The sequence below is a fragment of the Capsicum annuum genome, chromosome 6, assembly GCF_002878395.1.
Source record: "Capsicum annuum cultivar UCD-10X-F1 chromosome 6, UCD10Xv1.1, whole genome shotgun sequence".
Taxonomy (NCBI): domain Eukaryota; kingdom Viridiplantae; phylum Streptophyta; class Magnoliopsida; order Solanales; family Solanaceae; genus Capsicum; species Capsicum annuum.
In genome coordinates this window covers 219,969,584-220,041,672 of record NC_061116.1, presented here as the reverse complement: position 1 = coordinate 220,041,672, position 72,089 = coordinate 219,969,584, and the positions used below count along the sequence as shown (strand labels likewise).

The 72,089-nt window shown below is 33.9% G+C and overlaps 5 protein-coding genes across 6 annotated transcripts; 2 read left to right on the top strand and 3 right to left on the bottom strand.

Annotated features, from left to right (window-relative positions):
- Positions 1–758: 758 nt before the first annotated feature.
- On the bottom strand, positions 759–6,292 carry LOC107875621 (histone H2B.11). The gene has a single exon (XM_016722405.2). The coding sequence runs from the start codon at positions 1,790–1,792 to the stop codon at positions 974–976; it is 819 nt and encodes a 272-aa protein (XP_016577891.2). The 5' UTR covers positions 1,793–6,292; the 3' UTR covers positions 759–973.
- A 10,309-nt stretch (positions 6,293–16,601) lies between these two features.
- Positions 16,602–17,653, top strand: LOC124899636. The gene is made up of 2 exons (XM_047414596.1): positions 16,602–17,112; positions 17,463–17,653. The coding sequence occupies exons 1-2, from the start codon at positions 16,602–16,604 to the stop codon at positions 17,651–17,653; spliced, it is 702 nt and encodes a 233-aa protein (XP_047270552.1).
- Positions 17,654–21,637: 3,984 nt separating this feature from the next.
- LOC107875622 (vacuolar protein sorting-associated protein 41 homolog) lies at positions 21,638–30,758 on the top strand. The gene is made up of 19 exons (XM_016722406.2): positions 21,638–22,050; positions 23,416–23,685; positions 23,798–23,977; positions 24,270–24,530; positions 25,538–25,670; positions 25,778–25,868; positions 26,617–26,719; positions 27,488–27,591; positions 27,664–27,757; positions 27,857–28,012; positions 28,101–28,163; positions 28,291–28,356; positions 28,579–28,779; positions 29,028–29,105; positions 29,201–29,320; positions 29,401–29,481; positions 29,599–29,684; positions 29,879–29,960; positions 30,061–30,758. The coding sequence occupies exons 1-19, from the start codon at positions 21,796–21,798 to the stop codon at positions 30,508–30,510; spliced, it is 2,874 nt and encodes a 957-aa protein (XP_016577892.2). The 5' UTR covers positions 21,638–21,795; the 3' UTR covers positions 30,511–30,758.
- A 7,188-nt stretch (positions 30,759–37,946) lies between these two features.
- LOC107875623 (protein argonaute 5) lies at positions 37,947–44,881 on the bottom strand. Its single transcript, XM_016722407.2, has 22 exons — positions 44,206–44,881; positions 43,027–43,226; positions 42,716–42,865; positions 42,495–42,625; positions 42,250–42,359; positions 41,942–42,042; positions 41,540–41,678; positions 41,313–41,429; positions 41,098–41,205; positions 40,936–41,007; positions 40,577–40,690; positions 40,318–40,489; positions 40,086–40,207; positions 39,849–39,986; positions 39,604–39,746; positions 39,463–39,525; positions 39,315–39,378; positions 38,904–39,039; positions 38,735–38,808; positions 38,564–38,658; positions 38,443–38,474; positions 37,947–38,364 (listed from the first exon to the last, which is right to left on the bottom strand). Exons 1-22 carry the CDS (start codon positions 44,794–44,796, stop codon positions 38,189–38,191), a joined length of 3,048 nt encoding a protein of 1,015 aa, XP_016577893.1. The 5' UTR covers positions 44,797–44,881; the 3' UTR covers positions 37,947–38,188.
- Positions 44,882–63,505: 18,624 nt separating this feature from the next.
- On the bottom strand, positions 63,506–68,155 carry LOC107875624 (MKI67 FHA domain-interacting nucleolar phosphoprotein-like). 2 transcript variants are annotated; one of them, XM_016722408.2, is made up of 9 exons: positions 67,980–68,155; positions 67,763–67,862; positions 66,898–67,012; positions 66,716–66,771; positions 66,033–66,080; positions 65,832–65,929; positions 64,603–64,672; positions 64,370–64,480; positions 63,506–63,859 (listed from the first exon to the last, which is right to left on the bottom strand). In XM_016722408.2, the coding sequence occupies exons 2-9, from the start codon at positions 67,856–67,858 to the stop codon at positions 63,758–63,760; spliced, it is 696 nt and encodes a 231-aa protein (XP_016577894.2). In that variant the 5' UTR covers positions 67,859–67,862; positions 67,980–68,155; the 3' UTR covers positions 63,506–63,757. The 2 variants fall into 2 exon arrangements, with proteins under 2 accessions (XP_016577894.2, XP_016577895.2); XM_016722409.2 differs by having other exon boundaries at positions 67,976–68,101.
- Between the last annotated feature and the right edge of the window lie 3,934 nt (positions 68,156–72,089).

Sequence of the window (72,089 nt, the reverse complement as noted above, 5' to 3'; positions counted from 1 at the left end):
CAATATTTAATCTTTTAATGTACTTCGACACAAGTTCAAAAGTCTTACAATTGAGTTGTTGCAACCGGATTATAGTAAAAAGTGAGTTGCAAAACAAATTATAATAAATTTGACTAGAACTTCAAATTTGAAGTTACATTCTTTTTATATTATCAAATGAAGTAATATAAATTATTTTGACAAAAGAGCTTTCCTTTCCAATTTGTTAATTTAAGTTTTAGTTGACAAAAGATTTAAGTAAACCTTTTCTTTACAGTCACTTGGATATTTTGTCAGTGTTAATTAAAGAGTCGGCCAAAAAATGAACGAACTTGGAGCGAAAATAAAACAAATAAATTGAAACCGTGAAAAAAACTTTGGTCAAACGCATCCTAAAATCTCAAATACATAAATTTCAAATTTCAAATTCTAAAATCACCATCTTAATAAGCAGCATCGAGATACAGATGTGATGACGTGTCGAGAGAGCCACATGTCAACACGCTTGGATGAAACACGTGCCAACTGTACCAAATTAGTTTAAACATTTTACCCACGAAGCTTAAAATGCACAATCCTCAAGACTCGTGTCAACAGTACCACATTAGTTTAAACATTTTACTGACGAAGGTTAACAAAATGCAGTGTCCATAAGGTGTTCCACGACTCCACATTAAGAAACTAACGGCATTTCAGTACGAGCTATATGTTAGCTATTATATTGTGTTAAGAGAAATTGCTATTTATTAGGATGAAGCATTGTTATACTAATTAAGACGTTATAATAAAGAGAGTATATACACAACACATGAGATAATAGTAGTACCAAAAACATCTAATACATCCTATCCGCATCGCCAGCATATGTACACAGCGACTTCACATGCATGCAAATATGAAAAGATCACAAAAACGAGCATGAATTTGCATGCACCGAGTTAGTTCCCACATTAAGAACCTAGAAAACGATAGGTTAAACAAAGCTAACAAACAATTAGGCCTTGGACTTGGACTTTCCAACACTTGATACATAGTTGGCAACAGCTTTTGTCCCTTCAGCAATTGCATGCTTCCCTAGCTCCCCTGGCAACACCAACTTCACCGCATCTTGAATATCCACCGATGCTAACGTTGCCCGGCCAACGTACTTCGCGAGGATCGCCGCCTCATTGGCGATCCTCTCGAACATATCACCCATAAGATTGTTCAAAATAGTCATAGCTTTTGATGAAATTCCCATGTCTGGGTGAACTTGCTTCATCACCTTATACACGTAGGTTCTATACCCTTCACTGGGTCCCACTCCCCCTCCCACTTTCGCCCTCTTCTTCTTCCTCTTTTCTCCTTCCGCTTTATGGGCCGGGCCGGGTTTCCTTTTCTGGGCTTGGGCCTTCTTTTGAACCGCTTCGATTTGCGGAGGCGTTGGCATCTCTTCCGGCTCGTCAGCTGGTTGAGTTTCATCTTCATCTACTTGCTGAGGTTGTTGCTTCTCTTGTTCCTTCCGGGTCGGGTCGAATATCTCTTGTGCCTCCCGGGTGGGTTTGGGTTTCTTTTGTTGGCCCTTTTTCTTCTCGGGTTGTGTTGTGGATTTTTCTTCAATAATAACAGTTCTCTTAGGTGTTGGTTCTTCAGTGGGTGGTGGAGTTAGTATTTCGAAGGATTGATTTTCTTCATGTTGACTTTGAGTCAAAGTTTGACTTCCAGTCTCCGTTTCGGCAGCTACCGGAGTTACGACGAAGGAGACCGTTTCCTCCACCACTTTCCGGGCGGTGACCACCGTAGCACGAGCCCTACCACGTCTCTTTGGTGCCATGTTCGAAGATAATTATTTTTCTGTCTCTCTTTGCTCTTTCTTTTGTTTTTGTTTTGGTGATAATGTGTGTTGGAGCGGCTAAGGTATATAAAGCGGTGGATTTTAAGCTTTTTCACTGTGGTGAGTTGCTAGGAGAGTGACAAGTGGAAGACAGGTGTTGAAATACTGGAAGTTAACAGGATACGTGGGGGGTAAAAATGAAGAGTGAAGAGTAAAGAGGATTCTGGAGGAGGCTTCAGAATTCTTGCTCAATTTTTATTTGCTCAAAATGAAGAGTGACACAAGCCTGTTAATTTTATCGAACAGGTCCAGGTTCGAAATTTGCTGACAATCTATTTTGGTATTGGAGACTCCAAATTCTGTATTCGCATCTACAGTCATCTATATTCATAGGTACGATTAGCATGTATATATTCTACTAGTCTAGGAGCAATTTTGTCATGAGTTTTTTGTACTAAAAATTTCTTCTTTTCTCGAGTTTAGTATTTACTTAACATCCGAAGACTCTGAATACTGAATTCACCGCTGACCATATGCAGGCACACATTGTATTGAGCCATAATGGTGACACGATTAAGTTTATAAGTATATAAAATGTACTGTATCAATATATACATCGAATGATTTCTGCATTTCGTTACATTTTCAATTGTATGATCGGTTAATATAATTAATGGAGAAATTCCCTCAATACAGTCTACAAATCATATCTTCCCTTTCCAAATTAGTTCATGACAGATGAGTCATGAGCTTAGTTCAATCGCAGCTGGAACACTATTAATCTTTCGCAATACACTGTTTATTTTTTTTAGTTGTTTTCTTATAATACAGGCTTTTCCTAAGTACTGTTGTTGTTGATGGGTCAAGGTCATTGACAATAGAATACAAAGGAATAAGGTGATTGACAATAGAATACAAAGGAATTCTACTGTTTCCTGGTATACCAACGAGTTGTTTATCACAAAAAAGTACTTTATTCATTGTATTTCTAAAAAAATGTATTATCCTCGTTTGGATGTTACTGTTGTTGTTAATGGAGTTGAAGGTCATTGACAATAGAATACAAAGAATAAGGTCATTGACAATATAATACAAAGGAATTCTACTGCTTCCTGGTATACTGGTGAGTCCAATGAGTTATTTATCGCAAAAAAAGTACTTTATTCATTGTATTTCTAAAAAAATGTATTATACTCGTTTGGATGTTTCGAGTCCTGTCTTAAAATACACTTTTTTTATTTGCTTCTTGCATGTCATCTTTGTGAATATATGTGGGAAAATTACACTATAAATCAGAAGCATCTCAATAAAATTAATGGCCTAAAACTAAATTTTAATCGGTTTTACATGTATAAAGATACATAAAAAAAATATTACTCTAATAATTTAGAGTTGTCTTATTTGTTTTTACATAATAGTTGTTTCGATGTAAATTTTTTAAAAGTCACTTAACCTTTAACTTCACATATTAATAATATGATTATTAATTATTAATAAAAGTAGGAATTAATTCTTGTTAATAAGATGTTAGCTATTTGTTTGCAATGTATTAACTTGGACATTGTTATTAAAATTTTATTTATTAATATAAAGTTTAAGTTGTTTAGTTCAAAGTTCTAAAATATTTCTTTAAAAAATGATTTTTTTTTATTACTATTACTATTATTATTATTTAGATATTCTTTAAAAATTTATTTCACGATCTTCATTATTATTTCAAGTGAAGTAGAAATTATAGAGTTTAGTATTAAAAGTTTTGAGGCCTCAAAATTTTGGGGGTCTAAAGCAACGGCTTTACTAGCTTTACTCTTGAGCCACCCTTACTATAAATTAATTTTTGATTATAAAATAAATACTAAATTTCCTTAACTTTTGATGTGTTTATCTTTTATCTTTTATATTCTCTCGATAAAATTATTGACTCTACCACCTAATACGATAGGATTGTACTAACAAGTCGTATGATCGATTTTACATGATTGTCTATGCTTTAATTACTCAAGTTGCTTATGATATATCGTCACATCCTTAATTGGTCCACAAAAAAGTAGTTAGGAGGTGAGACATTGGACAGGTCGCTTGTTATCTAAATAAAGATTTCCTAGGTTGAATCGTTTAAGCCTCGAACACTATATACAAACTAGAATCATTAAATTTAGTGTACAATTGTATGTTAATGATACCAAAATGAATGCGTATAGATAGAAAAATTCTGCCTCGTTGAGTCTATTTTTTCTACCTGGTGATAATGAACTTATAGCGGACCATACTACCATAGGAGAATATGGACACACCCAAAGAACACTTATTGGCCCAATAGTACAATCAATAACTCTTCCCCAGTATAAGTTTATATTTTCACATCCTAGTATTTCAGAAGTTATATCTTATGCTCTTGAAGAACATATATCTTGTTAGACATAAGTTCGATTTCTAAGACAAAAATTAAAGACAAATCTATTTGTAAACCAAAAATTAAAGACCAGTTCATTTGAAGGACAAATCGTGTAATTAAATGTGAATACTCGCCATTCCTTTTAAAATTGATTAGTTCAGCTTACTTCAACTAAGTTACTGCTTCCGTCTTACTTTTAAACATTATATACGTTGCTAATCCTATTTGGTAATGAATTAGTAATGGATTATAGAAAAAACTCTACTAGCTTTGAGCTATTTAAGGGATTGGTTAATTTTGAAATTTATAGCTAATTCCAATATTTCCTTGCAGTGAGAATTTACAATTTTCATTTACGAGCTCGCGTCATAATATAATTCATGCGTGTTAAACTTGTCAATTTATCGTAATTGATTAGTTAATGTTATTAATCTTACTCATTGTTAAGATTTTCGATGGAAATGTTGTTAGCTAGGGAACCAATAGTTTGAAGAATATATATATATATAGTCCTTTAATTTCTCAACACAAATCATCTGAAATTTATTTAAAATAATTAGTTGATGATTCGATTGTCAAAAAGGGCGTAACCTAGTGTGTGTTTGGCACCAAGAAAACCGTTTTCTTTTAATTTATTTTCTGGAATTGAAAAGTAATAATAAGAAAAAGATATTCTCCAATAACATTTTAGGTAAACCTATGGGTTAAGGTGAAAGTGGCGGAGATGGAAGCTATGAGTGAGGACATGATATATCGAAAGGTGGAAAGAGAAAATTAGATAGATATTCTATACTTTTTACGCGAAAATCATATTTCTCATTTTGAAAGGACGTATCTCCTACCAAAAATGTTTTGCAGAAAATTTTCATCAATCAAACCAAAAAAAAGAAATTACAAATATTTTTTGGGGGAAAGTTTTCCCTCCATATCAACCACATCTAGCCCATTCAAAATTTTGGCCAATAATTGCTATTGAACTCTCTTTTTAATTTCAATATATTGTTTTAATCGATACAATTTACTTATGAGATTTTGCTCTGACGATTAATACATTCCACTCAAATTTTAAGGTTTATAAGTTTGAACTTTGTCATCGAAGATTTAATTCCTATCGTAATATAATAGGTGAAATACTCACACTTGAATAATTTGATCCATTTTACTAATTAGTAGATTCATATGATTTATGAGCATTTTCAACAATCAAAACTACGAGCTCTATCATTAACCAATAGTGAAAACATAAAAATTCATACCTATCTCGCAAGAGAACCTTAGTTCGCACAATAATTATTTCAGAATAAAAATATTTTTTGCACAATGCATTCAGAGTAAAAAGGAAACATTTAATGCAAACTTTTTATACATATGGACTATATATTCCATGATTTCGACACATCATTTTATTCATCACCTAGCTATATCTCTCTATATATTTATTCTATAATCGACAGAGAATATAACGTGAATAAGGAACTTATCAACCCTAAAAATCAAGGGCTATAATATGTCTTACGATTCACATGAAATTAACTTATACACATATATAACTAATTTAATTGCTTGTAGTTAACTCATGAGAAGTCTTTTCTTAACAGCCATACCTCGAGAAATTTCATTGCATGATACGAAGAACTTCTCCAACTCTTCATTTCCACTAACCTCAAAAAATTCGAACCGTGAAAACTTCCTCTTACGAAGCAGTAATTTCTTCGGTGCTGGTGGAGGGCAGCTTCCAGCTATCGGAATCTTGTTTTTCCGACATGTTGGAGTACGACACAACTCTTGATGATCATCAATATTATGCCTAGAAGTAGTACTATTTTCTAGTACTAATACGTTTGTTTCTAATATTTCGACTGAATTATTACCTCCATGATGTCCTTTGGGGAAAAATTGATCTAAAATTTGAGGGTCTGACATGAAGTTTAATAAGGGATTTTTTTGGCAATGGAATATTGGTATAGATGAAAATGATAAAAGTAGCTAGGTTGTTGAAAAATAGATGTAGATGGAAAAAGAGGGTGTTGATTCAATTTTTTGTCCTTTTATTTTCTTTCTTATCTTGTTAAGGAAATTACGTCTTCTTGTTTCTAATAAATTAATATTCGTTCCGTTTTCCTTCTGTAGTCTGTTTCATTAAATAGTGTCCATTTATTGTCTATATTCACAGTGCTTTCAACTTAATAGTATACGACGGGCAGTATTATTATATATCTCTATTTAATTATTTGGTATTCAAAATTCGTCCAAACACCATTAGTAACATAGTATCTCCATTAATTTCCTTTTTCTCTTACCCCTCCTTCAATATGTAATTGTCTGATTAATTAGGATTTATATTAATATTGTTCATTAACGACGGTAAAATGTTTTTTTATAAAAAAAGTTTTTTGTTTTGTAGCTTACTTGTACTTGTGACTTGTATTTAAATGTGAAGGAATTTCAGTCATTTCACTATATCCTACAAAACAACACAATTTTCATGTTAATATCATTTAGCTATGGATTAGAAGAAAATTTAGTCAGCTAGCCTAGGAGTTATTTAGCACCAAATTAAATTACTTGCAGGTTACCAACAAATCCCTTAGCTAATTCATGTGTCTAGTAGTGAATTAGTTATACTAACTTTATTATATTTTTATTGAGATTATATATATTGCACACCCTTAAAATTCAATTATTTGAAAGTTATATATATTGATTGGATCAACACTGTATCCTACTATACTTGCCTTAGATTTAGACATTCGTAAGCATATAGAAACAAACAAAGACAAATAGCTAATTCAATTTGAAAAATGCAGTAACGTGATGATTATGTTTACTATCCTTACACGAAATTAAGAGAGTCAGTCGTAGTTGAATGAATGAGATTCCCTACTTATAATTAATTGCTAAATTTTTTGTTATATCGTTTTAGAGAGAGAAGAGGACAGGCAGTATTTTTAGCAAGCAAATTAAATAGCGTTCTCCGTGATCTTACGGGCACCGTGGCTTTCTTATCTCTTTCTTTTTTCAGTACATTTGCCTGTCTATTTCATCTATCTCTATCTTGCAACTTGTCCTTATTAGAAGAAGAATTATAAATATATTACAATCTGCATGCATTGGATGCCATTTTGGAATTTGGAATTGTATATAGCAAATCCCACTGCATGTTGATGCTGATATAATTCACATGGAATTTTCACTACTTTCTATCCTTGTGTCTGCATCCCTCCATATGTAGCAATCAGCACTACTCATTTACTTAAATTTTAATTAGGGATAAGAAGAAGAGCTTATTCCATATTTGGTTGAGACAAAATGTATGAAATAACTCATCTCAGGATTAGTAATTCCAGAGTTATAGTGTTTTTCTTATCCCTCGAATTGTTTCCGGGATTAGTTATCCCCGGATAACTTATTTTCCAACCAATAGTGAAAAGGGGCAGTCCGGTGCACTAAAGCTACCGATATGCGCGGGGTCCGAGTAAGGGTCCCACCACAAGGGTATATCGTACACAGACTTACCTTGTATTTCTGCCAAAAGCTGTTTTCAAGACTTGAACCCGTGACCTCCTAATCACACGACAACAACTTTACCAGTTCCTCTAACCAATAGTGTTCCAAATTATTCAATATTTATGTCAATAAAATATGGTGGGTATTATATATCCCATTGGATAATTGTGGTGCAAAAGAAGGAGTTAACTTAGAACACGAAAGATAAAAGAACTTTAAATAAAATTTGGGATATTACATACTCCAGAGTTTAAATTCGATATGTTATTTTTTCTGTATCCTTAACTCGATTTAATAAAGCAGAATCTGTACTTATAAAATTAGTTCTCAACCTACTTAATAGGAGTATATTATGTGTCCTTAATAAATATAATTATCTCATTGTAAGTTGTTTAAGGTTTGAGACTAATTTATTCCATTCTACTAGTTTATTCCATGATAGAATGGAATAAACTATTGTTTAACAACGACACTTCAAATTTACATAATTTCAGGCGCACTCTGCACTATGCAAACTATACTCTGACACTTATTTATATTTTCCAAACAATACAGAAGAAGAAAATTATTCAAATTAGGTGTGTTTTTATGGCGAAAACTAATTAGTATTAATTATTTTGAAATAAACGATATCAATAAATCAGAATATTTGATCACCAAACAATCCCACAGATATTTTTTTCCTACTATACGAAAGGAATGTATGCTGGTCTGACAAGAGCTAACAATTAGGCAATTCGTCAATTTTCACGACTGGCTCTCTTATCCACAATCACTATCCAAATAATTGCATCAATTATAATAAACCATCCGTCCGTCTATCTTTACTTGTACATTATTAACTTAATACACATCTTAATAAATAATATGAATAATTTTATTATAAATAATGGGGATACGATAACTTGTTCATTCAAGTATTATTAGACATTTATTTTTAGTATATTAAACTAGTAAAGATGAACCAAAAGAGTACCTACTATTCAATAAAAAATATTCATTATGAAAATATGAGATCCTCGTAATACATATATGTCTGTATGCTACATTGTCTCATGATGTAGGTCCAGGTGCTCAGTATCCACAACGTGAGTAGTTCGAGCATCTTTATCTACGCTCCCGCAGTGCTGAGTCCTCATAATTCGAGGGCCTACTTCCTCAGATTTTCAGTTTTCTTTTAGTATTACGGACTATCATTTTCAGTTCAGTTTGAGTCAGTTAAGGGTCTGTCCTAATAGCTCTCTAGTTTTTTCTTAGTAGTAGAGGCTTGTTGGACTATAAGTTTGTTTAAAGATTATTAGTATTTGTTTAATCATTTTAGTTTTGATATGATACAATATTTATTCTGGGCTAGACTATCTTAACGTGTTAGAAAAAGTAGCAGGCTTAAACGGTTAGCTTAGAGCTACTTGTAGCCTTAAGCATCGTGTGACGTCTCAGGATGAGATTTTGGGGCATTACAATGTTATTATTGGGTTTTAGTCCATAATTAAATTACACGTTTTTATGAAATTCATCATTGTATGTGTTGAATTGTATTATCTTCATTATAAACCCTTCAATTTGCAAGTTGATTGATGTAGCCATGATGACTATATGTTTTGATTATTGTATAACCAATGCATGCTCCCCATGTGTTTGATAAAATGCCTATGTGAATGAAATAGTGCCATTATGATATGATATATGTATTCCCCATTCATGTTTAAGTAGATGCATTACAAGTGCTTGATTAAATGCCTCTATGAGTGAACTTTGGACAAGTATACATTTTTATGATTTTCAAGAGTATATTATGCTTTATTTTTCATGCTATCGAGTCCCGGGGGTATTTAATACCCGAAAATTTAGCTGTGTACCTAGAGCCAGTGTCAGTTACAAAATCTCAGACATGTCACAATCAGTAGTTCTCTCAGTCAGTTACAGAACTTAGTAGAACTCAATTAGTTCCAGAACTCAAAAAAAACTCAGTAAACTTAGTATAATTCCAGTCCAGTTCAGTATACGCAGTTCAGTGTCTCAATTTGCTTTTGTTGTAGCTATCATAATTTGATACGCTTAAGGCATGATTATATTTCATTCTTCTTGGGAATAAGAATGCTTAAGGCATGATTATATTTCATTCTTGGGAATGAGAATTTCGATTATTAAAAATACAGATTTATATCCTGGGGTGAATGTGATTGTATATACACTCGGACGTATTCTTTATTGTGAAGATATCACAATCCACCTCTAAAAGAGGTAGAATAATTGGAAGATTGAATATCTTCAAGTTACTGTGATAAGAAACACGAATGTGAAAATTTACTGAAGTATGATGAAATCACATGCCTTAATAAATTAAGAGTTTATTGTTTATTAATACGAAATTCATGCAATAGTAAACCTGATGTTTACTAAAGAATTTTTGCACATGTTATGGTAGCTTGGAGTTACAAATACAACTCATTTAATCTATTGACATAAATGATTTGCCATCATGAAGATGTGCATATTTAGTATTAGACATATGTTGAAGAAAATAAAAGATTATTCAAGAATTGTAAATGTTGTTTGTTCTCATGATAAGTTGATTGGACCAACTAATATTGGGATTTGATCCCCCAAAATCTGAAAAGTATAAAAGGTGAATATGAGCCCGTTCACCAGTCATGTGATCTATTAAGATGCATCGATATAAGATAATCACATGTATATTCATTGTCAACCTGCAGATTGACATTCATAAAGTTGTTTGTTCAATAAAATTGAGTTAAGAGCATAACTTTCAGATTATGCAATCAAGACGATCTTGATAATGATGGCTTGGCATTGAATGTCTTTGATAGATAGCTAAACCATTGCTAATGAGAACAAAACTTCATGTGTTGGTCTGAAATATGATATGTTGCATACAATAACACTTGTATGCATTATACCAATAAATTGAATTATGATTATTTTTTCCCTCTCAATTGGTTTAAGGTCAGGAACCAACTATTCAATCTAATAGTTTTGATGAGCGGTATACAATTAATAATATACCATGATGTACAAAGATGGATTCCTCAATGAAGATGGGGGATAAATATTAGTTTTCCTAACATAAGGGGGAGATTATAAGTAGCTATGAAATATGTTAGAAATTATCATCAGATCCTCATTCAAAAGATAATTCAAATCAAATGTCGGAAGCATCTGTTGACTCAAATTTAGTATCATATTTAAGCTACAAGTGTTCCTATTTTACATTCTTAAAGGACAAAATCTATGCATGCATGAAGCGTGGTAGACTAATCAGTTCCAAATGAAATAATCCTTGAAAAGGATAAGGAGCAAATAACATTTCATGAAACCTTATGAAAGGTTCAGGTACCTGAAAATAACGAAGTAATGAGATCTCAAAATGTTATGTCACACTGTGAACCGATATGAAATGATTTATCATCAATGATAACTTTGATACAATATTGGCGCAATATTATAAAAGATTACGAGGATCTAAATTTTATGTTTATTTAAGCATGCTGGAGTAGAAACATTTACCAAGTGACATGAAATGATTCATCTTGGTAAGTGTAAAACTTATTTGATTTGCAGTCCAGACACTTGAAGATGTAACATATGAAATGTTGAATATTGTTACTTGACAAAATTTAAATGAAAACTTTCTAAGCATTCAAAATGTTTGAAGCATATAAAAAATTCTGGAAAACTTATTTAGAATCCTTATATTGTATAAGCTTATAGCTTGAAAATTATTAAAACTCTTGGAAAGTTTTCAAAAACAATAGAATATTGGTTTAAATGAGAAACATGCATAATTGAATAAGGATTCATTCCGACCTCAAGAAAAAAAAAAGAGGAACACCTTTGTTATGAAGTATCATATCTTAGTAAAATTGGTGCACTAATGTATCTTGCAAATACTACAAGGCATGACATAGCATTTTTCGATCAATTTGTTAGCAAGGTATAGTTTTGCTCCTACTAGGAGACATCGAAATGAGATCCAATAAATGGACTTATTTTACTCTAAAGATTGTAGTCTCGATCTTGTTGGTTACACTTTATCAAAGCTTTTCTATACACATGAGCTACAAAAGGAATGGTGATATTAACGTGCAACAGATTCATTCAAGTGATAATATGACTGATTTATTAATCAAGTTTCTTCCAACTACAACTTTCAAGAAGATAATTCACAAGATAAGGATGCAAAGGCTCAAAGATGTTCTTCTTAGGGGGAGTTAATACGCGTTGTACTCTTTTTTCCTTACGAGATTTTGTCCCACTGGGTTTTCCTTGTAAGGTTTTTAATGAAGCAACCTATATGCATATTGTTAGAGATGTGTACTCTTTTTCCTTCACTAGATTTTTTTCTCACTGGGTTTTTTCTAGTAATGTTTTAACGAGACACATTATCTATCAATTAGACATTCAAAGGGGAGTGTTATAAATATACCATATATAGTGAATGTCTATTTTACCATATATAGTAAATACCTACTTTATGATATATTGTGTATGTCTATTTATAGAAAAGTTACAAACCCAAAGTTAGTTTTTCCCTATAAATAAAAGGGTTTTGCTTCATCGTAATTCTCTCTCAAGAGAAATAAGAATCCCTTAAGAAAAATAACAATTACTCTCTCTATTCTCTCTACTTTTCTTCTTTATTAGTTTATAACAAAACTAATCTAACCAATGATTGTATGGTACTGATCACTAGATCTATATTTCTCTTATAATATAGACTATTACTAATAATAGAGATTTTTTTGCTCTCTCCTTTACTTTTGTTGTTATTTTTTCAAATAAGATTCGACGCAGCACATTGAGCTGAGTAGGTTTAATCCATATTCTTTTGTATGAGAGATCTCATTCCAATCATTTTTCGTGAAGCCTATTTTTCATATAGAACCTTTGTTCAGGACTGCAAGATGGGATAGGGTTCTATTTAAACTATAACCTACCTGGCAAATTCCCTCACAACAAGAATTCTATATTCAATCTCGGAGAAAAGTCAGTGGATTATCAGTTTGATTTACGATGTAAAAAATATTTATGCAATTTGGCATGTCCTTATGATAAGAATTGATCATTAACATGGTTAAATAGTAGTAATTAGTTTGTTATAATATATCAAACTACACTGATAATATAAAAGTATACACACTAATGTTGTATATGTTTAAATCCAAATAAATTTTTCAAGGGAGAGAACCAATCATATTTGGAGCAATAATATAAAGTTGACAAAAGGATTCCTACTTGCGTTATATATCTAGGAAAAATACAATACTAGAAGCATTGGAAACCCCTAGTTGTGGGCCAAGTGTAGATGCACATATCACAACCTAACATATATTAGAATCCATTGATTTCCGTTTCTGAATGGAAAGAACCAACCACTTTTTTTTTTTTAAACTATTTGAGCATAGTTCCTCCATAATATATATTAATTAATCATGATTAAGTAATAAAAACTCTAAATTTAAATACATATCATATATGTATTGACTTATTATATGCACCGAATACCAATAAGTGTAATCCCAATAGGAGTAATTTCGTTAACAAGCAGATAATGGCTTCTGTATGGACAATTTTGATTCTCTAAAACATTGAAACTTTCACCTATTGTCCCTTTTTGGATAGTTATGTAAAAAAAAAAAGATTCTCTTTATATTTCTCTTGAAACTTGTGCACCATTTAAATTGCGGCTTAAAGATCTGATTTTCCCAAACCGTTTTTTCATGAGAAAATGTGAGCTCACAGTCTAAAATTTTGTAAGTTATGTATGCGTTAAACGGAAATTCAATGTTTTCTCTATAAGGTTGAGCAATATATGAGTAATATTAGTCCCATCTAACGTTGTCTTGAAGGATAATTTTTCAAGAATTATATTTACAGAACTTTTAAAAATAAGAACAAAATCAAAATAATAACCTAAAAAGGGACTTTTACATAAATCAACCTTCATAAATGATCTTGGAGGTGGACGGTTTTGAACTTTTGATTCCTTTGTTCCATGTAAGTTCTGACATTAGAACAGAACTTGAAGGTTTATCCCGTGGAGCAGGTCAAAAATTCTGGATCACCAATTTCACGGTCATTGGGGGTATTATCCTGAAGGGCAAAATTCAGAAATGACATACTTGAGACCCTAATTATTAATTTTGTAGCAACAGTTTCATAATTAAATTTTGTAGCAACTTGTATTATGTATTTTTAAAAATTGGTGCTATAAAAATACATATACAACTAATTTTACCTCCCTTAAATAACTGAAATTTGTTGAGATAAATATGGTATAATTACCAATTAATTAATTTTGTAGATTCCTTTTCCGTTAAAATAACTTCAATCACACGACTTCCATTTTAGCTTAACATCATTGATCAAATTTCAATGTTGCGCTGGATGTGTGGACTGACCCGAAGGGATAGAGCTCGGAATGAGACTATCCGGGAGAAGGTTGGGGTGACTTCAGTGGAGTGTAAGATGCGGGAAGCACGATTGAGATGGTTCGGACACGTGAAGAGGAGGGGCATGGATGCCCCGGTCCGTAGGTGTGAGAGGCTAGCGTTGGATGGTTTTAGACGGGGTAGGGGTAGACCGAAGAAGTACTGGGGTGAGGTGATTAGGCGGGACATGGAACAGTTACAGCTTACCGAGGACATGACCCTAGATAGGAAGGTCTGGAAGACGCGAATTACGGCAGAGGATTAGGGCCTGTTCGGGTCGCTAATGTAGGGAGGTAATTGGTGGGGGTGTATTCCTGGTATGATTCCGTATTCAATGTTCTGTTCCGTGTTCCGTGTTCTATGTTTGTTACGAATCTGTGTGCTTTCCTCTGCTTTATATTCCTGCATTCCTGCTTTACTCTGTTTTATATTCCTTATGGCTGCAGTATCTATGTTATGTCATCTGCTTCTGTGCTGTACTATGTGTTTGTTTGATATCTCGTAACTTGAGCCGGGGGTCTTTCGGAAACAGCCTTTCTACTTCATCAGAGGTAGAGGTATGGACTGCGTACATCTTACCCCCCCCAGACCCCACAAAGTGGGAATACACTGGGTTTGTTGTTGTTGTTGTTGTTGTTGTTATCATTGATCAAATTTCAAATTTCAGTTTTCAAAATTAACGAGTTCATCTGAGAAAAAAAATCAAAATATGCTTTTCATTTTTATGAGAAATTTCGTCTAATTCAACCGTGTTTTTATGTTCAACCATTGCTATTGTTCATATGAAATTCTACAGTATCTTCTTCGAATTCAACATTAGTTTCAAAACGAAGCATTAATTTCCTTGAATCAAATCCAATTATAGATTCCTCAGTTCAAATTGTTCGAATTCAACTATCAGTTGAAAATTCATCCGTTATTGTTGTTTAAGGTAAGTAATCATTAAGTATTTCTGGTTGGATTTTTTGTTTCAGCCATTACTGATGCTCCTATTTAGTTTCGATTTTTAATCAAAGCAAGAGGAAATTCAACATATATAACAAAAACCTTCAAAATTGAAATTTTTCGTTGCAAAAATTCAGTTTATTAGTTGTTTCAGTATTTTAGATTTCATTGATCGACTATTTATTTCAGTATTGGTTGTTGTTATTTTGATCGATTTAACAATTGATAAAGTTGTGAAGTTTTGTAGTATATTTTCAGAGTTTTGTATAACCGATTATGAAAATAAGTGAAACAAATTTCGAGTTGAATTTAATTCAATTATTTTATGAAAATCATTGCTCAATGGATGATTTAATTGAGCTGCTGAATGTGATGAAATTCTATTTACATAGTTCAAAATTTAATTTAGGTATGTTCCATATGTATTTTTTTGATATGTTTAATGTTAACACTGCATATGTATTTTTGAACAGCTCAATGTTAACACTGCATATGTAGTTTTTGGTTATATTGTCAGAATTTGATAGTATAACTGTTTTTGCTGATAATATACTTTATACAAATTTTTCTTCGGTTTGATTCAGTAGTTTCTGTATTTGGTTTAATAGTTTTTGTGTTTGTATTTTACGTTAAACAAATTTTGTTTAATTTTTTTTTTTTGAAGGGAGATGTTGGTTGTGTAAGTTTGTTTGCAGTTAAAGTTGAAAAGTGTTTGTTTTAACAAGTTATAATTTGACAATATGTTTATATTTGTTTATTTTTTGGTTAAATCAAGTAGAAATGGGAAGCATACCAGTGCTTGTGAAGCACTCTGGTCGGTGGACGTATGAAAAAAACTACGAAGAATATATCACTGATGCTATACTGTTGAGCACATCAGCAACATTTATTGAGCTGCACGATGAATTGGCATCTCACTTAAGTGTGGATTTAATGAGGAAACGTATTCTAGTGGAATATCAAATTACTGCTAATGCAGGGCAGATAGAAACACATAATGATATGGGTTTAAAGGTGTTTATATTTCAGAAAAAGTAGATACAAGACATGAATTGTCTTACTTTATATGTAAGCATTTTAGAGAAAGTTGTAGGGAGCAACGTGGCTAGTTCTTCTATGTGTGTTGCTGAAAGAATAACCAACTGTGACAACATTCAAACACTGATAAATACAACAAATGAAGGAGCTTTGGTGGTTTGTAAAGATACACAAGCATTAGATGTATTTGAAATGGATACTGTGGAGTTGATTATCTCATATCCACATCATAAACATGTTGAGGAAGACTAGGTTTACTTGAGAAAAAAAAATTTTGAAGTCAGTCATGAAGGACTATTCAATTAGGGATAAGTTTCAAACACGAAGTAAAAGGTCAAGTAAGAAAACGTACGTATATTCTATATCACTCTATTGTTGTTTAATATTAGTTTGGATATGTATTTTCAAAATACTAAATTATGTGGGATGCAGGTATACGTTGTTTTGCAAATCAAGAAAATGCGAGTTTTTAATGGGTGCATCAGGAATGGGAGAAACTCGAATGTTTAGAATAAGAGAATTCGGACCTCAACATACATGCCTGGTGAAGGACAAGATCTATCCAAAGGTGCATGCTACTAGTTTGTTGATAGGTGGTATTGTTAAACAAAAATTCAAGAACCACAAAAAAAAATACAGTGCAACAGAAATTAGAAATGACATGAAGGAAGATTTTGGTATGGATCTAACATACACTTTATATTGGAGGGCAAAAGAAAGAGCGTTAGAAGAGTTAAGGGGTAAGCCATCAGCATCTTATGGGAAACTGCTATCATACTTATATGTACTGAATACTACTTATCCAAAGTCACATATAAGAATGAAGAAGACAGATGAGAATGAGTTCTTGTATGTATTTATTGCTCTAAATGCATTCATTAAGGGATTCGATCATTGTAGACCGATCGTAATTGTTGATGCTAGTCATCTGAGAGAAATGTATACTGGGGCATTTGTAACATCATGTACAATGAATGGAGCAGGTTAGTATGAATTTGTAATAATTATATTGTAAAACTTGTTGTATGTTTTTGCATTTCTGCGTATCGCCTAAAAATATATATATATACTATATATATATATATATATATATATATATATATATATATATATATATATATATAAAATTACCTAGAGTTTCAAAGTTTCATGAATTAAAATATCTAAAAATAATTATGTTTTATGGTTATGTGTGTCTAAATTTTATTATATGTAATTGATACCATTTATTTGATAAAATATACAGTTTTAATTACCTGTATATATAATAAATACATATGTAGTTTCTATGTGTAATTTTATTTTACTGTGCATAATTATTTTGTATATACAGGTCATATATTCCCTCTGGCATATGGTGTGATTGATTCTGAAAATGATGCATCATGGACGTGGTTCTTTCAGAATCTAAAGGAAGCGTATAGAGAAAGACAAAACATGTGTGTTGTTTCTGATAGGAATCCAAGCATCATAAAGGTTGTTAGCGATGTGTACAACGATATTTCACATTATGCATGTATGTGACATCTATGGGGGAATGTTAAAAAACTTTACAGAAAGTCACACGATGCATTGTCGGAGATCTTTTATACAATGGTCAAATCATATTCAAAGTCAGAATTTCAAATGTTAATGGAAAAAATTGAGGCAGTTGATATTAGGGTGAAGAATTATTTGGAATTGGCTGGTTACGAAAAGTGAGCTAGGTCCTATGCAACATTTAATCGAGGGTGGACTTTGACTTCAAACATTGCGGAGTCAATAAATGAAGTACTTGTATTAGCTAAAGAACTGCCAATTTATGATTTTCTTGAGGAGGTTCGATTATTGTTTGTAAAATGAGACTGCGAAAATAGGCAACAGGCTTCATATACCTTCACACCACTCATTGAAAAGTTTTATGACGTATTCAAAGAGAACGAGGCTTTGTGTACTCGTATGACGGTATGACCTTTTACATTTTTGAAATTTATACTTCTGAAAAAAAATAATTAATAGAATAACTTCCATTAAGTGCTAAATGAATGGAAACATTTTTTAAAAAAAAAAGTTAAGCAAGAAAAATATTATGTACTCTTCATATGTATTTTTACTCTGTATATGTATTTTTTTCTGAAAAAATGTTGGTGTGCTTACAACATATCGTATAAATATGAATTTCATCTTTTTGTAGCATATCATTAAACTTTTTATTTTTGTATCAGGTTGTACCAGCCATAGAATATTTATACACGGTACACGACAAACAAAAACACTACATTATTAGCCTCAAAGAAAAAAAATGTTCATGTAATCAATTTCAACTAGATCAGATACCATGTGCACATGTTTGTGCGGTGTTGGAGAAGAAGAATTTTGAGAAGGGGTCATACTATTGTGATTTGTTTAAACCAAAAACTGTTTTGAAAACATATGATGTTCCCATCTACTCATTGCCACACAAAGATGACTAGCTAATTCTAGAGAGCGTACTCGGTGAAATAGTACTGCCTCCAAAATACAAAAGACCTCCAGGAAAACCTGCGAAGAAGGATCGTGAAAAATCAGGTCGGGATATGTTTGGAAAGAAGAACATCAACTCATGTGGTGGTTGTGGGGCTAAGGGTCATAATAGACGTTCATGTAGGAAATATCGAAAATCAAACATTTCTCTTTCCGTATTATTACTTAAAATTTTATTTTCATTTTTTATAAACTTTGAACTATTTTTTTAATCATCATTTGACAAGTGAACACAGTTAAATCTGAATTTTGCATATGTATATATTGAAAGATCTGAACATTGCATATGTATTTTGAATGTGCAGTTCACATGTATTTTTAGCATTGAATATACTTTTTAGGTTAAAGTTGGTAACTTTGATTAACCAAAAATTTATTTGGTTAGTAATTGTTAATTGATTTAGCCACATATGACATATTCTGCAAATCTATGTTTGAATTTCAAAATCTTAGCGCAGCATATGTGTTTATATGATAAAAATATATTTAAATATATAATACATATGTATTTTTAATAAAAAATATTAACACTGCATATGTATTTATGTAAAATAAAATCTCACCATAAATTACAGAATTATATTAAAAGTATAAAATTATCTTTAATTTTAGTTTTCATTTATAATCATATTAATTGGACATATATCAAAATAAATATTAGTTATGAACAATATGTATTTTAGAAAAATTTATTATTAACACTGCATATGTATTTTTATGCTAAATTTTATTTATAATGCTTACATATTTTTTAGCATTGCATATGTATTTTAACATAACATTGACATTTTTAAACTAAAAATTTCAGATATATTTTTGGAATGCTTAGGCATAACATTGGATATGCATTTTTCTCATCTAAAAACAATACATATGTATTTTTTAGGCATAAAAATCCCTGCACATGTATTTTAAGCATAATATGAACAATACATATGTATTTTTTAACAAAATCACACAGTAAAATGAAGAACAGCATAAAAGACTCGTATTAAACTTGAATTAGTACTATTATAACCTACAATTATAACCACTTCAAAACATCAAAATTAGTTTGTATAATCAGTACCTACATCCATAAACCAGCGTCTAAACTATGTAAAGTAATCAATTCATCATTCATCATACATCAAAAACTTCAATTACACTAGTTATTCTACTTTACCTTGGAGGCCTCAAAGGTGCTTCGACATCACTATGAGCATTTATGTCTTGCTTTTTGGTTCCATAATCCCACAAAAGTGCAGCATATCTTGTACGTCTTGCTTTCTGGTCCCATAATTACTCATAGAATGTAATTAGGGAAAAGTATTGCTATTTTTTATAATTAAGTACTTAAGTATGTTAACATATGTATATTTCCCGATCCTGAAAGGGCTTTGACTAGATAGAATTGGGCTTTTATTTGTGGCAAGTCTAGTCCAGCCCATTAAAGCAATCATTCGGACAACCTGGACTTCAAAAAGGATTTTGACTAAGTGAAAATAGGCTTGGGCCCATGTGTTGATGGCACCCTAGACCAGCCCATTTAAGCAATCATTTTGGACAATCTTGACATCAAAAAGGTCCAAATCCTTTAGTCTTAGAAATTACAGTGGCCAATCTTAGCCTGCGAATGAGATGAATGACATAAAAGTACAACTGGGTGCACTAAAGCTCCTCCACGTACAGGGTTCGAAGAAGGGCCTACAATGATGTATTGTACGCAATTTTATCTTGCAATGAGATGCATGACATAATCTTAGCCTAAAAATGAGATGAATGACATAATCTTATATATTGTTTGTTTTGAGCTTTTGAAAAATTGAAGCTGAGTTTGAATACGTTAGAAGTACCTTTTCTTTTTCTATTCATAAATAGCTCAAACCAACACTTTTTATACAGAGAAAAGTAAAGGGAATGCATCAATTACTTGATTTATACTATGATTTATAAAACTGTGGAAGAACTCAAGCAGGCTAAAAAGCTGAATAAATTTCACATAACCCCTATTAACTTTTTAAATTTAAGAAATATACTTCCATTCACATTTTAAACAGGACATGTAACTCCTTTGACACTCAAAAAGTTTTTTCAATCACTTTGACCAAAATGAGATCATTTCCAGATTGTTTCAATAAATTTTCTTTCAAGTATTATTATCAGTGTCACATCAGATGTTCTATGAATACAATATCTAATTGCCTTGAAGAATTCTTTTTTTCTATTTTGGACCCCGAGGAAAAAGATTGCTCCATTTGAAAGTATAAAAAATCAGTCTAAGTCCCTTTCATATTTTGATGTCATTATCTTCTCAAAACTACTTAAACCTCATTCACTAGATAATTAACTCATTCTGCATTACCAAAAGTTGATTATCAACTGACACGACAACTCTAATTGACAAGAAGAAAAAGACATTTGCAAAACAAACAAGAAACATTCCTAATTCCCACTATCCAAAATTAATTTTAAATTGAAAAAATAGAAGGATTAAGCACTAACAAACGGACAGGTGGTAAATGGTAATCATAATTCGTCATCTTTCCTTTGTTTTCTTGTAAATAATTTACTACTCCCTCCTTTTATAAATAAACATAATTAAATTTGTATAAAATTAAATAAATAGACACATACATCATATATAATATTTTATATGATCAATGAACATCCTACATAGATAATGTTAATACTTATTTAATTTTATACAAGTAATTCTTTTTTTATTTTTTTTCCTCCAAAAATTAAAAGGGCATATTTGGAGGTTTTTGGTAAACCACATTGAATAAGCAGGTATGTATTATACCATCTTTCATATGAAATAGTCATCATATAGTATAAATAATTTAATAAATGGAAAAGTTTTTTTGGCACAGTAAAAAAAGTTATATTTATACTATAAACTAGTTAATTTTTGGATATTTTTATTTTTTTACTTTAATTAATTAATACTTCATAGCAAATATGAGATAAATTTAATTTTAAATTTTATTTCAAAACTATTTTTCTTATTGAGGCTACCAAACGACTCCTTTTATGCATTATATGCCGAAAATAATAAACTGTTTAACTGGCGCAAAAGGTTTCTTCTTTTGAAAAGCAGCTCAATTTCCACACAACAGATCTTAAATAATTTCTCTTTCTCTTTCTTAATAATTCTACTCCGGCGGTAAACAGTCATCGAAATGTCTCCAAAGCCATCGGAAAATGGAATCGACGGAGACGATGAGCGAGAAGAAGAGGAAGAAGAAGATTCCGATGAAGAAGAGGAAGAGGAGGAAGAAGAGGATGAACCGAGGTTGAAGTATCAGAGAATGGGCGCAAGTGTACCGTCGCTTCTGTCTTCTGATGCTGCCACGTGTATTGCCGTCGCTGAACGGATGATCGCTCTTGGTACACACGGTGGAGCTGTTCACATTCTCGATTTCCTTGGTAATCAGGTCATTAATTATTTCTTCCTCCTTAATTCAATTTTGAGTTATACTGAAACTACTGAATTCAATTTCAATTGCCTATGAAGCATTGATCACTTTTGCTCTGATTCTAGTGAGTTTTTTTTTTTTTTTTTTTGCTTTAGTTTAATTGTGTCTATTGTGATTTAGATAAGATTTGCGTATTTTGATTGGATAGTTTTGTGTTATTAAGGCACCATTTTCTGCGTTGGAGTAACTGATAAAGTTGTTGTCATGTTTTACAATAGACTCTTGTGGTCGGTCTATTATGCTCGAAGTTCAGGGTAGGGATTTCATTGGGAAGTCTATTTGAACGGTACACCGAGAGGCCTAGAGAATGATAGGGACTTCCTTGATGGTTGACTTATCCAAGACACACTTTAGAGTAGGTAGTGCATAAACTTTTATAGCTCAGATTTTGCAGAAGTCTAATTTAAAAAGCAAATTTTGTGATGTTTCCTGTGAGAAAGTACAGCCACAGCCTAATGTTACTCTAGCGACTTTGTAGCCACTAGATAGATTGCAAATGGCTGCCTCATTGCATTTATTGTCAGTTGAAGATTTTCATTCATTTGTTAGCATCTAGAGAAGTAACAAAATCTGTTTTTTCCTTCAAAGTAGTTCTCGCTATTAGAAAGCTCGAGTTGTCTACTTAAGTTACATTTTATTAGCAGATTGACTTTGGAAAGCGGAGGACTGTCACAGAGAGACCTAAAGAAACCTGTTTTGAGGTGTGGTAGTAGTCGTTGCGGTATGGACAAGTTCCGTTCTTGATTCCCCATTTGGAAATGCTTAAATCATTTCAGTGATTGTCGAAAGGAAAAACAGTGCTGTCAGAGCCATTAGAAAGAAGTGGGAATAGTTGTATACACAAAGAAGAACTTTGGTCAGGTTGTCATAAGGTTGTCACCTGTTCAGAAACTACCTATGTTGCTACCCAATATTGTACAGGCTTCTAGACCATGCCTAAAGAGAAAAAAAGGAATAAAATCTTATTTTACAAATCATATAGTACGGTTTCATATGTTTTGAGCTACTTGAAAAAAAGAAGCTTCCTATTCCTTACACTATGTCATCAACAATAACATTATCACTAAGATTATTCTGTAAAATATGTAAATAACTTTCCGGTCTTTCAAAGAAATTTTCTTTCTCTGTTTAGCTTGATATTGTATCATAAAACAAATAGGTAATATAGCTTCTAGAAGCATTTTGCAAGTATATTCAGAAGATATCCAAGAATGTTCTTTATTGTCTATGTACACAATTAGCTTCCTTTATTTGATTTAAGATTTCTTTAGTCAAGAATTGACTTGTTTTTATTTGTATGTTTTGCAACTTCAACTATTACAGGTTAAGGAGTTTGCTGCTCACACTGCTGCTGTCAATGACCTTTGCTTTGACACAGAAGGAGAATTCGTCGGTAGCTGCTCTGATGATGGTTCTGTTGTAATAAATAGTCTCTTTACTGATGAGAGGATGAAATTTGAGTATCACCGACCAATGAAGGCCATTGCTCTAGACCCAGACTATGCTAGAAAATCTTCCAGAAGATTTGTTACTGGTGGTTTGGCAGGACATTTGTATTTAAATGTTAAGAAGTGGCTAGGCTATCGTGACCAGGTTTGTTGTATACTTTTTTGTGGTAATCATTTACCTGCATTTTTCTATATTGAAAAAATTGAAAGTACCTGGGAAGTCTTCTGATTATTCCTCGTGTACTTTTATTTGGCAGGTTTTACACTCTGGTGAAGGTCCAATTCATGCGGTGAAGTGGAGAACTAGCCTTGTTGCATGGGCAAATGATACAGGAGTTAAAGTCTATGATGCTGCCAATGATCAACGTATAACATTCATTGAAAGACCTCGTGGGATTCCACGCCCTGAACTGCTGCTCCCACATATTGTTTGGCAGGTTGGATCTAAAACTCTCGTGCAACTTATGATCACCTACCATATCTGTGGATTACTCATACTTGAGCTATATTTCTTACTTAGTAGAGATCGAGAAGCGTGAAAATGCAATTCAGTACTGCTACTTTGTGTAGGCGTTTCCTACATGTTTTGAAAGAAGAATATGATTATAATGGCGCTCTTAATCTTTTTCTCAATAAGAAAGAACGTACTTGTACTCTTTTGGGTCTCAGTTATCATGTGTCTTACTTTTGATTATTCTGGCCATTCTCTTGATTTACAATGAAATTCAGGATGACAGTCTTTTGGTCATTGGTTGGGGAACCTCTGTGAAAATTGCATTGATAAGAACAACTCAAAACAAAGGCGTGAATGGGACATACAAGCATATGCCTATGTCTAGTCTGAATCAGGTGGATATAGTGGCATCTTTCCAAACCACCTATTTGATTTCAGGAATTGCTCCCTTTGGTGATTCTTTGGTTGTTCTAGCTTATATTCCGGGTGAAGAAGATGGAGAGAAAGACTTCAGCAGCACTATTCCCTCCAGACAGGTAATTGTTTCATTTTCTGTTTTTTGACTCTGAACTTGACTTGTGGATCAAATCGCTTTATACTTGGCCCTTTTTCCTATATGGATCAATCTCATTGCTTGCTCTACTTAATGTTTGGTGAAATGCTCTCATGCACTCAACATGTATGTGTGATTCATAATGTGATGAAGGTGATGGTATACTACCTCTGTGTACCTGTAATCTCCTTTAATTGAGTTTTTCAACCACAAGTACTATTTTCGACTAGTCAAAAAGATTGAGGAATAGAACATGATAATTTAAGCAATTCATAGTATTCTTTTGCATCTTCTGTTATGTTAAGACTCACAATTCAAATTGAGCATTTTGAATCCATTTCTAAATTTGAAAACTTTTAACTCCAACCTAATTTTCATATAAAGACACTTTTAACTTTCAACCCCCCTCCCCCCCAACCAAAAAAAAAAAAGTGAAAAGAGAATTGGATTAAGTTGATAGGGGTCAGGTTGGGTTTTCTGTTGAAAGGCTGGGAGCATCTGTGCCGTTGACGGGGTCTCCTTAGTACTTAGTAAGACTGCTAATCTAGTCCACATGCAGCTCAGTTTGGCAAGAATTCTTGCATCTCAAAACTAAAATGGGGTTACACTTGTTGTTTATTTGGATGAAAAACTTAATAGGTTTCACTTCAGTGCATTGATTTGGAAGGATTTATTAGTATATTAGAAGTTGAGGAGGGTTAATATCTCAAAATTAAATAATAAAAATAGAGGAAAGAGGCATTCAACTACCCTAGCCATGTAAACGTTAGCCATCTTAATAGTCACGTCTGCAGTTTTCTAACATATGAAACCATATGTGAATGAATGAATTATATAACATTCTGTTCCTTCACTTGTATATGGGTTTTTCTTGAAGAGTTGAAGGCATTTTGCTGAACTTCAAGGTTTGGACACTAGATGTACGAACACCCCTATTATTTTATCAAGTTTTTATAGTAGTAATTGCTGGACTTTTCGAATATCTAACAGGGAAATGCCCAAAGACCAGAAGTGCGAGTTGTGACATGGAATAATGATGAGCTCGCAACGGACGCTCTTCCTGTACACGGTTTTGAGCATTACAAGGCCAAAGACTATTCTCTGGCTCATGCTCCATTCTCTGGTACTGTTTGTTGGACGGTAGCTATTTCCTCAATTTTGTCTTCCATTTCACATGGGCTTGCTATGAGAGTTCTTATGGGACAAGGTAACATGTCCAAATGATTATAGGTAGCAGCTACGCAGGAGGTCAATGGGCTGCTGGTGATGAACCCTTATACTATATTGTGTCCCCAAAGGATGTGGTTATTGCAAAACCAAGGTGGGTAAGCTCTTTTTGTTTCTTCATATGGTTTTGAAGTTTCTGTTATATACATTATTATTATATACATTATTATCATTTTTTCTTTTCATTAAGATAAAACGGGATTTTTTCTGTGGTATATTCTTCATTTTCTTGAGTAGAATAGATAATTTATTAATAAAGTTAATGTTATGAAGTATGGACAAGGGTGGACAGGATTTCCTCAGTCAACATAACATGCAATGATTTGTAAAAGTAATGTCTGACCATATGTGCCACACTAGTTTCTCAATGTCCAATAAATGAAGACATTCCTTAGCTAAGTCGGATATATTCCTAACTGCAGAGTGTGTTTGTGCAGTGTCTTGGCTTGAATTTTTTTGTTTTTGTTCACGTCTAAATTTTACTTATAAAGGTTTCTTTCAGATTTAAAATCCAGGGGAAACTAGTATTTCTACTAAGGTCAATTGCATATGTAAGGTTCTTAGTTTGATTGATTTGCATCCAAGCTCCAGATCCTTGCTACGGTGATTTGTTGAGGGCTTCTAATTTAAACAAAATCTGAGAATGAAATCATGTTCATTACTTACTTTGTGCTACTAGAAATTTATGATTTTGTGCTTGTTTCTGTAGATGGATGTCAAATCTGTAACAACTCTTCTATCCAAAAAAAAAAATGGAAACCTTTCCCTCATTGCAGATATAGGAATGTAGGTTGCAAATGTTGTCATTTTAATATGTGCTTATATTCTGAGATGGTTGTTAGGGATGCAGAGGATCACATTAATTGGCTTCTCCAGCATGGTTGGCATGAGAAAGCTTTAGAAGCAGTTGAAGCCAATCAGGGTCAGAGTGAACTACTTGATGAGGTATTTAATTTGAATTTGGTTTCTAATCCTCAAGGGTGTAATGTTTATAAGTTCAGCTGAATGTAAGATTAAGTTCCTGCTATGATGCTCTATATAGCTCTGTAAGATTAAGTTCCTGCTATGATGCTCTATATAGCTCTCCACTTCTTCTTCAGTTGTATTTATTTATGCATAAAAGGATTGGGAAGTTTTGGGGAAGGATTCTTTCTGCATGCTTTTTTTATAAGATGGTTAAATTGATTCAGAAAATAGCAGTCCTCTTGTGTCACTTTATCAGGTCGAGTACCCGAGGCAATGGGTTGGGATTTCCAGCTCTCCACTGTCTTCTCCTATTAATTCATTATTACAAAGATAAAAAGACAAAGCGTTTATGGTGATCATATTTTGACATCAAAGGTCGGTGGTTATACCCAATTATAACCATGTATATAGTCGGTGTAAATGGTCACACCCAGATATAACACGTATAGAAAGATTTTTTACAGGATACAGTTAGAAATTTCTTTATATTTGATTTGTTACAAAATCGACCATAGAACAATTCCCTTTTATTTGAGGGTATTGACTACACTATGAGCTTCATGTTACTCTTTCCAGTTGGCATTTCAGTTCCTGGGCATCCCAATTGAATTAGACTGGTTGTCATTTTCAATGTCTAGATAGTTGCTATATCAAGAAAATTCTTGATCTTCCCATTTTCATTTCGTATGTGATAAAATTTTGCATAACTAATTACAAATCTCATTGTGGTTTGTCTCTCCCAATCAGGTTGGTTCAAGATACCTTGATCATTTGATTGTTGAAAGAAAATATGCTGAAGCGGCATCTTTGTGTCCAAAGTTGTTGAGAGGATCAGCTTCCGCATGGGAAAGGTATTTAATGTTGTTAAAATCACAGTCTTTGGGAAGTATACTTTTGGTAATTTGATTTGGATATTGTACTAGATGGGTTTTCCACTTTGCACATCTCCGTCAGCTTCCAGTTTTGGTTCCATATATCCCAACTGAAAACCCAAGATTACGTGATACAGCTTATGAGGTCTGTACATTACTGTGATGGTTGTTCTTTCACTTCTTGGTATGTCTTCTCTTTCACAGCTAAAGAAACTCAACTGGTGAAGTATCTGTTGTGATTTAGGTAGCTCTTGTTGCTTTGGCGACAAATCCATCTTTCCATAAGGATCTGTTATCAACGATCAAATCTTGGCCACCTCGCATTTATTCTACAACACCTGTTTTCTCTGCTATTGAACCTCAGATTAATACTTCATCTATGACTGATCCACTCAAAGAGGTAAGTGCATAGAGGTTCCTGTCTATGACATCATGTAAAATGTTTTTTTTTTGGTATATTCACTCAATGTGCTAGTTATACCATGTAGGCACTAGCTGAGTTATATGTAATTGATGGACAACACGATAAAGCTTTTGCTCTTTATGCTGATGTAAGTGCCGCTTCCACTTATAACAATCATCATGATGTGTACTAAGTGCATCACTCTAAAAAAGGGTGTGGTTCTGTGTTTTAACTTTGATTTTTTATTTTGTGTTCTTGTTTCATGATGTTTTCAGCTTATGAAACCGGATCTATTCGACTTCATCGAAAAGCATAATTTGCATGATGCTGTTCGTGAAAAGGTATTAATTTATGCTGGACTGGCTGAAGTTTAACATGATTTGAGAGTGAAGTCTAATTCTTTTTCCATTGTTATTTAGTATCTTCTTTAGAAGTAGGTCAGTTACCATTTTACTATTTTGTAGAAAAAATAAACCCCTTTTTTGTATGTTTGGTCTCATTTGGAAAATTCAGCGGTAATTCCTCAACCTATCAGTCTTAATTCTCTTGATATGGATTGATAGGTAGTCCAATTAATGATGATTGACTGCAAGCGTGCCGTACTGTTGTTAATCCATCAGCGTGACTTAATACCGCCATCTGAAGTGGTATCACAGCTTATTGCTGCAAGGGATAAGTGTGATTACCGATACTTTTTGCATCTCTATCTTCATTCACTATTTGAAGCAAATCCCCATGCTGGAAAGGATTACCATGACATGCAGGTTTGTATAAATTGACTTTTGAAGTGTTAACTCAAAACCTGAAAAGGTCTTGCGAGTAAAAACATCTGATCCGATGAGATGTCTTCCACAAGCAAGAATATATGTTTTCTTGTGCTAGTTTGGGCCTGGTTTGTGCTATAGTGTCACCTTTCGTGGCGTGGATGCTCCAACACTTTTTTTAAAATTTAAATCCCTTTATGGTCTTTCCTATAAAGTCCCATATTTGATAGTTCTTGTTATGACTATAGGTTGAGCTGTATGCTGAATATGATCCTAAGATGCTACTTACCTTTCTTAGAAGCAGCCAGCATTATACATTGGAGAAGGTTGGTAAAAATGAATGGCTGACAATCTCAGTCTGTGCTTGGTTGGTTATTTTATTTATACACATATTCACCTTGTTACAGAAAATATTTGTCAGGCTTATGAAACCTGTGTGAAGAAAGATTTACTGAAAGAGCAAGTTTTCATCCTTGGAAGAATGGGGAATGCAAAACAAGCGCTTGCTGTTATCATTAATAGGTTAGGAGATATAGAAGAGGTACTGGAACCTAATTTTATGGTATTCATGTTACTTCCAGATTTGGTGATGAGACAAGCCCTATAACTAAATACATGCAGGCCATAGAATTTGTAAGCATGCAACAAGATGATGAACTCTGGGAAGAACTGATAAAGCAAAGTTTTCATAAGCCTGAAATGGTAAGTTCATCACTTCCTTTTTCTCCCATTATCGTTACAAAGCGGGATAAAACAGACAGTTCTCTTTTATGTTTTGGATTAAGTTTCCTTTACTATATTTCATCTTATTTTTTACAGGTTGGTGTATTGTTGGAGCATACTGTAGGGAATCTGGATCCCCTTTACATTGTCAATATGTTGCCCAATGGCCTGGAGATACCTCGGTAAGTTAGTCTGGAAAACTGTCTCTTCTGTTTTAATCTGCAATTGGTCTTTGCTTTCTACAAAATTGCATGCAATACATCTCTGTATTTGTATGACAAAACGCAATATTCTTTAATTCCGAGTGCTATTTGTTGCTGGATTTCATTTACAGCCAACAACCTGAATCTAATTGCAATATTGCTCTCATTTGCAGTCTGAGGGATCGTCTGGTCAAGATTGTGACTGACTACAGGACAGAAACTTCTCTTCGACATGGGTGCAATGCTATACTCAAGGTACATGTTTATCTACCTTCCATGGCATCTTGTGGAAGATTCGCATAACCTTTGAGGTTGTACAGGGGAAGTTGTTTGACAATTTGGATTTTACTGCCAGGCTGATTGCATGAATTTGTTGGTTAAATATTACAAAGAAGCAAAGCGTGCTGTTTGCTTGAGTGATGAAGTAGATGATGCATCTTCCCGCAGGGGTGAGAAGAGTGCTTCTCATCTGGGAGAGAGAATAATGAGCATGAAATCCGTGGAGGTTAAGTCTAAAACCAGGGGAGGTGGAAGGTGTTGCATATGTTTTGATCCATTTTCTATACTGAATGTATCAATCATTGCATTCTTTTGTTGTCATGCCTATCATACAACATGTCTTATGGAATCCACCATTTCCATTGGTGGCAATAAAGAGGCAGGAGGTGCTGCCCAGAGGACTGTCTCGTATAATGAATATGATAATGGCGTTAATGATGATTATGAGGATGAGGACGAGGATGAGGATGCCTCTTCAGGTACCCCACGGATGCGTTGTATTTTGTGTACTACAGCTGCAGGTTAAATATCTGCTAATTTTGTGCCTGTATCATAGTTGTGCGTGGTGTGTGCATATATGATGAGCTTGTGCGATTTAGAACACTAGCTTCTTCTTGTTCTATGGTGTGTAGCTTTAGTTATTTGTACTATATTTATTGTTGAGTTCCTTTCCTTGCTCTATTATTCCCTAAGATTTTTTACTGTTGGAGGGGGGTGCGGGGAGGAACTGACTGGTGATCTATATACAATGATTTTCTATATTTGTTGATCTTATTTTATGCCTTTTTTTTTTAATAGTAGCACTACTTCGTGTCCTTTTCTTTCGTAAACGATACCTACAACCGTATTGGGATGAGGGACGTGCACTTTTAACTTCCACCAAAATAAAAAACTTCCAGAGGAAAACTTTCCATGTTCCATCAGTTATCTTTCAAAATTTCTAGTTTTTAATTTAAAAGAACTTCAACTAAAACACTTTATCTTCTAATCTAAAATACTTGTTTAAGCATATATTTCAAAGAACTTCCTAATTCTTGGTTATCTTTATATATATATAGGAGTTTTTATTTTAAATTCAAAAATGCTAACCACACGATTAAAACTTGAGAGTACTATTTCGTTTCTTTTAGAACTGAAGCGCATTTTACGTTTATCACGAACACTATTGCCACTCGGCAATATTTGATTATTTTAAAAAAAAATTGTTATTATCAAAGTTTTAAGGTTGATAAAGTTGTAAAAATTAAACAGTAAATAATTGTTACCTAACCTATTTGATTTATCGTAAAATTATCATACATCTTTCTCTTCCGCTATCACTTAATTTAGAATAGATGGGGTTTTGGTATGCGACATGGAATACGGGATACCATTTTAATAAAAGGATGGGATAAAATAATTCAAAATTAGCAGATACCTCTAATCAAACAAGAAATATAGTTAATCAAAAAGATGTATCCCAAACCTCCCTTAGCTAGAGCACTAGGAAAGTAACTGCATATCATGTCGAGTGTCATAAAAACAATAACGAAGCGTCTTAACAAAAGGGTTTCCTTTTATTGACAAGTTGTAGAAACGAGTAACACCCACACACCAAGTTAAGACAACGGTACTCTTGTTAGTATAGAAAGAGGACTTATTGAAAGGGAGCGAAGTGTCACGGGCTTAATTTTAGCCGCGTGCGGACAGCTTAACACTCTCGATATCGATGCTAAGCTCAGTCCTAAACCAGCTCTAAATCTGTCCCCAAGAACCTTTGAACACTCACACAAACTCGAAAGGAAAATAGCAAGGAAGACACTCGATTTGGGAGGCCCGAAGAGCCAATTTTATGATTATATTTCTTGAGTAAAACAAGTATGATGATCTGCCCAAGAGGGCCTTACAAGATATATATAATGCCCCTTAGTCAAGGGATACAATAAATGTTAGTCAACATTTCTACATTTGGGCATGCAATCCATGAACTAGTGGAAAGGCCCTTGTCTAGTAACCTGTTTTTGTTGTGCAGTTTCTGTCCAGCTGGTCAAGGCTCCAAAGCCCCATAAATGTTGACCCGAGCTTGTATTTTGACCTCCCAAAGATGCCCCCACCTTGGCCTTGTCACGAGACGTTGTGGAAGCCCCGTCGGGCTCCGAAATGTACTCGAAACGCTTGAAATTGTGCCCAAAACGGGATGAATTTAATGGGTAGTGACGCGGGGCGTCACACTCTCCCCCACCTGATTTGACGACGACCGCGGCGCCACATAGCTGCAAATATTTGTGGACTTTCTCCTTGAATGGCCACAAGTCCTCATATTTTTCCCACGATGCCTCCTCGGGCGATTGCCCCTTCCAATGGACTAAGAATTGGGCACTTGAATTGCCCCAACCTTTTCCTCGAACCAATTGATGATCAATTATGTCCTCAATTTGCTTATCCATGGCAGCGGGCGTCATGAAGATTTGGGCCCGACTAGACTTACCCCGCTCCACGTCTTCCTTGTCTTCGAAATACGGTTTTAATTTGCTTGCATGGAAGACGGGATAAATCTTTAAATGCGATGGCATGTCCAGCTTATATGAAATTTTGCCAACCTTGGCAACAATCTCGAATGGACCCTCGTACCTTCGGATCAAACTTTGATTGACGCTCCTCAACGACTTGAATTACCTCGGATTGAGCTTGACCATCACTTTGTCTCCAATTCGGTAGTGGAGTGGACGGCGGCTGCGATCAGCGAATTTCTTCATTTTGCGGGTTGTTTTATCAAGATACGACCTTGCCATCTCGACTTGTTCCTCCTAAGCCTTTGCCATATGATAAGCACCCGGATTCCTCATTCCGGCGTTAACCGGTAAGGATTGTGGAGTGTTTGGTTGCTGCCCCGTTGCAAGCTCGAATGGACTACGACCTGTGGCCTCACTCCGTTGCAAATTTATGAGAATTGGGCCGTGTCGAGCAACCGTGACCAGTCCCTTTGATTGGCACTAACAAAGTGCCTCAAGTAGCACTCGAGTAACCCATTTACTCGCTCCGTTTGTCCGTCGGTTTGGGGATGGAAGCTGGTTGAAAAGTGTAGCTCCGACCCCAACAAACTGAATAGCTCCTTCCAAAATGATCCAGTGAATCGCGGGTCTCGATCACTAATGATATGCCTGGGCACGCCCCAAAGTTTAACTACGTCTTTGAGAAACAATCGGGCTGCCTCCTTGGCTTTGCAATTCGACGTGGCAGCTGAGAATGTTGCATATTTAGAGAAGCGATCAACGACAACCATGATTGTTCCGCAACCCTCCGATTTAGGCAAACATATGATAAAATCCATGGTGACATGGTCCCATGGTTTCTCTGCGGTGGGCAACGGCTCAAGTAATCCACCGAGCTCCTTGTGTTCCACCTTGTCTTGTTGGCAAACAAGGCAAGTGCGAACGTATACCTCTATGTCGTCCCTCATGCGAGGCCAATAATAAGCTGCTTCTAACAAATCCATGAGGCGTTTCTATCCCGGATGACCAGCCCACGTCGTGTCATGGCCCTCCTTGATCAACAAGCGCTTGAGATTTTTCCATCTAGGCACATACACTCGCCTTCCGGTGGTGTATAACAGTCCATCCTCTTCCCAAAACTTTTGGGTCTTGCCTTTGCGCGCCAAATCAAGAAGTTGTTTGGCAACGGGATCATGTTCCATCCCTTCCTTGATGGTATCCAGCACACCACAGCTGGTCGTGCTCAACAGTGCCGCCAAAACAACCTTGCGACTTAATGCATCGGCCACAACGTTTGCCTTTCTCGATTTATACTCCAATGAGTAATCAAACTCCGCCAAGAAGTCTTGCCATCGAGCCTGCTTCGGCGATAGTTTCTTTTGTGATTGGAAGTAGCTGGTCGCTACATTATCCGTCTTGACGATGAAACAAGCTCCCAACAAATAATGACGCCATGTCCTTAGGCAATGGACGATGGCCGTCATCTCCCTTTCGTGGACTGTGTAGCGCCGCTCCGCATCATTCAATTTTCTGCTTTCAAACGCTATCGGATGGCCCTCTTGCATTAGGACACCACCAATAGCAAAGTCGGATGCATCCGTTTGCACCTCAAACAGTTTCATGAAATTCGGTAAAGCCAAAACCGGTTCCTTGATGATGGCTGCCTTGAGGTTGTCGAATGCCCCTTGACACGAACTATTCCACTCCCAAGCACGATTCTTCTTCAATAAATCCGTGAGAGGAGCAGCAATATCCGAGTATCCAAGGAAAAATCTCCGGTAATAATTAGCCAGGCCAAGGAAAGACCTTAATTCGGGCACCTTCGTTGGAACCTCCCAATCCCGGATCGCCTCAACTTTGTCGCTATCCATTTGAATCTGCCCTTGGCTGATCGTATGGCCCAAGAATTGTACCTTTGGCTGTGCAAAAGTGCACATCTCCCTTTTGACGCATAGCTCGTTTTCCCGTAGCACATTAAACACGATTTGAAGGTGTCTAACGTGCTCTTCCATTGAGCTACTATAAACAACAATGTCGTCCAGGTATATGACCACGAATTGATCCAAGTATTGCTGGAAGATCTTGTTCATTAGTGTGCAAAACGTGGCTGGTGCGTTGGTCAGTCCAAAAGGCATGACCAGCCACTCGTAGGACCCATAACGAGTCACACAAGTCGTCTTGGCTTCGTCTCCTTCGGCTATGCGAACTTGATAATAGCCCTTCCTCAAATCCATCTTCGTGAACACTTTGGCTTGCCCCAGTTGATCAAACAAATCAGCTATCAAAGGAATGGGGTATTTGTTTTTCACCGTGACTTTGTTGAGAGCACGGTAATCAATACACAACCACAACGTCCCTTCCTTCTTCTTTTGAAATAAGACCGGAGCTCCAAAGGGTGCCTTAGATGGTCGGATATGGCCAGATTCCAGCAGCTCCTTGAGTTGTTTTCTAAGTTCCTCGAGCTCCGGAGGCGACATCCGATACGGGGTCATAGCTGGTGGCTTTTCCCCGGGTACCAGCTCGATCTCGTGATCAACTTCTCTTCGTGGAGGTAACCGTTTGGGCAGTTCCTCCGGCATTACATCTTTGTTCCCTTCAAGAACACGTTGGACACATGAGGGCACTAATTCAGCTTCTTGGCAGCCAACGATCTCCATCAATGTCGCAAGAAAGGTTGGTTCCCCTTTCTTGAAACCTTTGACAAGCTGCATCGCCGACAAACGTGTGCCACTTTGAGCGACACGAATAAGTGGAACAATGCAAGAACCACCCTCATCGCAAATGGCTAGCTGGTTGAGACGTGGCGAAATAAACGCGTTAATCTCATACCAAAAATCCAGCCCCAATACAATATCAAAGACATCCATCGGAACAACCGAAAAATTCGTTTCTCCCTTCCAACCTCCCAAGGTGAGACTCACCCGAGGAGCGAGGCCATTGACATTGGTAGGGAGACAATTGACAGTCTTTAACATGGAATCACTGGTCATGAATGCAAGGCCAAGTTCTTTAGCCTTTTCTTCCGTAACAAAGTTATGCGTTGCTCCGGTGTCCACCATAATGCGGACTGCTCGGCCATTCAACTCTCCATCAACAAATAATGACTCTCAAGCTCTAACGCTATGCTTCTTTGCAGCAAGAGCAGCAAGCGTCATGTGGTTGAACAAAGCCATGTGGTTGAACAAACCAACGGCATGTCCCTTTCCTTTCTCCGAATTGGCAGCTTGTGCTTCTTGCTCCTCGGAACTTCCGGCTTGCGCACTAGCTTGATCCTTCCGTGTTGCTGCAATCATAGCTCCCAGCTTACTCAACGAAGGACAAGATCTCGCAAAGTGAGATGTATCCCCGCAAAGGTAGCAGCCGCTATCACGGTTAGCTACACCTTTCTTCTTCTCCTCGTAGTTCTTGCGGAATGACGATAGCTGGTTGCGTTCGCCTTTGAACTCACGATTTTTGTTGGGAATAAACTTGTCTTTGCCCTTGTCCCCACGATCTCCCTTGGCAGCAACAGGTTTGTTCCGACTATCCTTCGCCTTGGCATAATCGGCATGAAAGTCAGTCAAAGATTCCGCCACTTTGATGGCCTCATCCACGGTCTTGACGTTGCGCCTCCTCAACTCTTGTTTGGCCCAATTTTGGAGGCCATCAAGAAAGAAGAATAGCAAATCCTCGCTGCTGAAACTCGTCACAAGAAGTGATAGCTTCGTAAACTCCCTCACGTAGTTATGAATGGAAGAAGTTTGTTTAAGTTCCCTCAACTTCCGTCGAGCTTCATCTACAACGTTTTAAGGGTAAAATTGCTCCTTCAACTCATCCTTAAATTGATCTCAATCAGCTATGGTGCAAAAAACCCTCTCCATGTCTACTTTTTTCCTACGCCACCACAACATTGCGACGTCACTGAAGTACATGGTTGCAATTCGGATCCTTGATGCCCCGTCAACAATCTTGACGTGCTCAAAATATGACTCCAATTGCCATATGAAATTTTCTACGTCTTGAGCGTTCCTATCACCCTTAAACACGTTGGGTTTAGGAGCCTCAATACGAGCATCATGGTAAGCCACGGAACCATGATTTCCACCAACACGGGCTGCTTCCAGTTGTTGCTTCAAATCAGCAACTTCCTCCTGCAAAGCGGACTGCCCCAACATCACCTCGGACAGTTTTGACCCAAACTCCTCGTGTAGCGCGGATAATGCTTCCGTGAGCTTGAGTTCCAAGCTGGTTAGCCCCTCCTTGTGCTCTTTATTTTGCTCGGACAAGTCAGCTTTGACTTCGTCCAGCCCTTCAAGAGCAGCAGCCTCAAGGGCACTAACGTTGGACTCAAGGGTCTTGAAGCGATGGCCCAAAACCGCTAAGCCAGCCTCCGTGCTAACGATTCTCTTATCGAGAGAGCCGGATGCAACCTTCGCCATCTTCCACGTTGGTGACAGCCTCACTAACTGGAAGTTGGGCCTCATCCCTGTTCCTACTCTTGTCACGTTTTCTGGTCTTGGTTTTGCCCAAGTTGTCTCCGCCGTGAACCTCCTCGTCGCCGTCGTATGCCATGTTCAAAGTGCTGCTTTGATACCACTTGTCACGGGCTTAATTTTAGCCGCGTGCGGACAGCTTAACACTCTCGATATCAATGCTAAGCTCAGTCCTAAACCAGCTCTAAATCCGTCCCCAAGAACCTTTGAACACTCACACAAACTCGAAAGGAAAATAGCAAGAAAGACACTTGATTTGGGAGGCCCGAAGAGCCAATTTTCTGATTATATTTCTTGAGTAAAACAAGTATGATGATCTGCCCAAGAGGGCCTTACAAGATATATATAATGCCCCTTAGTCAAGGGATACAATAAATGCTAGTCAACATGTCTACATTTGGGCATGCAATCCATGAACTAGTGGAAAGGCCCTTGTCTGGTAACCTGTTTTTGTTGTGCAGTTTCTGTCCAGCTGATCAAGGCTCCAAAGCCCCATAAATGTTGACCCGAGCTTGTATTTTGACCTCCCAAAGATGCCCCACGTTGGCCTTGTCACGAGACGTTGTGGAAGCCCCGTCGGGCTCCGAAATGTACCCGAAACGCTCGAAATTGTGCCCAAAACGGGATGAATTTAATGGGTAGTGACGCAGGGCGTCACAGAAGACCTCATTGGACGAGGAAGAAAATGAAAGGAACATCTATACAAATAGAAAACAGAATAGCAATTCGAATCACCTTAGAAAAGGAAGTTTATCATGGAAAATTCCATATAAATTGAAGTCCCAATATATAGACAAAGTCATAGGGACAAATGCACCCACACTGCTAGCCAAGCGAAGCCAGGAGGGAAGTAATTCGTCAATGGAATCAGTAAGAAAAGGTAGAGAAGATCTTGTACAGAATAGGAAGAAGAATAGTGCATGTAGAGGGTGAAGCTTTTCTGAGCACCGTAAATGTCAAGACCGAACACTAAGTCAACTTTTTGGCCATGTATGAAATTGTACACTACAACTGCATCATCTTTGTAATAGATACGGGATAGATAAATTTAATCATCTGCCAAACGTCTTTACCACACTTCCAAGAACAAGATAACTCCCAACAGGAACTTGGGAAGCCAAACGAAATATATACAGCAAATTAAGTAAATATAAATATATAACAGTTGCAAAAACAAGGTATACAATCTGTTATAATAAATATAACTTCAATTCAAAAGAACTCCTACACAATTTCAGTGATCTGAAGATCAGGGAATTGTTCAGCAGTAAAACATGACATTCTTCACATTCCGATGAATCTCAGGAAGTGGCCTGACTTCTGTCGCTCTCTGCTCCCTGGTTCCTCCCCCATCAGTGGTTGATCTTAAATCCGCATCATCCTCAATGTAGTAGCGAGCACGAAAGGCGGCAAGATGTGCATAGTAGGCAGGTGGCACTGCGTAAATAACCATAGCAACTTGAGAAGCAGAAACACACTGGAGAACTCAATAACTGTAAAGCTGGATAGACTAACCTAAGGAAACTGATCTTGTACACCTTGCATACCTGTGAGATGAACAAGATGTGGATTATATAATATTTAATATATATAAAAAGATATACTTCTTCCAAGTAAATAAAGTTAAAAATTTTACGTGTAGCACAGGTAGTTAGTAACATTCTGAATGGCATCTGCGGTGAAATTGTTCTCATCAAAGAGCACATGGTAATGTGCAGGACGACTGGTACCCTATTTCGAATAAAAACAAATGAGACCGTAAAGAACCGTACAACTGCTCATGAACCAATTTAACAAAATTACCTACCTTGATCCCTGCGTGGCTACACAAGTAAAAATCAAACTCGGTAGGATGGCAAATATGGGTATCTACCACAGTACCTATTTTGAAAAAGCAATAGCGGTTACACATCAGTGCAGCCACACACAGAAATATACATAAATGCTTCTATCAGGTATTTGGGGGAGATAAAAACCTGGCAAAATGTTTCCACTCTTGTCTGTGGTTTGACGATCATTATGCATAGCAGGGAATAGCCGTGTATGATGTCTCTTCTGCACTACCACAAAGGTAACTCGTGGCAAATAATCTTCTTGCAGGGATGTGCATGCCTAAAGAAAGGTGCATTAGGCGTGTAAGAGTGACCAAATTCAAGGTACTTGTGATGTAATCCATACCATCTCAGATGTATTACCATTAACAGTAACACCAGTTAACATACAAAATAAACTTGTGCCTTCATAGTCATGGGTCATCTATCAAAATTGTCTAATTTTTACATTATCGAGACACATAAAGTTGAAAAGATATAACAAACAGCATCCAGCAAAATGAAAATACAGAAAACACTAAGCCATTGTAAAGGACAACAGACACTATTGTATACCTTGCGAATTGCATCCATTTCGTCCAATAAAACCTGGTTGAATTGTCCTTCACTGACTCCATCTCTGTCATTTAACAGAGAAATTGATTGGCTAGTGTGTAAAAAGGGAATAGAAAATCTAACAAGACCAACTGAAACAAAAACTGACCTATAGAAGATAATTCTACCAGGCTTATGACCTGTCGATTTTTTGAACTCTTTCAGCAACTCCCTGAAAAAGAACTAATTGTAAGACGAAAACTTTGGCATGGAAGGCACAAGCATGGAACAAAATTAAGGACTCGAATACATAATCATTCCGCCGCGAACAATCCCTTTTTGAGGATCTTCCTTCTCTGTGTACAAGTCCATAATGATCTCTTTCCTATGGGGTTGTGCAGAAACAATGCCCCTATATGTAGTAATTTCAGGCCAATCCATTGATGCGACCACCTGCTCAAGAGAACACGCCGTGTTAGTTGAGCATGGAAGAGCCTTTTAGCTTTCAACAACAAATTTCAAAATAAGAGATGTGTTGAGTAATCTTCAGTATACAGCTGCTATAGAGGGACTAGAATCTTCTCCTGGTTGCGGATGTGTCACATCAGCACCAAAGACGATTGTGGGAATATCAGTGAGATAAGGTATTCTTCTTCTAACTGCCAGATCCAGAACAGAGTTTCTTCCACCCACCTGAAGGAAAAGTGCACAGCAAAATAAATAAATAAATAAGATGACAGCAAGTTTTTTGAAAACTCTGTTAGCAGCTTTGCAATATTAGCCATGACAAACCTTGACATTAATCTTTAGAGCAAGGTTTTCAAGATATTGCCTATTTGGCCTAAAAGCATTCTTTGGTTGGCAACATTGGGAAACAATTCCCAAATCTGTTTCGCACACACGCTTGATCGTTCCTGAAAAACAAGAAGTCACCAAACTAAATCAGCATGCAACTACCTGTTACATTTTCCTGGTATGTGCTCCCTATTGATAGTCAGTAAATCGACAATCTGGTAACACTCACCATAATGTCCAGGAACGTCGGGAACAACAATAATTAACAGCTGAAGGTAATTCACTGGATGCCCCCCCCTTGCTAGTTCTGTAGTAGACTCTCTGTGGATATCACCAAGAGTCTTTTCAACCAGCCTAGAGTGAGCTTGGCGGAACGGCACCAAAGGATTAGCACTGAAGGCCTAACACCAGACATAACAAGACAGAGCATCTGAATTGATAAACCCATGCAATTGAATAATTATGACAATAGAAATATATATCCTTACCATCCCTTTGTTACGGCACATATCGATCACTAGCCGGCTGAACGATGCTGGATCAACCTGTGGGGAGAAGCTAACACACGCCCATGTATCTACCCTGCCACCATTGATCATTTTCTAAACGGAAAAAAAAGTTAGGTTGAGCCTCAGGATCATTAACCATTCAATATGAAAGCTTTTGATGACACCGGAAAATAACCCCTTCTACTTTCATAATATAAACAAAACGCATTCCATTGACTTGAAAATATTAAGAACACGAAGCTAGAATAATATCAGGAATAAGTACCCATTTTTAGGAAAAGAACTTCTCATATGAATCCAGAATTACTCAAGGAGATAAGTGACTATTGAGATATTACCTTATCAATCATATTCCAGTGACCAACCCCAGGATCCACTGTTGAATGTTGCCCAGACCCATGATACTTTATCTGCAAGACAAATGATGATGTAGATGGTCAGCAGACATAGAATTAAAGATCTAATGAAAGCACCAAAGAACGCATAGTTAAAGGGAATACTGTTGGAGCTTGAAGAACCCGTGCATTGATGGTGGTGAGTTCATTTCTAACTCCAAGACCAAAATCTTCCACCATTGGGTCATGATTATAGTTGTTAGCTGCCACAATCTACAAGGCAAAAGAACCATCCAATCAAAAACCAAGATGTAAAAAGCATGTGTAACTATTTTCGACAAGGACCAGTCTCGTGTCCAATAGATCTGATGTGCACTTGCCTGCATAATGCCTCTTTCCCTTTCTTCAGGTCTTTGACACGTTGCCTTTAGCATCTCGGCGACCTGCCTGCCATTTAACACTTTTGTATACCTCTGTCCTTTCACAATTTTGCAAAGCTGAAGAAAAAAAACACAAGAAGAGAAAACTAGTACCCACAGAGAGAACAGCAACAGGAATGGTGGAAAATAAAATTAAAAGAAACGGAATGGTAATAAGAGTAAGTCACCTCCATAGGCAGATACACGGGCTTTGAATTGCTACCAGCCTGAAGCGCAGGCAGCAAAGGGTACTGGACTACAATATTGTACTTCTCTCGGAAGTAGTTCACAATGGATGTCATTCTTTCAGTACCATCAACAGAAAATCTTCATCAATTTGAAATTGTCAAAAACAATTAGTCATTCCTAGGAGAAAATAAAGTAATCCAAGAATAAAATTGTAACAGCAAACGTAAGAAAAGTGAAACTAATTAATAAAGCAACCACCATATAAGAAAAATCCTTTCAATCCAATCCCAGGAATATAAAAATTAAAAGAATACATTCGCTTGATAAGAAAGCTTATGAGCTCGTGAAGGTATAGTCTAACGGTCTTATATAAGTCAAGAGTCCCCAAATTAATAACATACGTTATATCCCTCACTGGTTGATTAGACAACCCTGTGATTTTGTAGCGTCTGACACCTTGATGATTCGCCTCCACCTTAACACCTTTCAGAACCTTTCTGACCTGGAAAAAATAGTGGAAAGAATGAAAGTTTAGAAAGAAATTCAGATAAGTAGAATAAACATCTAAAAAGCATTGCATATTGATCAAAGGACATTAGAAACACTATCATCCTACAAATCTTCAAAAAACATACTTCAGGGGCTTAAATTGTGGTGGTAAACCGTAATCAGAGCATAGACAACAGAAAATAAGTAAATCCTCAAGTACCTTCGCACGGTCCTGATCAGCTAACCCCCTATGAGGATCCCTTAGATTCAAGTACTGCCTTATAAAATCAATGACATATAATGGCTCATAGAATGCTCTGGCTGACATATCTGTGGCATAGCAGCAGGGCAAGAAACATGTTAGAGAAAGTTAACCAGTTAGTTTTAACGAAGCAAAAATAAAAAATTAAGACACCAAACACAAAATTTAAAATCCCCATCCCCGACTGTGTTGCAGGTCTATACCTATATTCAGAGAGAGCCCCATCTGAGTTGGTCGAAGACTCTGATAATACCCTTTCCAGTATTCCAGCCCCTCAGGAAGTCTCCCAAATCCGAAACTCTTGTCGAAAAAAGACCGTCCCGCTACTACATAACTGCAGTTATAAGCGTTTGAGGTGTCTTAATTATCATATCATTCAAATGGGAAAAGGGGAAAAAAAGAAGACGATCAGAGAGGAACATACTCCACTGATGGCTTTGACCGCAGCACCACATCCAAAGCCTGAATAGTTTCATGTGGGGCATCAGACTGCCTACTTTGCAAGAACTCCTTCAAATGGTGAATATCAACTTTGGCAGCAAACTTAATGGAGACCTTAAACTGCCTTTCCCTCCTGGAAAGAAAAAACAGCGCGCAACTAAGTCCATAAAAAAAAACAATATAAATAAATAAATAAAGAAATAAAAACAAGACTCAGGTAAATCATCAAAAAACAATTAATCTACAGTTCAAGCAAGACAAATAGTAGTTCTTAGAAACTTCAAGCAAACTTACCTTGCTCCACCATCATCATCAATAAGTTTGACAACAAATTCCTTGGAGGCAAATGGGAGCGGCCCAGCAGTGTAAGCACTCTTTCTACCATCATATGCTAACCTCAGATTACCCAAGTGTGAAACTTTATAATCTGCATCCAGCTGATTGATGATGTTTCTGCACACTTTCTTTGACAGAACTTCAGGAGTGATTGTAACCTGAAAATTCAAAAGTGATTAATAAAGGACAACTTCACCATTACTGTAACAAACTCTACTTGTGATCCATCATTACACACATTTTAAAAGCAGACATTGCTATACCTTAAAAACAACATTGTTGTGACAATACTAAAATTTTAAACAACTAAAAATTTCAGACAAACTTCTACATCGTATAGAAATGAAAAAATAAAATTGTACATGCTTAAAAAAGTTAATTAGTGACATTAATTAGAGGGTATATATTACTTACACAAATTTCTCTTAAGACTAGAGATAGTTGAAACCCCAATTGAACAGAAGGGTAATTTTAAGAAACTAATTAATAATTAATATTCAAGGACTGAAACCTCCATTAGACAACAACAACAAACCCAGTGTATTCCCACATAGTGAGGTCTGAGGGTAAGATGTACGCAGTCCATACCTCTACCTCAAAGAAGTAGAAAGGTTGTTTCCGATAGACCCTAAATAAGAAACCTCCATTAGAGGGAACTAATAATGATTCTGAAAAAAAATAGCCAATATAAAGAATCATTCATTTTGGATCATAAAAAAATGTCAAAATCAATTTATTCCGAATAGGAGTAAGTACTAATACCAACATTACACACACACACATAGTAGGTATGAGCATATGAATAATAACGCACAAACAGAACACACATATGCCGTACATATATATACATAAACTTTGTGTTCACACATAAATAAATAAATAGATAGAGACATGAAGACACTTACAAAAATAACCCACATCACAAAAATGTATATATACATATATGAATATACAGATGATTCAGTTATATGATACATATGTGTACATATATAAACTTAAAAAGCCACAGATATGTATAAACACAAACAGAGAGTGAGGGATAAGAACTGATATACTTATACACACACGCACCAAATGTGTGTGTATATATAGAAAAAAGCACACATAATAATAATAATACAGTTAAAAATTACTTACATCGTAGTGGTGTAGATCTCGATCAGCAACCTGAACGAGAAAGTGGTTAGCCCTCACAACACACTTCCACCCGGACGAACCAAAACCCGGTCTCCGCGGAACCCGAATGGCTTTAGATGATGCCGGCAGTGGCCTTGGGGCACTAGGACCCGCTTCCGAATGTTGCACAGCCACAGGCTGAGCCGCCGTAGGCGAAGGAGGAGGCTGTGTAGATGTTGAAGCTTGAAGCGAAAGCTTCTGTTCAACCTCACGGCTCAACGATGGTCCCGCCGCTGACGACGGTCCCGCCATTGACGAAGATCGCTGCTGTTGATACGGCGGAGACGTGAATCCTGGTGATCCTCCACTGTAACCACCGCCGCCTCCTCCTCCACTGTAGCCGCTTCCTCCTCCGCTGTAACCGCCTCCTCCTCGACCACGACCACCAGGAGCAGACGGCCAGCCTCCGCCACTACCACCAGCACGGCCACCGGAAGGAGACGGTGCTCGGCCACCACGACCACCGGAAGACGGCGGTGTTCGACCACCACCGCCTCTACCGCCACCAGAAGCACCGCCTCGGTAACCACGACCACGTCCACGTTCTGACATTGTTAGCAAGAGAGTAAAATAGAGCAAACAAGGGAGGAATTTTCAGTGTACAATTACACTGTGCACTGAAGAAGTGGAGAAGACCTTGGTCATTTTTCACTTTATATAGGAGGAAAAGACACAAGTATTTACCCACTAGTCCTCCACTAAAACCTTAATTAGTTTTAAGTCCACGAGGTAACTTCCCTTTTTTATTTAGGGATTGTTTGGAAGGAGGAATGAGAATAATAATTTTGTGACAAAATATATGGTTATTTTATTTTTTGTTTATATTAGAGATGTTAATTAGTTTTGAAATCATTTATGGAATAAATTACCTCATGTAAATAAGGAAATAATTAATTTTGTCCAATAATTTTATCCTATCTTTAGTACCGAATGATCCCTTAGAAATTCAAGTTCATTGAATTTATTGAAGACACTTAAAGTTGAAAACATCTTTCACTTAGATATCTCTACTACGATTTTTATCGTTCAAATACCGATAACAACGTTCGATTGTGTTATTTTAACACTTTTTGTTGACTCGATTAACTGCGTAAAGAGTACGCAATACACTTATCGATGACATGTCAAAATAGCAAATTAAATAAAGATGCGTGGATGTAAATTATATTATTTTTATTATAAAACACTTGTAACAGGGACCACCGATTGTGTTATTTTAATACTTTTTGTTGACTTGATTAACTGCGTAAAGAGTACATAATGTCCTTGTCAATGACACGTCAAAACAGCAAATCAAATAAAAACGTGTGGATCTAATTTGCATTACGATCTGACAATGTCATTTTGACTTTTTCTTTAGCGACTCAACCAGATATTTAAAGAGTGAAATTGTCGTCATGACACTTTAAGACAATAAATTAAGTGAAGACCTGTAGTAAAAAAAAAATATGACAACAAAAAATTTAAAAAATCCCTAAACCTTCCAATTCAGTCCATCCTTCCCGCATCTAACGAAACTCCATATATTTTTCATCGAAAAATATAAAGCTTTTAGAAAAAAGAATTTGTCAGACTTTTTAAAATCTTTTAGATTTGTCTTATTACTAGTACTAGTTTAACCGTACATGTCTCGCATGTGTAACTTTTGATTAATTACATATTTTTTACGTATTTAAAACTTCTGAAATTTTGATATTTTTGTTAAATTTTTTTTATTCGGACATTTTTATATTTATTTCTAAATTTTTAAAATCAAATTTAGTTGATTTAGAATTTCTAAGCTAATAAAAATAGTGTTGTGAGAGGGGTTCTTGGTGGCTAACATATTGAACTCGGTGGCCAGAGAGATGGCTATGTCAGTAGAGATATGATTAATCTTATTATTAAAGTTGTTATCATTTCTGTTTAGCCAAATAATCCAGAGACAGTGTGAGAAGAGAGTATCCCCGGTAAGCCAACAATTGAAGGCTTTTCCTTTGAGGTTCTGCCAAGCAATTTTCCAATTAGCCTCAGACATGTTCGACCAAATTTGTATGGATTTGAACAGAGCTTTGTGGAAGAGTTCAGCCCAAAAATGAGTAGCATTTGGGCATTATTTGGGCATTGACAGGAGCAAAGGAAGGTCTCTTTCGCCTACGAGCATTTGTACGAAGAAAGAAGTCTCGTACAAAGGGTTGGAAAGAAGGCTTTTACCTTATTTCAAGTGGGTTAGTGCGTATTTGTTCGGACGGAGGCGGACAATGAAAAGACAGAAAGGAGCGAATGATGTCAACCAACTCGACAAAGACATTCAGAAAATTTCAGAAATAGCAACTCTGTAGCCTTAATTATAACTTTTTATAGCAACAGTTTCATAATTACGAAAAATAGCAAATTGTATTTGTATTTAAGTAAAATGTTGCTATATAAATACATATACAAATATATATGTATTACTCATAAATACATATGCACAACTGAAAAATACATATTCTTCTATTACTATAAAGTGGGTAAAATATTACTACTTTTGCTATGTAATTTTGAAAAAGTATTGATATTTATTATAATTATATTATTAAGTATGCTAGTTTCAGTAATTTTTTCCTTAAAAACTATGTGGTTGATGGCTTCTTCTTGATCTTGGCATAAGTGACATTGGGGAGGTGGGGGGTGGAAAGACTAATGTGACTTAGGTAGGCATTGGTACGGAGCTTATCGTGGAGCAATAACCAGAGAAAGATTTTGGTCTTATTAGGGGTATATTTGCTTTCCACACCAATTTGAAGTTCCTTCAGGTGGGATGACTTTCCCCTAGTACAAAAAAATAATGTATGATTCAACAATTTATTTTAAAAAATAATAAATTTTTAAGAATATAAAATAAATAATCTCTTTTCAAATCTTATCAAATTTATTTTTAATTGTTTTAGATCAATAAAGAAAGGTTAATCTTCTAATTTTTTATATTACACATATATAATAAATTGGAAGAGAAATTTGCTGTAAATATATTACATTTTAAAAAATATTGCATGTCGGACAACAAAAAATAAATTAATTTTCTTGTTCATTCGCATTTAAAGAAAGATGGAAGTTCCAGATAAATAATTTTACATATATTATGAAGTGAAAATATATATAATATAAAACAGTTTACAAAATTAGTTACAAATTCAAATAAATGTCTTCCTGGCATATAAATAAACTAAATATAAGATTTTGTAATATAACTAAATATATTGAATATATTTTTTTTTTTAGAAAAAACTTACAACTCTTTAGAATATATGTGAAGTTAATCAAAATGACTTTAGTGTAATCTTTTTGATACGAGAGGAGTTAAAGTTCAAAGAATCTTTTAATCACACATATATCATAAAGTGAAAAAAGTATATTGTAAAATGTATGATCATTTTAGGATACAATCAAGTACAATGAATATAGTACAATTTAGTGACAAATCCTTGTTGCCTTCTTACTAATAAAAAAAATGTAAAAGGTGGTACATTATTATTAAACTTTTGACAATGTAAATTAAATCTTTTTTGTTCGTCTAACTCTTAATTTTATTTTATTTTATTTCCTATTAGTTCATACATTGGAGTGGTTATTATTTAAAGAAACTTTTAATTACACATATATTATAAATTGAAAAATATATCGTGCAATGTATTATATCTTAGGAAACACGATAGTCAAACAAAATGACTATAGTATAATTTGGTAAAAAAACTTGAATAAATGTTTTTCTAGTACAAAAAGAAATGCATGATTAAGTTATTTATTGAATATATATTAAATTTTAATGGTAAAAATTAAATCTTCGTATTTCAAGTTTAATCTTAAATTTGTTTATTTATTTTTTGGTTAACTCACATCGATGAAAAGCTGAACTTTAAGATTTTTTTTTTAATTATACATACATTATAAAGTGAAAAAATACACAATAAAATGTATAACATTTTATAAAAAATTTTACAAATTTTTATTGTATGCCTTCCTAAATCATTAAAAAAAATGGTAACTTAATTAAAAATATTAATTTATTTTTAAAAATAATATACAATTCTTTCGAAAAAATGCATAGTCAAGCAAAATGACTATTGTATAATTTAGTAACAAATTCTTACTAAATGCCTTCCTAATACTTTAAAAAAGGATGTAAGATTTGATAACACTGTCATCAAATTTCTGACAATGTAAATTAATATTTTTTTAGTCTGATCCTTGATTTTATTTTATTTTAATTTAATAGATTTGAATTTTATTAAAGTTCAATTTTGTTGAACTAGTTCATTAATTTGGATTACAAATGATAATCCCGTGCTATTGAATTCGAAATCTCATCTTGTTTTATAAGCTAAATTTAGTATCATGTGTCAAATGATATAGCATGTCGAGTCAATAAAAAAATCAATAGTATCATATCAGGTGTCAAATTGTCAAAGTATGCCTAGTCAAATGAAAATTATCAGGTGTACAAGTGACATATTCAACTAATGAAATATGATTGTATTGCCTTTAATTTGGTTGGTCGAAAAGAGTTGCATTTATAGCAACTTTTTTGTCCTACAAGTATAAGTAGGAGTCTCATAATTTAAAAAAAGACATTAGAATTTTAACAAGAAGTTAGAGAGAGAGCTCATGGATCAAACATTGCTCTACAGGCTATAAATCAAGCATTCAAACACCAAAGTTAAAATAAAATTTAAGATCAAACTCAAGAACCCTTAATTTTAAGTTTATCAAGATTCAACATCATGTTTAAAAAATTTTAAATTTATATTAAAAAAATAAATTCATAGAGATTATAGCATTCATATATTTAAAATTAATGCTATAATTATTATTTTCTCGACACAAATTTTAGTTTCTACAATATCTTTCAAATGGATAAAACAAATGTAAGATTAAGTGGTCTAATTTAAAATATTATGATTACAGAAGTAAGAATTAAGTCTTCTCTCTCCTAGTCTGGTCCTTATTTTTTCTCCTCCCTTATTCATATGTAAGTTTGAACTTCCATTTTTTTTCTTAATTGCATATATCATAAATTGAAATATATATATTATAAAATACATAAAAATTTAGGAAATATTTTGAGTCAAACAAAATAACTATAATGTAATTCAATGAGAAATACATAACTAGTACTTTACAAATATAGAAAAAAGAAATTATCAAATTAAGTAATTTAATTAAAACATAAAATTTTTAATTGGTAAAATATATATATACATATATATATATATATATATATATATATTAATTTGAATATGAAATCTTAGTAGTTTAAATTATTGACTACCTAAATATTATCTTGTTGGTGACTATTTGATTCGACACACTTCAATCCACTTGCCCATTTCTCCTTCTCCTATCCATAATCTTTAAAATCTAGACAATGTTCTTAGGGGACGTTTGGTTGAGAACAAATTATTCCCAGATAATTAATTTCAAGATTAATTTTATAAAATTATTTATCCCACTATATATATGTGATAAATTATCTCATCACTAAGACATAAATGGTGGGCATAATTTCTTAACTAACTTATCCCATTAATCAAACATGGGATAATATAATTCCACAATTTATTATAAGACTATTATAACTGATATATCTCACATCAAACGATCCCTTAATAAAGTAAAATAAAGATTGATCATGTTAGAATAAAACCAGCATTTAACCAAAGTTAATTAGAAAAAAATATTACTCCATTCATTGTTGGGGGAAATTTTGGATTTTGAGTTAAATAGAGAAGTATAAATGATTTACACCCAAATATTAAGGTGCAAATAGCAAAGAATATTAAAGTAGTAGTTCTTGCTCCCCAAGTATATGATTATTTGCTTTTCAGTTTATGTGCTGACCTGTCACTCTCTGCCACAAGCCGCGTTCGCGACTTTGCACGCTGAACAGTGGGCCCGCTTCAATTATTTTTCTTTAATTTTTTTTTATATAGAAAATTCGTATTAAGTTAAAATCAGATAAATAAATTAAAATAACTAGAGTAATTAAAACTCTTCAAATGATGTATGATTAATTGTTAGCTCAATCATGAGTTATTACGAGTATTAATAGTATTGTAGTTCTTCAAACTTAGATGTCCATTATTTTGGACACAAATTCAAATAAAATAATGTCGTCTTTTCTCATTATTTTTCATTTAAGCTTATAAAAAAAATATAATTATTATTTTCATTTTTTTTTAGCGTCAGTCGTTAATTACTTACTTTTCGAATCATTTTGAAAGTCATAATAGCAACAACAATTAATAAGAATAATGTGTTAAAATTGTTATATTGTTATTAAATTTTTCTTATTAACGTGCTAAGTAGAGATACAATGAGTAAAAATGAATGAAGTAAGTATAAATATTTAAATGATTCTTTTAACTTCACTTTAAATATTTCTTTTTTCAATCTACAATTTAAATTTAAATATTCACCATTGCTGAAACCATTACATGTTCTGAAAAGTTTCGAAGAATTTTTGAAGAAATAAATTAAAAAAAATTGGGATGTTTTTTGGTTTTTCGAATGTCTAGTAATAACTGTACTTCTGTATCGAAGATAAAGACAAAATCAGTTTTGCTTACGAGGATTCGAGTGGGGCCCTGTCCACATAAAGCAAACGGACCCATCAATTATCTTATCTGACTTGTTTTTTCGTATAATTAATTGTTTTTTAAATTATCCAGTTGATTTATGCTTAAAAATTTGAAAAAAAATAAAAACTTCTTCTAAAATACTAATCCTTTTCCAGAACTGTTTTTAAATCGTGCAAACCGCAAAAAAAGACGTTTTTATTGGCGTTTAATTGATAAATAATAAATAATGCCCCATTCATCTAAATTTTATTGACATGGTTGAAATTTTAACAGTCAACTAAATAAATTTTGATCGAATTTTTTTTATATCTTTTAAATATTTAAAATTGTTAATTATTATCATTAATAACACTCTACTATTTTATATATAGTTTTGAAATATATAAATTATAGCATTTTTATGAATGAATTCCATGAGTTACAATTTTAATCGTGCCACATAATTTGATATGGGAGGATACCCCTATTTTCTTCTCAAAAACATAAAAGTATTTACGAAATGTTCTATCTTGAAAATTTTGAAGCAAATGCAGCCTTATGTTACATCCTTAGTGTGATTTATTTTTAACCGAACTAAGATTTATAATATTAATTTAAGTTATACTCTATATAATAGCTAAATCAAAATCAATCAAATAGTAATAACTATTGAACTTTTTAAATGTTTCATAAATATGACTGTGTCAGATATTAATTGCCCAAGCAGAGCTTTATTTATATCTTTCATTAGTACGTTATTATGGTGATACGAAGAGTTAAACAACTCTCTTTTTCGGAAAATAATAAATTTGTAAAATATGAGTATACGAGTAATGACATTTTATATAATGTAGTAATAAATAATTTTCGAAACTTAAAAAAAATTGTATGCATTCTATCAAAGTATAAATACAATAGACTATTTATGTTTTCGAAGTCAAGTTCATAAAAAATTGTAAAGAAGGTGTGAAAAATACTGAAGTTTGCGGGGATTCTATGATTCCTAAACTTTTATCGTATTTAACTGACATATATTTGTATCTTATCAAATATTTTTTTCTTATGCATTCAATATACGTAAAGTATACATAGTAATTCAAATATCAAATATATATTAATTAAGTATGTTAAAAAATAATTTAGGTGATTCATAGAACCTCCCGTCTTCAAAAATACTTATACGTAGGAAGAAAGGGCTGTGAGTGGGAGTTTATTTATGGTTTCCAACTTCCAAGGCAAGATGATGATGAAAAGCAATTATTTGGATGTTGGGGGATTATCAGCGAAAAAGTAGCGAACCGTCAATCAGTTTCGGGTCCCACGCGCCCTCTCTCTCTATGTCCAGTTTTCCCATCCATTTTCTTAGCACCTGACTTTGCTGATCTAACTAACTGCCACGTGTCCGATAGTATTTGGTAGTAGATTTTCAGGTAGTAGTTTTGACCGGTACTCCCTCAGTCTCATTTTATGTGTCGCTATTTGACCAGACAAGGAATTTAAGTAATAAGGGAATACTTGATAATATTTATCAAATTATCCTTTATCAAAAAATATGTTGCTATCTTTTTTTTAATTAAGTGGGTCCATGAAGGGTAAATGCGTAATTGTGTTTTTAAATATTTACCAAATAAAAAAATATGACATTCTTTTTGAGATAGACTAAAAAGGAAATGATGACACATAAAGTAGGACGGAGGAAGAAATATTTGAATGAATATTAAAAAAAATAAGAAATATGATTCATATTTATAAGTTTTAGAAATTATTAAAATTAATCTTAAGTTTGTATTATCAAAAATAAGAAATAAGTCTTAACATTTGCTTAAAAGTTGAGAAACAAAAGAAAATTAAATATATTAAGATTTTATTTGTACAAGATGTATATGATATGTCTAATGAAAAAAATATATTTGTAAATTATAATTATAGATGTATAAAGCAGTCAACATAATCCAATATTCATTTATATATATAACAAAATATAAGTTGTATTCTTATATACATGCACATATTAGCAGAAGCGGAGTCAGAATTTGAGATCTGTGGGTTTGGTCTCAAGCTAAACTATAATAACCGTCAAACTAACTAAAAAATAGCGACATTTAATATGTTTAAAAAGGCATGAACAACGTAAACACTATTTAAGTGTTTATGTTTTTTTTTGAAAAAAAAAAAACTCTAAAAAATCTATAATTATATTTTGGAGTAAAAAAATTTATTTTTTTTAACTTTTTTCAGTTTTAAGCATATATATATATATATATATATATATATATATATATATATATATATTTAGTACAAGGTATTGCTTTTTTACTTTTTTCAAATATAAGATTTATGTTTTTCAAAAAGATATATATACTTGAAAAAGGGAAAAATCCGTTTGAAGCAAAAAGAATAAAGAAATTAAAAGAATGTTAAAAAATGGGGTTCGCACCCACACTCCCTGAGTCGCAAGCATTTAAAGCCTGCATATTAACCAATGAACCATCTTCTGGTTATTTGCCTGCATATATAATGCTGATCTTTTAATACAATTAGCGGATCTACGTAAAAGTTATTGCGTTCGTCCGACCCCCCGTCTCACACTGTAGCTCTGCCCCTGCGCATTAGTTGGGTCAATAACAATGCATGCTTTTATAAAAAATAAAAGTTTGGTGTAGAATTTGAACTTTTAAAAAGTCCTCAAAAATAAAATTTGACCTAAATATTTTTTTTGTTTTAATTTTGAGGAATTAAATTATTTACCAAATAATAATAAATTATATGGCTAAACATTATTTGACAAACAATGAATCATTTTCCATTTTAATCTACAACAAACTTTCATACTTTGGAACACAAATACACAATGTACTAGTGAGGAAAGTTAAAAAAAAAATGCTAATAATACTAGTATATTTTATCTTTTTAAATAAGGAAACTTTGTAAGTATTAAAATGATCTTCTTTGATACGTAGATAGCTGACTGAGGAAAAATAGTTTTGTCACTTTAAAACTTTAGAATGGAAATTTGATTGTTTTATGACAAAGAATTTCTATTTGACCTTGACTTAATAGCCACTTTTTACTTTTTTCTTTTTTACTTTTTCTCTCTTTTGTTCTCTATGCTCAGCTTTTCTCAAGAGTATCAACCAGGAAGTTTCTTAAAGCTTCTCATCGAAGCTACCCATACACTATAAGTATTACTCAAAACTATGTTATAAACTAATAATAAAGAATAAAGAAGAAGAGTAGAGAGAATAGAGAAAGTGATTTTTATTTCTTCTTTTGAGGGATAATTTACAATGAAGTAAACTCTTCTATCTATAAGGGGAATTTGTACTAGTTTCACACTTAAAGACAAATACACCAAATCTTGATAGATATCAACTGGATCTTATTAGATCTTGATAGACATTCACTATAATGTAAATACATTTATTACACTCTCGCTTGAATGTCTAGATAGACATTCACTATAATGTAAATACACTTATAACACTTCCCCTTGAATGTCTAGATAGATAATGTGCCTCATTAAAACCTTACTAGAAAAAATTCAGTAGAAAAAAAAATCTAGTGAAGGAAAAAGAGTACACATTTCTAACAATATGCATATTGGCTGCCTCATTAAAAACCTTACAAGAAAACCCAGTGGGACAAAACCTCGTAAGGGAAAAAGAGTACATCGCGTATTAACCCCCCTTAATGAGAACATCCTTGAACCTTTGCATCCCGATCTTGTGCACCATCTTCTTAAAAGTTGTAATTAGAGAAGACTTGGTGAATAATCAACCACATTTTCACTTGAACGAAACTGTTGCACGTTAATATCACCATTTTTTCGTAGCTCATGTATGTAGAAAAGCTTTGATGAAGTGTGTTTCGTTCTATCTCCTTTTATGAATGCTCCATTAAGATATGCTATGCATGGTGTATTATCTCCGTATAAAATTGTGGGAAGATTATTGTCATATTTCACACCACATTTTTCTCGAATGAGATGTATCATAGACCTCAACCATACACATTCTCGACTTGATTCATGAGTAACTATTATCTCAGCATGATTCGATGAAGTAGCTATGATAGACTGGTTTGTATATCTCCAACATATTGCAGTACCACCAAATATGAACACATAACCTATTTGAGATTGAGCTTTATGTAGGTTAGATAAATATCCAAAATCAGCATGGCCAATAAGATCAGGACTGCAAACTTGCTAACAAATTAACTAAAAAAAAAGGTTATATTAGGCCTTGTAATATTTGCAAGATACATTAGTGCATCAATCGCACTAAGATATGATACTTCATAACCAAGGAGTTCCTCATTCTTTTCTTGAGGTCAGAATGGATCCTTATTCAATTTTTGCTTGTTTTTCATTTAAGTAAATATTCTATTGCTTTTGAAAACTCTCCATGAGTTTCAATGATACTCAAATCATCAAATTATATCTTACGAAGCTAATAAAAAGTTTTTCAGAAACTTTATATGCTTCAGGCATTTTGAATCCTTTAGGGATTTTCATATGGATGTTTGTCAAGTAACAATATCCAACATGTCAAGTGTGACATCTTCAAGTGTTTGGACTTCAAATCCAATAAGTTTTATGCTTACCAAAATGCATCCTTTCAGGTCACTTGATAAATATTTCTACGCCAGCATGCTTAAATTAACATAAAATTTAGATCCTCATAATCTTTTACAATATTGCGCCAATATTGTATCAAAGATATCATCGATGATTTTTTATTTTGTATCGATTCACAATGCGACATAACATTTTGAGATCTTATCACTTCATTATTTTCAGGTACCTAAACATCTCATAAGGTTTCATGAAGTGTTATGTCATAGGCTCTTCAAGAGCACATTGCCTTCTTATCATGATTATTTGCTCCTTATCCTATTCAAGAATTATTTCATTTGAAACCGATTGGTCAATCATGCTTCACGCATGCTTAGACTTTATCCTTTAAGGTCACAAAATAGGAGCATTTGCAGCTAAATATGAGATACTTTCGGCATTTGACTTGAATTATCTTTTGAATGAGGATTTGATAATAATTCCTAACATATTTCATAGCTGCTTATAATCTCTCCTTTATGTTAGAAAAACTAACATACATCCTCCATCTTCTTTGAGGAATCCATCTTTGTGCATCATGGTATATTTATTAATCGTATACCGCACATCAAAACTATTAGATGGAATAATTCGTTCCTGGCCTTAAACCAATTTAGAGGGAATAAATAATCATAATATATTGATCTAATGCATACAAGTGCTATTGTATGCAATATATCATAGTTCATACCAATACATGAAACTTTGTTCTCATTAGTAATGGTTCAACTATTTATGGAAGGCATTCAATGTTAAACCATTAGCATCAAGATGAATTATCTCGATAGTACAATCTGAAAATTATGCTCAATTTATATTGAACAAGTAACTTTATGAATGACAAACATAAGTTGACCATAAATGTACATATGATCATCTTATTGATGCATCTTTTCAACATATCGCATGATAGGTGAACGAGCTCATATTCACCTTTTATTCTTTTCAAATTTTGAGGAATCCAATCCCAAAATTAGTTGGTCCAACCAACTTATCATGAGAACAAGGAACATTAAAGTTCATGAAGAATTTTCTAATTCTTCTATATATGTTCAATACTCAGTATGCACATCTTCGGGATATCACAATCGTTCATGTCAACTTATGAACTTTTAATGTAGTAAACTCTAAGTATACCATGATATGTGTTTTTGCTTTAGTAAATTTCAGATTTACTAGAATAAATTTCAGATTTACTACATCAGAAGTAGATTTAAAAATTATTCAACCTCTTTCGGAGGTGAGTTGTGATACAATCACAATCAAGTGGACATTTGCATTAATAAGTTTCTCATTCCTCAGGAATGGAATATAATCGTGCCTTAAGCCTATCAAATTATGATAGCTTGTAACCTCTTTCAAGATTTTGCTACTTCAGAAGCAAATCGAAGCATACATATCATGTAGAAAATTTTTCTCAAATATATCTTATAACCATATAGCGTGTGAAAATATCAACATTTTTTATGAACACTATCATATTGTCTCTCCACGTTCATATTCGTGCATTCAATCACCTGTCTTCTTTCAGACATATTACACACTGCTACCACATACACCTTAAGAATGAAGTAAGTGGTCATATTTCAGACTTATCATATATTGCTACCACATTCACTTCATGGAATAGAGCATATTCAATGGGTCGAATTTCATGACTTTTCATTAAACACCCATTATTTTGCCTTAACCATCATAATATCATCAATATGGTGTATTAAGATTCAAACTCAACATCTTATCCATATAAAAACGTCTTAGGCATGAATCGATGGGACTTGAACCCAACATATTATCATTCTTTTTGATAATATTATTTTTGAGGAATAAATTTAAAATATAAATGGTTCCAAATCAATAATTTTTTCTCAAATCCAATAATAATTATATTAGTAATAGCAAAAGAAAGCTAACATAAAGAATTACTAACCTTGAAATCGTTCAGATTTATAATCTCACCTTGTTTGGCGAGTCTCATGCTGATAACGTGTTATAAACTAATAAAGAATAAAGAAGAAGAGTAAAGAGAATAGAGAGAGTGATTCTTTCTTGAAGATGATTTACAATGAAGAAGCCCTTCTATTTATAGGGGGAATTTGCCCCTTATTTCACACTAAAAGACAAATACAACAAATCCTGATAGATATCAACTAGATCTTATTATATCTTGATAGACATTCACTATAATGTAAATATATTCATAATAAAAAGAATATATAACAAATTATATCAAACATTTTCCAGGTAGTTGCAAAGGAAAGAAAACTATTTGGGCCATTTATTTTATTTTACTTAAAATTGGAATAATTTTCTTGAAATATGAAATTAATACGATTCATTTTAGTGGGAAATGTTTTAAAGAAATCTTAACAAATAATCTAATAATTCTGTTATACCGAAACAGTACTCTCTTTGTTCCATGATGATTAATTTTACTTACTATCATTTGAATAGTAAAAAGATATTTTCTTTGATCATAATTTTTTTAAATATTTTAATTGTTAATTATTAAGTGCTTTTCATTTAGTTCTTAAATATGTACATTGTATTTTTAAAAGATAAAAATTCTATGTTCAGATTCATACCGAATATCAATAGTTGGTTTGATGCTTATATTCAAAATCAAAACATTCTTTTTTAGACCCCCAAAAAAAGTAACTATTACGCCTTTTTTTTTTTTTTTGACAAATCGTATAGCTTTACAATTTAATTGGCTAAAACCATCAAAAAAGAAATGTGGTAAAACTTTACCTACATCCCTGATCACAACAAATCATATCAATTTATTATGGTTAAGTGTTTCACTTAGATATAAATATATTCCTAAGAGTTTAGGTGCATTATTTATCATTTATATATACTATCTATTAATTTAGTGCAATTATTGATCGAACGTAGTAACTTTTCACAAGTAGCAAAGGTGCATGTATGAAATAGATGAAAATAATGGGGTTAAAAGACTTAATTTTTTAATTAATGCTTCAGACATTGTAATTAATTTTACTAAGGTCATCATTAGAATTGAGAATTCCACATCAGATGTACTCACTAATTATAGCAATTAATAATGCCCACTAATTACATCATACGAGTAGTATAAGTATAGTAATTAATATGCTTACTAATTACTACATCACATTAAATACATTGACAAATGACATGGTATACAGATTTTGTATTTTAACCTACAAGAATAATTCTCATTGTCCTGACATTTTTTCCTTTACGAGATTTAAGTTACTATAAATTTGATCAATATTGACATGAGAAATGTAATTTAATTATTTTTTTAATCATACTGACATAAGAAAAAATATAATTTATAGTCTCTTGCGTATTGTCTTTTAATAACAAAATTTTACTTTTAAAATATATAGTTGATTTGATCCAATTTAGCTTTAAGAATTATTCAAATTGACTCTTCCAAAGTGAAACAAAAATACTACTACTACTATATAAATTGAGTCAGGGAGTAGTTATTGCTATTATTTATTAATAATAATTTTTTCAGATAAGTTAATATTGAAGGGAAAAGAATATTCAATTGTAAGTTGTGATTATGAAAGAAAGCAAGCTTCCTTGTGTTCTTCCTCAAAAGTTTGATGAATCAGATTCCTTAATGATAAGTTGTTGTTTAAGATGATAAAGTTCAAACTATAAGCAAAGCCATATCTTGTTGCTTGCCAATAAGGTAGGAGTATAATACAACGAACTCTTATAGCCTCATAAATAGGGCCTCGCGAGTGTTAGGGTTCGAAATCGAGAGGGCGTCATGTTTTATCTAATATTTTGCGAATCATAGAGACGATGATTTTGATGACACAAAACTGATTAAAAAATATAATATTATTTATCTTTTGGCCAATTGACTTACGTATAAAATTGAATATTGAATATTAAAAAGTATAAAAACTAATGAGATCTAAAATATTACTATATTGTTGATGATATTGCGTTATGACTTGAAGAGAGATAGAGTTACAAAATCCTTCCTCTAAGAAAGAAAAACCTAATTGGAAAAAGATCTTCTTCAAGATTTTTTTTTTCAAAAAGTAATTTTAATTATGGTATAATATCAGGTAAAGTAGTCAAATCTTAACAAACCTCTCTTTGGTCTTAATTTTCTGACAAATTAATCTTGATTTTTTTCTTTACATAATCTGCATATATTACGCCTGCTTACCATGACTAAAAGTGATATGGAATAAAAATTAGAGTTTTATGCGTTAAAAATAAAAGTATGTGGTGATATTATTGGAGCCTCATATTATAAGTGGATAGGTTGAAAGTGGAGCCTTGTGCATAAGTTAAAAGTAGAGATCATGCATTAAAAGTATAAATGCATGAGTTGAAAGAAGTCCAAAAATAAAAGTTAGCAAGACATAAAAATTGGAGCCCATGCTTAAAGCAAGTATGGGTTAAAATTGATTTTGATCTTTGAGATAGATTAACAGCAGGACTGTTGAAAATTTGGTTGAAACTTTTTGTCTACATGTAGTATTTTTACTTTTTTGATTTGACAAAAACTTCATTATCGTGAGTTGGTTCCAACTTTGATCTCAACATGTCCAGAACCATCGGACCATTGAACTTTACTCTGATACCACTTGTTGGGTTCGAAATTGAGAGGGCATCATGCGAAAGCTAATATTTTGCGAACCAATAATTCAAATGACACAAAACTAACTAAAAAGTAAAATATTATTTGTGTTTTGACCAATTGGCCAACATATAAAATTGAATATTAAAATGTATAAAAACTAATGAGATATAAAATCTCTCCCTAAATAAAAGTATTTAAGAAACTACATTGTGAGTGATATTGTGTTATGACTTGAGAAAAGAGATTTATGTATAGAGCTACAAAACTCTTTCTTAAATAAGAAGAAATCTAATAGGAAAGACACATTTTTCAACAAGAAAACCTTTTCCCAAAAAGTAATTCTAATTATGGTAAAATATCATGTAAAGAGTGGTGCGTAAACAAAAACAAACTATGAGCTTGAGGAGAGTGATGCATATACAATCTTACTCCTATGTAAGGCGTATATAATCTTACTTACAAGGGTGGATCTACAGTAGACTCGGGAAGTTTTCGAAAACTGCCTAACTTTTTTTAAAATTCTATATTTTCTATTTAGAATACTGTTAACGTTTGATAATATATTGATAGGAATCCATAGCAAAGATGACGGATGGTCAAGCGATTGTGAAGGAGCCAGAAAAATTCCTTAGGCCACTGCGATCAGGGGTCACATCTTTGTGGCAATATCATGTTTTATCCTTTTTTTCCCTTTATTTCTTTACCTTATTTAGAAATCCACAAGTTTAAAATCCTATATTCGCCTCTATTTACTCCTATCTTATGAGGTTAGAGAGACCGTTTCTGAGAGATATTTTCGATTCGGGTAGAATGTATCAAAAACATTGTGAAAGGAATACCGATAGTAAAAGTAGGGAGCTTTATTATTTATATGTTCAAGTTGTTGGATAATAATAGTATATGAAGTAAAGAATCTAGCTTTAGCTTAAGATGCATGAATATACTATTCTTTATAAACTCTTCCTGACCAATGAGGGATATATGATTTTGAGGTAACCACTAATTTCTTCCAATGGAAGTTTGATACCAAAATTTGCAAATATCATCTTTTCAAATACTTGCAAATGTCATCACATCACTCATTAAGGAGATTTAAACTAACCATTCTAGCTAAGTAGATACTCCCTACATCCCATTTTACTCGTTTCAATTTGATGTATTACATATTGATTAAGAAAAACAATTAATAACATAACTACTTTATCGTAGTACCCCTATTAAATAATATTTACATTTTAATTTGGAGAAAAAATAAGTAATACTAAGGGTAAAAAAGGAAAAAAAAAATTCTTGCCTTAATTAATGAAAAATGACAAGTAAAATGAGAAATCAAATTAGAAAATTTGAGATGAGTAAAATGAGACGAAGGAAGTATTTGTTATCAGATTTAAATTGGTTGACTTGTTTGGCTTAAATGAACTGTCTATTGAAAACATCCTCTTTTATCTTTATAACATAGAAATAAGACTACATACACTTTATCATTCATAGACCACAAATTTCATGTTCAGTGTTAGAAACATTAAGTATTTTAATTGACATAATGTTTTTCACTCGAAAATTTTTAGTAACGTTTTATTTTCAACAAGTAAAACTAAAATCAAAATACACTCAATATCTAGTTCAGTCGACCACTTATACTTGTTGCCCATATAAAATATACATGGTTTAATTGGTTTTCATTTTAGAAAACATTATTCTTTCGTATTACCTCTCTGTAATATCACCTCATTATAACAATATTTCTTTATAGCATCCTGATTTTTTTCGAAATCGATTTTTTATGTTATATTTTACTTCTCTATAACGACTTTACTTATCAACTATACCAAAATATATTTTCACTTTAAGCATATTAAGAGAAAAAAAATTATATTTTACCTTTTAACATTGATTACTTATTCCTCATATCATTTTCTAAGATCTAGAACTATATGCCAACTAAATAAGAATATTCTAATATAAATACTCATATTAATCATTGTATCTTAAAGAGGCGTGCAAAGTTAAAAGTGAACATGAATGAAGGAATTAATAATTATGAGACGATAATTATTCTTGATAGTAATAAACATAGAAACATCTTAAGTGAAAAGCCTATGAATATACCCGATATTGTGATTGCCTAGATTAACTCTCTTTTTATTTGTTAAAGAGAGGTTCTTAATATATACGTATATCATTTACACATAGTTTGTTAAGGGGCTTATATGAAAAAAATGTGATCAAAGAATGTGGTCCACAGGAAGTTCATACTAGTATAAATTCTTTTCAAACACAAATATTGGCTATGAGGACTTTGATTTGTTTACCAAAGCAGATGAAGTAACACAAAAGGCCAATGCCAAAGAAGCCATGCCCTTTTAAGGAATGTTCACACATCTTTATGATACTAAGTATTTGCTTTATACCAATATGGGTTGTGGTGCAACGGATGGGTCTTAATCAGAGGTCGAGGGTTCGATCCTGGACATGGAGAAAACTCTGTTGGGAGTGCTACCGATGCAAATTCGGATTAGTCGGGTTCCAATGCGGGTACCGGACACCGGATGAAAAAAAAAAGTATTTGCTTTATATCCTATATAAAGTTCCTCCAGTATGTCAGTACTAAACATGGTCCCAGCTGCTTTAATTTAATAATTTCGTACTTCTTACTTTACTTGGATAAAAGAAAAAGAAAGAAATTCAGTTAGGCACTGTATTTTTCCCCCCTTTTCTGGTTACCTTTTGTTTTTTGTCCTTTTGCAAGTTCTTTTTTTGGCTTTTAACTGAAACTTATTCGAAGAGTCTAATTAATGCCTGCAAATGTATTCAAGAGCAACAAACTACTATTCGAATATTTTGGATAATTTAACAGAAGGCTAAAAAAGCTAAGCCCCAACAGTTGAAAAATTGGTGAAATAACATATTCACAACTATGTTATTGTCTTCACGAGGATTCCAAATAGAAGGTTTTACTGAGTACAGGAATGAAAAAAGGGGAAAGATGCGAATATATACTTTCAGCAAACCAATTGTTTACATATATTTAGTATAAAACAGTATCCATTGTACATATTTGTAAGCCCAAAAAGTTGAGGCCCTCATTTTGGCAATAAGCCCAAACTGGTTGATGCCTAGATTTTCTTTCATTTCAAATAGACTGGTTCACTCATCAAGTAAAGCAAGTATATATTCGTATTCATGTCCATAATAACAACGCCAAGTTTTCAAATACCATTTTCAGTTTTTTTCCCCAAATACTACCTTTCTCCAAATTTCACAATTTTGTCCAAACGCCTACTAAATATGATTATACTGTTATTGGTCCTAAGCCGGGGGGGTCTATCGGAAACAGTCTCTCTACTTCTCTTGAGGTAGTGGTATGATCTGCGTACACTCTACCCTCCCCAGACCCCACTAGGTGAGAATACACTGGGTATGTTGTTGTTGTTGCCTACTAAATATGATTGGCAGATTCACAAATTTTAGAAAATGTAATCCACTAACTGTGCCTTCTACAGGAAAAGGAACAAGTCTTTTGATATTTCGAGGTGAGGTTACAAAAATTGAAGCTATGACAGGTAGATGTTTGGTATGTCTTATAGTCCAAAGACAAATTGCCAGAAGAGCCTTGATGTCATCTATGCTAATGCTAATTCTTTCAGAAGAAATCTAAGGCGCTACCAATCTTCCACCATCATCGCCGATTTAGTAAATTTGAGTAGCGCACAGCTTTCAACCGGTTGCATATTTGCAGTTCAGTCGGTCAGTTCTGCTGGAAAGATCTTCATCTGCATCAAATCTGATCTTCTTTGGTGCAACCTGAATTGAACCCACCTGCAAATGACATGAACATGTAATCTCTTGACAAGTGAGGCGTAATTTCCAGTTTGACATAATAACTGTTTCAAAGCCCTCGCTGCAAGTCATTTGTCACTTCCATAATTCTAGTTCTTTCTAATATTTAGGAAGTAATTACCATTCTTGTGCCATCTAAATAATTAGTCAAACTCTACTCAAATATTGTTCAACAGTATAACACTAGCCAAGCACACACTATCCCATTACTAATATCTAGTGCAAATTATAGTTAATTGACGGTTATATTGACCAAATAGAAGGGTTTCAGGATTCCAACCAGCAACTTGCTATGTTGCTCGAACTCTTCAAAAATGTCGATGGGTGCGCGTCGGATCCTCTAAAAGTAGTGTAGTTTTGGTGAATCCGACACGGGTGCGGCATCAAAAGTGAAGAGTCCGCGCAACTTAGGTAACTTGCAGCAATAAGATTGTATTTACAGCACCAGAGAGTTGAGACTGAGAATAAAGAAAGCCATATATGTCTTACAATTTCTGGGCACTCATAGTCAATTCCAGCTGCTTCAATCCTCTTTCGCCTCCTCTTGTCGCGTTTTAATATTCCTTCAACCAACTTCTTGTGATCATCCAGTGTTCTTTCCTGGATGATTAGCACTCAACAAGTTTAAGTTTGAAAGGTCTAACCAGAGTTCAAAATACTAAACTATGTACCACATTTAGCACAACACAAAAACAAAAATGTTATATCCCACTGAACCTTACCTTGTCCTGACGCTTCCTTTCAATTTTGACCCAATCCAAGGGTTTGTACCAGCGGTTCACACCTTTCCACCTATGTAAAAATCGAAGTTATTAATCATCATCAGATAAAGAGATCCAAATTTCGATATGCACCTCCATGCTAAGAAAGTATTATAAACCTAAAATTTTCAACTTCACACTCCTTGTAAAGTTAAAATTAATCAAGAGAATGATGTGCTTCTAAATATATCTTTTGCTCCCTCACAATGAGATTATGTCGCCAGCAATCATTAGATCACGAAACCAAATAACTTGTGCATCTCAAATTCAATGCTGAACTCAGTTTATAACTCATAATGTAGGGAAAAGACTTAAGAATAGTATCAGACTTAATGTTTTGTGTCGTAGGCAGTATGAAACTCATAAAGCAGAAAGGCACACTCAAGATCACTCTGACAGGTAGACATCACATAGTGCACTCAACCAGGGTAAAAAAAGGGCAGCCCGGTGCACTAAAGCTACCGCTACGCGCGGTGTACGGGGAAGGGCCTCACCACAAGGGTGTATCGTACGTAACCTTACCTTGCATTTCTACCAGGGGCTGTTTCCCATGGGTTCAGACCTCCTGGTCACATGGCAGCAACTTTACTAGTTACTCCAAGGCTCCCCTTCACTCAACCAGGGTACAACATTCAAAAATCACAGTAACACTATTCTGGAGGTGGGACATGTTTGGCTAGTCTTTCACACTCTCGGCTTCCCAAGATTAAAAAAAAAATCACCGCCCACCCAAACCTAAGCTTCGCCCTTTCCTCCCACTCAATGGAGTTACTGCCCTAATGGGGATCTTTAACACTAAGCATTTGTAAACAACTTTTAAGCAGATAACTTTCAATCAATTCCACTAGTACTTCAAATTTGCAGGTCAATATATTGTTTAATCTAGCACAAATAAATGATCTGGTCTTTGATTAGTTGTTGCTCCAATTTGTAGTTACGGAAGACTAACAAAGTGCTGATCAAGCTCCGACCATCTACAACAACTAGCTCCAGACCACTGAACCCCATCCACCCAAACACCCCCTAAAAAACAACCAAACAGAAGAAAGAGGAGATGAAATAAACCAAAGAAATATACAATATCTTCACACTTGGACATAAAATAACAAAAGAACCATTCTCTCCATCAAATTGGAAGAGAGAGAGAGAGAGAGAGAGAGAGAGAGAGAGAGAGAGAGAGAGATCCTTACAGTCTTGGATGTACATGTTCTGGAGAAATAAGCTGAACTTGCAGTAAGTGCTCCAACAAGAGATAGTTATGCATAGTATCCGCAACAACTTTTGCAACCTGCACTAACCCAAAATAGACAACCAGAAAACGGAAAGATAATGATCAGACAGATTTTCTAAGCACATTTATGACACTACAAAACCAGTAGGACAAGAACTACCTCAGGAGACTCAAATTCTATGAAGCCAAAATGCTTTGATTTTCCTGTCTGTTAAGGAAAAGAAAGTAGGATAAGTTTCAGTGAAAAATTAGAAAAATCACCCAAAAGGAAAATAATAGTAAATCAGCAGATTAACATATTATATGTAGCTTAAAGGAGTGCATTGCAAGCCCACTAGGAAAGAACAACAGATGTGTCAATGGACTAAGAAATGAATTGAGTAGTTTGAAAAATGAAATTGAAGTGGATACCAATGAATCACCATACTCCACTACACAATTATAGCCTATAGTTTCATTTCTTTTCTAAATGAAAAATACTTCATAATGCTTAGAAACAGATGTTATAATCAAGGTATTTCCAGGCAGATGTTAGCTTTACCGATCAGACTTCTATGTTTCTTAAGGATGTAGTTTCTGTCAATACACTCACGAATGAGATACTAAGACAAGGTGTACAGAGAAATTAGGGTGGAGCAGAGAATTGCTAGCCGAGGGAATAGAAAGAAGAAGAAAAAAAGAACCCGGATGTCCAGCACGATTATGTTAAGGGTTCCATGATAGTGGGAAAGTCTATTCCCCAGACTGAGAGAAGCATTAAGACAGTTAAAGAGCAAACATAAAAGAAATCTCTAACCAAACAGTTGGACAATTAACTAATAATAATTCTCTTGGAAAATTAACCTTTTTATTCCTTGCAATTCGAAGCCTCTTGACTGTACCAAATTGCTTAAAGAAACCTGAAGACCACATTTAGAGTATATCACACAATTACTCAACTTCATATTAGTATATACATAAGATGAAAGATATCAAGTATCTAAATAGGCTCATTCTCAAATAAATCAAATGAGATAAATGCAAACCTTCCATTTCATTCTCATAAAATCCATGTGGGATTCTCCCGATATACAACACCGTTGCTTTATTTTCCCTCACTTCAGTCTTTGGAAGCTTCTGTGCTGGCCCACCTTCCAATGGCTATTTATTTAATGGACAAAAATAAGTAATATACAGCACACCAATTCCCATGGTGAATTTTAGAGAAATGGTCCTAATGAAGACCAGTGTGCACTCAAAAGTATCACAGACCAAGCAACAACAACAACAACATACCCATATAATCCCACAAAGTGGGGTCAGGGGAGGGTATAGTGTATGCAAAATCTTGTCTCTACTTCAGAGATAGAGAGGTTGTTTCTTACAGACCCTCGACTCACGGGAAAAAGTATCCTTAACCAAGACCGAACATAAATTGTAAGTTAGCTAAAATCTTTACCAGACCATTGCCTACCCAAAGCATCACAAACCAAACATCAAACTATAGCTTTTGGCTTTCCTTTGTTCCTTCACTACCATTGAGACATAAGTTTAAATGTATTTACCAATCAAGTTGCAGAATTAAGGGAGTACATATAGTAGAAAATACCAATAAACGAGACAATTGCTTCCTGCAGTGATTTTGAGCATTGAATGTTAAAAAGGTAAAACAACATAAATCTAGGTAGTAAGCTCACCACTAAATATATGTACACAAATTTGAGGTAATTTCTTTCTTCTTTTTTTTCAGAAAAAAAGAAGTTTTGGTGCAGGGAACTACAAGGTGTTAAATCAAACTATCCCCAACAAGGTGAAAGTTCACGTAGTCAATCAACTGAGCTACTAAAATTACCCGAATTATTTCATTTCAGTTTTCATTATATACTGGAACTGCACGAACAAATAACGTACCAGAAATTCACGGGCTTCATCTCTAGAAGCAGAAAAATCGCTTGCCGCCTTCTTCAATTTCTTCGTTATTGCTTTCTTCTTTGCTTTAACACCCATCTCTCTGTTTACATTAAATGATACTACACCGTCAAACACTTTGCGCAGAGGAAAAAAAAATAGAAAACACAGTAAATAAAATTGAAATCGTGAAGAGAATTGATTGAGCTATAAGACTTACACTAAGCCGCTGAATTTGCCGGAGCTGCGGAGGGCGAGAGAGGCAAAATTTAGTAGATATGTGGTATCTTAAACCCTAAACCCTGTGTTCGGATCCTCTCGTTTTCTCTTTTCGAGTCGAACCACCCGCCCGGGATCTTACAGGGTCAATTGTTCTGCCTATATTGGTATTTAGGCCCCTAAGGTTTGGAAAGTAGTAGATCAATACCTATAGTATCTATTATTGCCCTAAACATGTTTAGAAGATTTGTCTTTTAAGCACTTGAAATAATTCAATAGTTGAAGTCATTGGGAAATTATGCAATCAGATTTAACCTAAAGTTATTACTTTACGATAATAATATACTCAGTGTAATTCTACAAATAAGATTTAAGACGGATAGAATGTACATAAAAAGAAAAATTGCATTTGTAGAAAAAAAATCGATAAAATCCTCGACGCTTTATGCATTATCAAAACAAACTAAAGGGCAAAAATAAGTAACATAGTAAAGTGGCAAGAAACACTGTTAATAAAACAATAGGTAACAATATAAATTGATCAAGCAAAAGATACTATGCAAGTATAAAATAGTAGTATAATACTACTGTTCAGAAGAGAATGAGAAGAGATCGGGATACTAGCTCGATGACTCTCCTGCATAAACGTGTTACAACAACGCGTCTACTTATTAACCTTTCTGTTATAGTACTTGATTTTCAAGTCATCTTATTTAAGATCATGTTATCCATAAGTTAAAAGTATGTCATGTCCAGTCGAAACCCCCTTTCTGCTTGGTTTTCTTTGCCTACCTCTAATACTTCTCCTAACACCCATTATAGTCTATGCCTCACCCCCGTCTTACTAGTACATCAACACACTTCACATGTTTGAATCATCTAAATATATTGTTTTAATTAAGAAAAAGTAATTCTATTTAACTCCTTTTATTTGGACATAGTATAGTAACTAACGATTAATATTACAACAATTATCAGTGTAACTGTAATCTCATCACAAGTGGAGTCTGAGGAAGATGACGTGTAAATATCCTTACCCTTATAAAACATATGAAAAATCAAGTATGTAAAACAAATACATAATGAAGGAGATGTTGAAAACAATCAAGAAGGGAACATAGCAACATCAAGTCCTCAGCTAATACAATATTAAAATTGTGATATATTTGAACCATCTTAATCTCATCTTCTTCATATTATCCACTACAGAGGCCACATCCACCTTGTCCCTGATATTTGATTCTCATCTTATTTGTAAAGTGTAAAGCTGCATTTTGAAGAAAGGAATTTTAACAAACTTCTACGAGATTTGAAAATACAAAGTAAAAACCGATCAATTAATCAAAATTGTTATTCTATAATCAAAATATATCCCAAATTTCTGCACTAATAGTATATAAAGTTTTGAAAAAGAAGAGATATAGTATTAGTATGTATAGCTGGAATAATAGGTATATTATATGTATTCACACACTGCTAGTCCATGTATAGCATGTATACATAGTATGTATATTTGTATGTATGTAACCTCCATTTATTTGAGATACATAATATATGCTAGTGTACCTATAATGTGTATCATTATGTATATAATATATTTTCTCAGTATTTCCAGAATATGAATGAACAAATCTAAACAATGTTTTAGTAATACTTCTGGCCATAAATCTTAATGACTTAATGCTAAAAATGCTAAAATATCACCTTACACATTAGATCTGTTATATATATATATATATTTGCTGGTGTGTGTCATTGTGAATTGTTATTTGTGTCTGTGTGAACTTCTCCATCTTAAAATATCTTATCAACCATAATATATTCTTAAACAGAATAACAGTACACTTACATAGATAAATCTAACGTTAATATCTTTTTTCTCCAAATAAGAAAAATAATGATCCGCGAGTATTTCTCAAATGCATATAGGGAAAATAATCAATTAAAGGAACATGGAAAGTTTTGAAAGTCAGTAAGCACAATCAAATTAAATTCTTAAATAGATAAAATACAAAGCGTGACATCATCATCAAGAGTGGAAAGTTTTTTTAAAATTATTTTTATATGCTATTCGAAATTTTCTGACCCGACTAATCTAGTGCGATGTTGCAAATAGAGTCGTTAATATGTGATACAAGAATAATCATGAATATGGTGCGCGTTGGTCCCGAGATTTGGTGTGTACAATTGAAGTGTAGAAGAGGCCCAAAACACACCAAAATCAGCCCATAACTTATACTTGATGGGCAGCCCACTCTTTGAAGGCCCTTTTGGTCATTTTAACTTATATCTTGTAATAGTTATATAAAGAACAATGTAGGGTTTTATTTACTAAGTTTATTGATGGTGTTGTAAGTCTTAAGACATTGGAAAAACACAAGTCCTCTCTTCTCTTTGGAGGCAAAACCGAAATTAGGATACAACAATAGGGTGGATTCTCTTTTGTTGTTGTTTGCTTGGAAACATTGATGCTTGGGAGGTGGATTCCGATCTTGTGTCTTTGTAAGAGATAGGTTTATTGTTGTGTGTAGTGTTAAGGGTCCAAGATTGTCCATTCTTGGGTTCTTAAGATTATACCTTGGTCTATCATCTATCCTTTTACCTTCTTGTAATCTTGTTTATTGTTTGTGTTGTAATCTTGTGTTCTTGTTGTTATTGTTAAATCCGAATCTTGTGTCTTCTTTTTTTATCATCTTGTGTCCATCTTGTTCTTGTTGTTGTTGCTGTTTTGGTGTTAAAATACACCTTGTATCTTGTAATCCTTGTGTTGTTATTGTTGGCCGAAAGTTGCTCTCAAAGGGGTCCTCGGGTTCTAGTTGATTTGTGGACTGTTTTGAGTAGTTTTTGAGCCTTCCGAAGTAGCCCGTTGGGCCGACCCGACCCTGCCTATACTTAGATGGAGTTGGGCTTCAGTTTTTGCAGCTCATTTAAGAACAGAGTTTTTTAGCCCGACCCGTATAATCCCGTGGCCCATGGGGCTTTAGCAATGTGGGTTGGACTAACCCGTGGACCGGTCCGTAAGTCAAATACATGCAACTATTTAGATTGCTTATTAGTTGGTTTGAAGGATATCATGTCAAAAGTTCTTTAATTTCGCTATTAGGAGTATTTTTTGGAGTGTTGGAGACTTGATTAACAAGTATTAACACCATGTAATATTGTCTAGTAATATTTATATTTATCAACATTCTAAAATTAAATTATAAAACATTATTTTTTTAAAAGTGGGTTGATCCGTAGGGCTCGCAGCCCACGAAGTAATGATGTAGGCTTGGTGTTTTTTGCCCCATCATTTTGATGGGCTAACCCGGCCTGACCCGTCAAACTCAAAACCCATGTGGGTTAGTCCAGATGTGTTGGGGCGACCCGTATTGATAGCTCTGTGTTGCATGGAGTATTTTCAAATATATAGCGAAGACCTAACTAAAAGTACAAAACTCCTATTTACTTCACTACTACTAATTATTATATTATAGAAAGTCAAAAGGCAACCACCAGAGTTGGCATAGTAGTTCAGCGCTATGTCCATTAAGCAAGAGGTCGGGGGTTCGATCCTCGTCTCTGGCGAATGGTGCAAATTCTGTGGCCAGTTTCCTACTGCAAAATGCGCTGATCGAGGAACGGAGGATTAGTCTCACGGCTGCCAGCTGTGGGGATACCTTGGGAAATAAAAAAAAGAGTTAATATATAAAAATGACCCTAAACTTGACACCAAATTATAACTTTGACCATAAACTTTGACAGTGTACAAACATAACCTTTAACTATTCAAAACTGCACAAATATGACCTCCAATCCTACATGGCAAAACGCGTGTTCAACACGCAAAATTGGGCGCGTCCAACTTAAAATCTAAGGGCATAATACATAAATATGACCTTAAACTTTGACAGTGCACAAATATGACCTTTAACTATTCAAAATTGCACAAATATGACCTTTAAATGACTCTTCACTATTATTTTTTTATTATTTTCGGCTCAAAGATGGAAATGACATCTAATTTCTTTTGTCATTGCGGAAAAAGAGCAATATTGAAGATTTATTAATTAGGCGGGTCAGCCTCATATGAAAAAATCGAGCGGGTATATATATATATTATAAAGCAGGG

What these genes read in the sequence shown, in the direction of transcription:
- LOC107875624 (XM_016722408.2), bottom strand. Translation starts at nt 67,858, where the DNA reads ATGGGTGTTAAAGCAAAGAAGAAAGCAATAACGAAGAAATTGAAGAAG. An exon ending in GAATTGCAAGGAATAAAAAG is followed by an intron (nt 66,081 to 66,715) that starts GTTAATTTTCCA and finishes TTTCCTTAACAG; the next exon opens with ACAGGAAAATCAAAGCATTT. An exon ending in TAGAATTTGAGTCTCCTGAG is followed by an intron (nt 65,930 to 66,032) that starts GTAGTTCTTGTC and finishes GGGTTAGTGCAG; the next exon opens with GTTGCAAAAGTTGTTGCGGA.
- LOC124899636 (XM_047414596.1), top strand. Translation starts at nt 16,602, where the DNA reads ATGGGTGCATCAGGAATGGGAGAAACTCGAATGTTTAGAATAAGAGAA. An exon ending in ATGTACAATGAATGGAGCAG is followed by an intron (nt 17,113 to 17,462) that starts GTTAGTATGAAT and finishes TTGTATATACAG; the next exon opens with GTCATATATTCCCTCTGGCA.
- LOC107875622 (XM_016722406.2), top strand. Translation starts at nt 21,796, where the DNA reads ATGTCTCCAAAGCCATCGGAAAATGGAATCGACGGAGACGATGAGCGA. An exon ending in ATGATGCTGTTCGTGAAAAG is followed by an intron (nt 28,357 to 28,578) that starts GTATTAATTTAT and finishes ATGGATTGATAG; the next exon opens with GTAGTCCAATTAATGATGAT. An exon ending in GTTTTCATAAGCCTGAAATG is followed by an intron (nt 29,482 to 29,598) that starts GTAAGTTCATCA and finishes TATTTTTTACAG; the next exon opens with GTTGGTGTATTGTTGGAGCA.
- LOC107875623 (XM_016722407.2), bottom strand. Translation starts at nt 44,796, where the DNA reads ATGTCAGAACGTGGACGTGGTCGTGGTTACCGAGGCGGTGCTTCTGGT. An exon ending in GAGATCTACACCACTACGAT is followed by an intron (nt 43,227 to 44,205) that starts GTAAGTAATTTT and finishes TTGAATTTTCAG; the next exon opens with GTTACAATCACTCCTGAAGT. An exon ending in GATGATGATGGTGGAGCAAG is followed by an intron (nt 42,866 to 43,026) that starts GTAAGTTTGCTT and finishes TTTTCTTTCCAG; the next exon opens with GAGGGAAAGGCAGTTTAAGG.
- LOC107875621 (XM_016722405.2), bottom strand. Translation starts at nt 1,792, where the DNA reads ATGGCACCAAAGAGACGTGGTAGGGCTCGTGCTACGGTGGTCACCGCC.